Source organism: Pinus tabuliformis, chromosome 2_2, assembly GCF_031772625.1.
Source record: "Pinus tabuliformis cultivar Carrire ecotype Pingquan chromosome 2_2, CPIR1, whole genome shotgun sequence".
Lineage (NCBI taxonomy): Eukaryota > Viridiplantae > Streptophyta > Pinopsida > Pinales > Pinaceae > Pinus > Pinus tabuliformis.
The window spans coordinates 145,831,303-145,903,391 of NC_142300.1; positions in this window are offsets into that span (position 1 = coordinate 145,831,303).

Below are 72,089 nucleotides of genomic sequence, written 5' to 3' on the forward strand. Positions count from 1 at the left end.
AACTGGGTTAAAAATGGAGAAATTGTCATTTTGTCAAATCAATTGCAAGAAACTGACACATAATTTGAGGAATGTGAAAGAGGCGTTTGTCATAAATACATCTCTCTTTATCCCCAGAGGATTATTTTTAATTAATGACATCTATAGAGGCTTCGACTAGCATTTTTCTAATCTTAGTTTTGTACATTTGCACTATGTTCTTGACAGAAAAATTCAAGAACATAAGTCATTATTTTGAATTTTGACCAAGAGAATTACAAATTGTGCACAAGTGTAAATAAATCATTCATTAAAATATGATTGTGCAATGTTTTCTTGCATTTTTAAGTTTATGTCTTGCATTTTACACCAAATGTCCAACATAGTAAAAATGTTAAACATGCACCTTTCATACATCCATTGTGAGAAGATGAGGGAAAGTTATAAATAATAAACAGAGGAATGTTCTTTCCCAAGATGTGTACCTACCCCATTCCCAACTCCATTTTACTTTAATCATATATTTTTTTATGCCCTAGAGGAACCCAACAATGCACATGACACATAACTACTAGTAAACCTCTCGAGGTCTACGACATGTCCTCCTCTCCGTAAACCAGGTCACAAACACGGGGATTTGAACATAAGTCTCTCAAGTTTCATTGGTTTCACATATCTCATGTTACCAATTGAGCTTTCCCCCCAGGACCATATTACTTTCATCATTTCATAACAAGGGTTGGATTGCATTTTTATTAAACTAAGGGGACATCTCATGAATACAAGACAACCTTGAGGTGGTTTTTCTCAACAAGCACCCTTTTAGCCCAATTTTAGAAACTAGATATACAGTGAGGTGGAAAATAGTATAAAACACCATTTTCAACTCAAATCACTTAAAAAGAACGAAGAATGAGGGTATGATGAACATTTTTCCGAGTTGTCATTTTGTCAATTGCATTGAAAGAAACTGACACATAATTTGAGGAATGTGAAAGAGGTTTTTGCCAAAAATATATTTGTCTTTAACCTTATAAGATTATTTCCAATTAATGAAATTTCTGCAATATTCGGCAAGCATTTTTCAAAGCCCAATTTTGTACATTTGCATTATGTTTTGACAGAAGAATTCAAGAACTTAAGTAACTAGTTTTGAATTTTTACCAAGAGACCTACAAATTGTGCACAAGTGAAAATAAATCATTCATTTAGATATGAACACACAATATTTGCACGAATTCATATGTTTATGGCTTTCATTTTACACAAAATGTCTAGCATAGTAAAAATTGATAAAAATGCCCTTTTCATAAATTCACTATGAGTGGATGAGGGAAGGTTATAAAAAGTCAAGAGAGGAATGTTCTTTCATATTTACCTATCCCATTTCCAAATACATTTACTATAATCATTTCATAACATAGGTTGGCTTGCATTTTTATTAAACTAAGGGGACATCTCATGAATAAAATACAACCCTTAGGTGTTTTTGCTCAACAGACACCTTTTTATCCTAGATTAAAAAACCAGGTGAATAATGAGTTGGAAAATAGTAGAACACACCATTTTCAACTAAAATCACTCTAAAATAATGAAGAATGAGGGTATGGTGGGCATTTTTCTTAGATGGGTAAAATTGCTTTAAAAACTGAGAAATTGTCATTTTTCAAAACGATTGCAAGAAACTGACACAAATTTTGAGGAATATGAAAGAATTTTTTGTCAAAAATGCATCATTATTCAACCCCATAGGATTATTTCCAATTGATGACATATATACAATCTCTAGCAAACATTCTTCTAGGGCCATCTTTGTATATTTTCACTATGTTCTTAACAAAACAATTCAAGAACGTAAGTCACTATTTTAAAATTTTGGCTAGAGAATAACAAATTGTGCAAAAGTGTAAATAAGTAATTCATTCAAATATGATCATGCGTCTCTATGTTCATATGTATGTTTATGGCTTGCATATTACACCAAATTTCCATCATAGTAAAAACTGGAAAAATTACATTTTTCATACATCTATTGTGATAATATGCATTAGAGAAATTTTGACGTCTAAAATGGGCCTCAAAAAAACAATATACAACCAAAATAAACTTTATAAGAACCAATAGGATTAAAGATGATGATGTTAACCATGATTCACCATTTTTGGAGTAAAAGGGCAAAAGGAATAAGAAATAAAAGAAAAATATTTTTTCAACTCGTAGTTTCAACTTATCTCTTTATGGTTTTACTCAAATTTTGAGTATGACCACTCATTGGATTCATAATTTTATTCCACATCCAAGGCGTATCCATGTTACATATTTTCGATGGACCTTGCTACATGAAAAATGATAAATACATGAAAAATGAAATTTCAATCATATTTTTCATGAATTTCGTAACTTTCGTGTAGCAGAGTCCATCGAAAGTATGCAACATGGGTACTCCTTGGACGAGGAATTAAATTATGCATCCAACAAGTGATCCCACTTGAAATTGAGTAAATTGTAGGGAGATAAGTTGAAAATAAGAGTTGAAAAGGTAGTTTTTTATTGTTTCCCTCTAAAATTTAATGATGTCATCTAATCTTATTTTATTATATCCACTATTATTTTATAATATTCCTTAGGAGTCCCATTTTAGACCTTGAAATTTCTCTAATGAGGGAAAAATGGGTGCACTCGAGAAGCTGCAGGAAGCTCCAATTTGTATGCCATAGTACCAATATTTTGCAACACCTTGTATGGACCATAATACTTTGGTGACAATTTATTATCCTTCTTAGCTTGATTGAGGGACATTTGTTTATCTAGTTGTAGCCATAGTAATACGCAATCACCTACATCAAAACTTCTTTCACTGTGATGTTGATATGCATGTTGTTTCATTCTATTCTGCGCCAACACAAGGTTATCTTTTAAGAGTTGGAGAACTTTTTGTTGATGCTCGATGTGATGTTCCACTACTTGAACCTTAGAATTTTCTCTTAAATATGATGTGATGGATGGTGGCTGATATCCATAAAGTACCATAAACAGGGTCATTTTTGCTGCAGTATGGAAGGAAATGTTATACCACCATTCTGTCAGAGGAAACCATTTGACCCATTGTGTCTGTTTATCAGATACAAAGCAACGAAGATATCCTTCCAAACATTTGTTTACTATCTCCGTTTGCCCATCAGATTGAGGATGATAAGATGAGCTATGAGATAACTGAGTACCAAGACAAGAAAATAATTCTGTCCAAAAATTTCTAGTGAAAATGGGATCTCTGTCACTTACAATAATCTTTGGGTTTCCGTGTAGCTTTTGAATTGTTTCCATAAATGCAGTAGAAACTGTATTGGCTTTAAATGGATGTGATAATGCACAAAAGTGTGCATACTTGGTAAGTTTGTCAACTACCACCATGATTACACTCTTTCCCTCAGATTTGGGTAAACATGTGATAAAATCCATTGAAACCTCCTCCCAACGTTGGCTTGGAATGGATAAAGGTTGTAACAGACCCGGTGTCTTAATTGTTTCAACTTTATTTTGTTGGAAAACCAAACATTCCGCCACAAACTTTTGAATATCTGATTTAAGGCCATCCCAAAAAATTCCTTCTTAACCCTATGGTCAGTTTTTAAAAATCTTGAGTGCTCTCCTAAGGGAGAAGTGTGCAATTCCATAAGAATCTTTTTTTTTAGCTGGGAATTCTTACATAGGTATAAGCGATCTTTGTACCATAACGAATCATTTTGCCAGCTAAATGTATCAGATGTACTGGAATCTTGTTCTAGCTTTCGAATAAGTGCCCACACTTCTTCATCATTATTCCATTCCTCCCTTGCTTCATTTATCCAATCTGGTTGGATAATAGAAATGGCGCACAACAATGCTTCCACATCCTCACCCTTTCTTGAGAGTGCATCTACCACCACATTTTGCTTCCCTTTTTTGTAGATGATTTCAAAGTCATAACCCAACATATTTGTGACCCAATTTTGTTTCTCTTCAGAGGATAATATTTGTTCTAAAAAGTATTTAAGGCTATCATGATCCATTTTTACCTTGAAGTGTCTTCCCATTAGGTAGGGTCACCATTTCTTAAGTGCATGGAGTATTGCCAACATTTCCTTCTCATAAATAGTTTTGCTTAAAAACTATCCCTTGATTGGACGACTTTCAAAAGCAATGGGTCTTTCATCTTGCATTAGAATAGCACCAATTCCATTTCCTGAAGCATCACATTCCACAATAAAGGTTTTTTTGAAGTCGGTGTAGCTAAGACCGGTGCTTGGCACATTGCCTCTTTTAGATGTTCAAAGGCCTTTGTTGCTTCCAGAGTCCATGAAAATGCATCTTTCTTCAATAATTTTGTTAGAGGTGCTGCTATTCTCCCATAATTCTTAATAAATTTGCGATAATACCCTGTCAACCCAAGAAATCCTCGCAGATTCTTTATGGATGTGGGGATTTCCATTCCTTAATGGCTTTAATTTTGCTAGGGTCTACCTTAACTCCTTCATGAGATACAATATGACCCAAATATTCCACCTCCTGGACTCCAAAGAAACATTTGGATCTTTTTGCATATAATTGTTTCTCCTCCAATAGTTGTAGCACCTTGTCAACATGTTCAACATGATCCTTCCAAGACTTGCTGTAGATTAGTATATCATCCAAAAAATACTAACACAAATTTTCTAAGGAATGGTTTGAAAATTGAATTCATCAAACCTTGAAATGTTGAAGGTGCATTGGTAAGGCCAAAAGGCATGACCAAAAATTCATAATGACCCTCATGAGTTCTAAATGTTGTTTTCGGAATGTCTTCAATCTTCATTCTGATTTGATGATATCCTGAACAAAGATCCAACTTGGTGAAGTAAATTGATCCATGCAATTCATCCAGTAATTCATCAATGACAGGAATGGGGAACTTATCTTTAATAGTGAGCTTGTTGAGCTCCCTACAATCTAGACACATGCGCCATGATCCAGCCTTCTTGTGCACCAATACTACTGGAGCAGAGAAAGAACTTTGACTTGGTTGAATTATACCAGCCTCTAACATTTCTGCAACTATACATTCAATTTCACTTTTTTGGACATAGGGATATCTATACGGCCTGATGTTTGGAGGAACACTTCCTGGAATCAGATGAATAGCATGATCATGATCACGCATAGGTGGGAAACCCTTGGGAGTCTCAAATACCTTGGAATGATTGTCCAGGACTTTTTGGAGATCTGGAGAAATAGATGATTCCAATGTGGAAACATATAGCGAGCATAATTGTGCAATTACACCTCTTTGCTCCTTTTTTAGAAGCTTTGTCATACCATGAGAGCTGATTATCTTTCCTGGTTTCCCTGAAATACCCCTTAATTCGACTTCCTTTCCTTCCGTAGAAAATTTGATGAAAATTTATTGAAAATTAAAAGCTATTGTACCCAAGGATTGTAGCCATTGGACTCCTAGTACAACATCAGCACCTCCCATTGGAATGGAAAGCATTGGGCTAGTCAATACATATTCTCCCATGGATATCTTGATATTATGGCACCTTCCAGAGCAATTTATTGCTCCTCCATTTGCAATCATCACTTGACACTCTGGTGCTGGATATAGGAAGCAATTCAATTCTTTTGCTACCCTACAATGAATAAAATTGTGGGTGCTTCCTGAATCAATCAACACTATTACCTTTTTCTTCTTGATTTGTCCTTCTATCTTGATGGTTTGAGGAGTGGTAATTCCCGCCAATGCATTACAAGATATGGTCGGATTTATTTGTTCTTCATCTAGGCTCTGTTCCTGGAGTATATCTTCTACTTTTGACCTTTCTTGCTCCTTTTCTTCTTCCTCTTCATAATCTATGTAGAATAATTTCTTCTCAGCACACTTATGACCTTTAGTGTATTTGCTATCACAACTGTAACAAAGCCCTTTTGCTCTTTTTTCTTCCAATTGTTTTGGTGTCAACCTTATATGTTGTGGAAGACTAGGGGCAAAAACACTTGCATCTTTATAGTTGTGAGTGGTATGCTTCCTCGTTGCCATAATTTTGCTTTCCATTTTTCTTGCTAACCTGAATGCCTTCTCTAATGAATCAGGTTCCCAAAGGCGAACATCATGTTGGATATTATCCTTTAAAGACCCTATGAACACATCAATCCTATGCTCCTTTGGAGTATCTTTTACCCTTATGTTCAATTTTTGAAACTCCTCAATGTGCTCCATTACTGAACCCTTTTGTTTGAGACTTATCAATTGGCTAAAAAAAGTGTTACTTTTTGTATCTTCATAATGTGCTATCAATTCTTTCGTAAAAATTGCCCAAGTGATAAATTTTTTACGAGAGCAAAGCCATTGATACCATACAAACTGATTTGGTTCCAAATATACAGTTTCCATATGTACCTTTTGTGTGTTTTGCACATTATTGAGATCGAAGAACTGCTCCATCTGTAATATCCATGTGGCGGGATCCTTGCCATCAAACTTCCTCATATCAATTTTTGGAATATGGTGGGTCTTTGATCCAACATTAGAGTCTATTGAATCATGATTAACATTACTTTTGTTCACATCATGAGTTTCCTTTACAACCTTTTCACCATTAGTAAGTATTTCTTGTAGAAAATTTGTCAAATCTGTCTTCAAATCTGCCATGTCTATCTTCAAATATGTCTTCAAATCTGCCATGTCTCTCTTCAAATGTGTCTTTGAATCATCCATCTTAGCTTCCATGCCCTTTATCTTATATTCCACGCCATTTATCTTATATTCCACGCCATTTATCTTAGCTTCTGTTAGCTTTTGTTAGCGTGACATTTGTTGCACTTGTTCTTGTAATTTTGATATATCATGTAGCATTTCTTCCTCTTCTTCATGAGTCATGCTAGAGATTTCAGGTTCCTTACTAGGTGTTCGCATTTTATTTCCTCGGGGCATCAGTTACCGATAATAATTCCTTACTATGCCCTTTGAATTCCTTCAAACCCAGCTTACACAAAAATTAAAAAAAAAAACTACACATCTTTTTTCACTTTGTAGAAGCCTGATATTGAATCTGATGTATCTCTGTAATTCCATATCCTCCAATTTTGAAATTACGACCTGTAGTAGCCTTCTATTTCCTCTTTCCAATGCCACAAGTCTGACCCAATTTGGATTCTCCAAGGAAGAGTTATGTGAAATCTCCCACAGTGACTTGATTATAGACTAGTTCAGTAGAGCGAACTTGTACAACGTGCCACGAGTCACTGTTTCGACCTATGGATCTGAAAAATGCAAACAAGAAACTACAGTCCGTCCTTTTTCTGTACCTTCTTATGAAATTTCAATCCGATCCCCAGAGAGAAAGTTATGACGATTTTCCCCAGGTCACTTGTTTTGAATGTAATTCAGGAGTCTGCAAAAAGACCAACTTCCTCAGACCATATCTTTGTAAATATCACGTGAAAAGCTCTAAAATTCGAACCCAAGGTTCAACATGATTTCTTCTCAAATGGGTTTTTTTGAAACTTCTGAAACATCACAGAAAAAAAGTTATAGTGAAAATGCCACGATGACCTGTTTGGAGTAGCGAAACCCTAGAATCCAAAGCTCTGATACCAAATGTTATGAAACCAGCTCAAGAAAAGATAGAAAAGATAGATCAACGCCTTAGAATTCAGCCTCTTCGAGGCGGAAACCTCCTTTGCATTACATAAATGAGCAATTCTTGGATGATACAAATGACAAAACCTCCTTTCTATATATAGGAGTCTAAGGAGTCACAATATAATCCATCCGACCTAACAATAATAATATAAAGCCACAAAAATAACAATAGAGGGATTCTTTGGGGCACAGAAATAACAACATGGGGGTAATAGAGGCACAAAAATATAAATAAGGGGTATAACTACAATAGTAATGGGGTAATCACTAGTATTATAGGGACCCAACATGTTTCCACATTGGAATCATCTATTTCTCCAGATCTCCAAAAAGTCTTGAACAATCATTCCAAGGTATTTGAGACTCCCAAAGGTCTCCCACCTATTCATGATCATGATCATGCTATTCATCTGATTCCAGGAAGTGTTCCTCAAAACATCAGGCTGTACAGATATCCCTATGCCCAAAAGAGTGAAATTGAATGTATGGTTGCAAAAATGCTAGAGGATGGTATAATTCAATGGAGTCAAAGTTCTTTCTATTCTCTAGTATTATTAGTGCACAAGAAGGATGGATCATGGTGCATGTTTCTGGATTATAGGGAGCTCAACAAGCTCACTATTAAAGATAAGTTTTTGATTCCTGTCATTGATGAATTACTGGATGAATTGCATGGATCAATTTACTTCACCAAGTTGGATCTTCATTTAGGATATCATCAAATCGGAATGAAGACTAAAGATATTCTGAAAACAACATTTAGAACTCATGAGGGTCGTTATGAATTTTTGGTCATGCCTTTTGGCCTTACCAATGCACCTTCAACATTTCAAGGTTTGATGAATTCCATTTTCAAACCATTCCTTAGAAAATTTGTGTTAGTATTTTTTGATGATATACTAATCTACAGCAAGTCTTGGAAGGATCATGTTGAACATGTTGACAGGGTGCTACAACTATTGGAGGAGGTTTCAATGCATTTTATCATAGGTTTACCCAAGTCTAAGGGAAAGAGTGTCATCATGGTCGTAGTTGACAGACTTACCAAGTATGCACACTATTGTGCATTATCACATCCATTTAAAGCCAGTACAGTATCTATTTCATTTATGGAAACAATTCAAAAGCTACATGGAAACCCAAAGATTATTGTAAGTGACAGAGATCCCATTTTCACTGGAAATTTTTGGACAAAATTATTTTCTTGTCTTGGTACTTAGTTAGCTCATAGCTCATCTTATCATACTCAATCTGATGGGCAAACTGAGATAGTAAACAAATGTTTGGAAGGATATCTTCATTATTTTGTATTTGATAAATAGACACAATGGGTCAAATGGTTGCCTCTGGCTGAATGGTGGCATAAAAGTTCCTTCCATACAGCAACAAAAATGACCCCATTTATGGCACTTTATGGATATCAGCCACCATCTATCACATCATATTTAAGAGAAAATTCTAAGGTTCAAGCAGTGGAACATCACATCGAACATCAACAACAAGTCCTCCAACTCTTAAAGGATAACCTCATGTTGGCACAGAATAGAATGAAACAACAAGTAGATAAACATCGCAGCGAAAGAAGTTTTGATGTAGGTGATTGGGTATTCTTGCGGCTACAACCATATAAGCAAATGTCCCTCAGGCAAGCTAAGAAGGATAATAGATTATCACCAAAGTATTATGGTCCGTGCAAGGTGTTGCAAAAGATTGGTACTATGGCATACAAATTGGAGCTTCTTGCAGCTTCTCGATTGCACCCAGTTTTCCATGTTTCATGTTTAAAGAAGGTTATAGGTGACAAGCTCCCAGTTCAAAAAATATTGCTAGAACTTGATGAGGAAGGAAAAATTATATTGGAACTGGAAGCAGTCACAGACAAGAACTCGACAGCTATGAAATCGATCAATTTCAGAGTACCTTATCAAGTGGAAGAACTTATATGTTGAAGATTCCACATGGGAGGATGAGAATTTTATACAGAAGCATCCAGAACTACTCAAGCATTGAGGACAACACTTTTTTGAAGGATAGGGGCATGCTGGGTCCCTATAATACTAGTGATTACCCCATTAATATTGTAGTTGCATCCCTTATTAGTGTTGTTGTGCCCCTATTATCCCCATATTGTTATTACTATGCCACATAGATCCCTCTATTGTTATTTTTGTGGCTTTATATTATTATTGTTAGGTCAGTTGGGTTATATTGTGACTCCTTAGACTCCTATATATAGAAAGGAGGTTTCGTCATTTGAATCATCCAAGAATTTTTCATTTATGTAATGTAAAGGAGGTTTCCCCCTCGAAGAGATTGAATTCTAAGGCGTTGATCTATCTTTTCTATCTTTTCTTGAGTTGGTTTCATAACATATATGCACCCTTACATGCTAGATAAATGAGAACTAAGTCCTATGTTAGCTACCCTCATGTCATGCTTGATGTAACCTAAGTGCCACTGTATGTGGATGAATGCTATTCCTCCACCTCAGCAATGCCATGTGACTTCATGTGATGGATCAAATATTGAGGAACTTAATGGTGGTCGTTCCACCTTATTCATCACAGGGGAAACTTCTCCTTCCAAACCATAATAGTTGTTACATCGACCTGTCGTCATTATTCATCGCTCTTTCTTGCTTTGGTCTATGTCCTCCTCTATCCAAGGTTTTGCTTCCACCATATGGATGGCACTCCCTCCTTTATTCACACATGCTAAATCCTTCCTTCTCATGGAATAATGTTCCCACATGGTTTTCTACAATGATTCAAGTCCATGAAGGTAGAGGTTCAACAAAACTTGTCATGGTGGCCAACTCAATTCTTCACCCACTAGGTAATAATGACACACAGGTGTAATTTCACCTATTTTTGTTTTGTACTCCTAGTTTTTATTTACAATTTGTCTTATGCTTTCACAACAACAACTTTGTTTCCTCGGTAGGGGTTTATGCAGATTCAACAAGCTTACCTGAATTTCATCTCAGCATGCCTAGTTTGGGTATTGGGTATTTTCCAAAAAATGAGACTATGCTCTACAACCCTCAGGTACTCACCCTCCTTTACTTCTACCAGGAGTGGTACAAGATCTTCAAGGAGAGGAATAGGGTTTCATTCTGTTACCCCATTTTGTTTGGTCACATAGGTCTAGAAAATATACACAGGTTCACTTACTTGAGAGGGCCAAGGTGGTCAAGGTTATGTGGAATTTGTTACAGAGGTATACACTGCCCCTTACTCTACGTAACTTGGTGCCCGTTTACCTTAAGTTTATTTTAAATTCCTGTGGTAATGCTTGTCTCTTTGTCTTGTTTTCCCTAATTCCTAGTGCCATCGCAGTATCAAGGGTGGAGCTCGAAACCTAGTTGCAACGTGATAGGTATTTTTATGATAGATATCTCCCCCTTTTCCAAAGTCAACCATTTACTTAAATGCATCTGTATTTTTTTTAGCACACACCTAATTTAACTTTATTTACTCACTGGATGTACAGGTACATTCACGGTCTTCATTCCAGGTCTCACTTTTTTGAAGGGTTTGGGGGTTGGTGGATTTTGGTATTTCTACTCTAGAAAGTTGAATACTGAAAATTGACCTTGTTTAAAGAGTGTATGGATGGGGTGTATTTCTACACCTTTGAATCTTATTACTATTTTCTCATCAGCCTCTAGATTAGCTAATGAATGTTGTAGGGGTTTCTTATCTTAAGCACTTCAAGCTATAGTTTTAGTTAGTTTTTTTCCATTGCTTCATGAGTAACAGAAAGACTGAAACCTTCCAATTTAGTTTTTTTTATTTAAGATGCTCAATATTCTCATCCTATGGTAGTGTAACTGACTACTCCAGATTTATTTTATTTCCGCTAGTAATTGTCATTTGTTGTTGTTCTATATGTATGAATTTCAAATGCTGCAGTCCCCCTTGCACGAAATTTTTTTGCAATAGGGTTGTTAAATGTTTAGTTTATGTTTTTAGAAACATCGCTTCTAAGTGTTTAATACAATAAACCCCAAATTTGATCCTTTTTCACATGGAGCATGTATGGTAGTTATGGATTTAATTTGAATATTGATTATCATTATTTGCATGATATTCATTGAAGTAATTGTTTCCTCTTTTTATTCCAACTCCTTCCCCTGTTCTTGGTCTCATGAAAACACCCTATCATATTCGTTTGTTGTATTTATACTTGTATAATGTAATTAGAGTAATAACTGATGTACAATTTCTTAACTTCTCTAGAATTCATTTATCAGTTCATAGCGTAGTTGGAACATACCATCATATTTTACACACACACACACACACACACACACACATATATACTCATTTGAATGTAATGAAAATGTTACTTCTCTTGTCACATTTTTTGTTTTTTTTGTTTTTTTTGTTATAAACATATTCCTATATCTATTTGGTTGATAGTTCATAATTGTTGGGGCATCGATACCATTCCAGTTTCCTTTTATTCTTGTATATAATGTTGCACCTGTAATTAAATCAGTAAATTATGGTTGAAAAGCTGATAGGTTTATCAACCTACCCCATAAATTTCCATCTCTTTTGTTTGCTTCCCATGCACCCTACGACATTTATTTATCCTCACAGGCTACCTTTCGGTTGTGTGCAGGTAGACTGATCCTCTCTGTCAAGGAGAATAGGAGAATCTCAACTCTGGGAAATAAAATTCTAGGATTATGTCGGAAGGAACATATTAATGATCCTATATATATATGTTTTATAAATCAAAGGAAAATGCCAAGTATCAATAATAATAATCAACATTACTTGATTGGAAGATAAAACTACCTTTAGCATAACATGTAATTTAATACAATACCCTTCTATTCATAATAATTAGTCCTACAGATTGTAGTTCTACTTAATGCAAATTATCCATTAGACGGATATGTGTATATATATTTCCAGCAAAAGTCCTTCTCATCCCAAGCTAAAGGCTACTCCCCCTGCGAATGAAATAGAAGTAAGGATTCTTGTGGAATCCTATCTTCTCTACTATTTCCCTGCTACCACTCATTATGTAACAAATTCAAGTAAAGAAGAATTTAAAATATTATTGTCAACATGCATTTCTGAATTAAATTCTCAATCCGTGTATACCCATTAATTAAATGAGCAGAATACTCTAGAATCATAACATAGTTCCAGTAATATAATATCTAAGTATTTCTAAAAATATTCTTTTACAAATTAAATACAACCACAATTATATCCCAGGTCAAATAAAAATAAACATGAGTTATAACCAGACTTTAAAGAAACCACTGAATGAGTACACTATCTCCACCCAACCACGAACTGACCATCAGTTCCCCACGAGCCAAGATGAATTTCCAAATGATCCCTCGGAGCTCCAGCAACCCTTTCATCCTTCTAATAGGTATATTTCCACCTTTTTTTCCATTATATTTTCCTATTAGCAGCGTCCTACTGTTATGAAAATATTTTCACTGTTAACGCCTGCATTTTTCTCCAACAGTGCTTTAGCTTTTCATATAAGTCGCAACTTTCTCCAGCTATAGAATCAATGGATCTTTTTCTCCCATCCATTATATCTTTAGATATTGGAAACATCCAGTTTCCATCGAATATTTGTCTCAATCTTCTCTAATATTGAGATTGGCAATTATCTCATTACTCAAGTGTCTCATTCTAGTAATTTTCCATTCCAAATCTATCTATTTTATTTATTTATTTATAATAATTGTAATTATTACATAGCCATATCCATATTTATTTCCTTATACAATCCGTGGAATATCATTCCACCCAATCACAGTTTGACCAATAATTGTTTGCCATTAAATACAGGCAATGCTAATTAATACTAAAAGTGGAGGAGATATCACAATATACATGTAGCATCATAATGTAACACATGTGAGAACCAAAAGAAACACTATAGGCATCATTCATAACTGCAGCATATGAAACTTATGCATCATTGAACACATAATGACAATAACATATAAGTAGTGAGTGAAATTCGTCATCATCAACTAATGTCAATAAGGACCATAGTGTGCATATCATTTTCACGCAAATATAACCAACATCCAATACTTCATCATCATTAATGACATAATAGCAGCATATATGACTTCGGCAACATCTACACATTATCATGCAACAAGGAATTCTCAAGAAATCGTAATGCCAACAATGCACCATTACAAGCATAGTAAATGCTCCCCCTGAACCCGTGCCATCTATTTACTATCAAATTTGATCATATCCATCTTCATCAATAAGTAAAGCCATAAAAATAACTAAAACAATAATACCATATTGTAACAAATCATAAATCATCATAATACAATACTACTTCTAAGTAGTATATGAGTATCAACAAATTGTAACCAACCAATGTCAGAACTAGAAAGCCAAAGTATAACTAACTGAAGCATATCAGAACTCCCCCTTGAGTCTGTCCCACAATTTCTTCATCTCAGATAAACATACAAGACTGTCTAGACCAAAACTCACATATATACGCGACCGTCCTTTATGAGATCCGCATACAGAAAGTAAAATTTTGAATTTTAATAGCCACGGCCCCCTTGTGCCTGTACTGTATGTTCTTGTTTCATTGTTACTACATCAGATGCACTATTAGTAATATAAGCAACATAAATATCAAAATAACATGGGAATCATCATCAAGATATACACATGTATATCCCCCCCTTGAGATAATAGATCACTCATCCTAAGGACCCAATAATCATCTCCTATTCTTCATGAGAAAATGTACTTCTTATCACTTCTACAATCACTATTAGATGTATTCTTTTCTGAACATTGTGTTGAAAATGGATACAAGAAAAGCTAAAAATAGAAGTGCTAAAAATAGCACTGCTATAATAGCAGTTTGGGTACCAGTGCTGGATTGAGAAAAACAAGGAATGAAAAATGGAAGTGCTAAAAACAACATTCTATTTTTAGCAGTTCAGGATGGATTCCTATTTTTAGTTAGTCCCTGGACTAAAATAGGAAGTAAAATCCGAATTTGAACTTAACAACTATTTGAAAATAAAATAATTAATTCACCATGAGTTAATTAGTTGGGAAAAATCAAACATGAAGTCTATGTGAGGACATGCAACAGTTTATCTATTAATTGAGGAATTTATCCATTAGTTAAAGAGATAAGGATGAGTTCTAATTTGAGATGTAATTAATTGGCTCAGTTAACTGAGTCAAGTCTAATTCGATTGATTTAAAAAGTTTGTTTAAATTACTGTGAGTTCAGTTAGTTAATGCATGCTTACATATAAATGTTGCATTTTAGATAACTGAATATTCTCTCATAAATAACTCATGCATGTTAGTTCAGACAGAGGCCCAGTTGAGATCAGAGGAGGGACAATGTACTATCAGTTGGATGGATTTTTCCTATAAAGGAAACTCATCCATGGAGAAGGCTTTATCTCCTTCAGGACTGCGTAATTGGATCAGAGGTTAGTGAGTGTGTGAAGAGACCAATTCACACAAGTGGCTGTACTGGACCCCAATCAAAATTGCGCAAAGAAATAAGAGGCTTGGAGGGAAAACTAGAGGTTGGATAGAGGCCTTTGACTGTCTATGAGCAATAGAGGTATTGCAGAGAGAGCAGAATAACTTTTGAGCTGATTCTTTTTGTAATAATGGCTATATTTCCACTTGAATGATAATACGGAGTTAGGGTTTTATGCTGAGGCTTTCCCCTGGTTATATCTTCTATGTTATGTGTGATTGATTTCTCCATATTAGTTATATGTGTTCTTATTGATGTTGCTCATGTTTGATTAAGCTTCTGTTAAATTGGTTGTAGAGGTAGATCAAGTATTTTGCTTTAGTCTATTACATTATCAGGTGATCTACAGTGGAAATTTCTATATGGTATTAGAGCAAGGCTTCGTAGAAAAAGTTTTACATGATATAGGAGTAGAGGTGATCAAAGCAGAGAACAATATACTAGAGGAGATTTTGAAGTTTTGAGTTTTAGGCCGAGAGTTTGCAGAGAAGGTCTGAAAATTTCTGTGCAAAATTTTTAGAAACAAATAGCAGATTTGGATTCTTTGCAAAAAAATACCCAAATTCAAAAGAAAAATCGGCTGAATAGAAGTTTGGATGAGGAAGATATCGTTGATTTAAAATCAGTTTTTTTCCCTCAAAATTTTGGGATGGCAAGACAGATGAAACAGATTGGTGTGCTATCCAAGAACCTATATGCACTTGAGGTACAAGATGCATGCAAAGTCATAAGGAGCAAGGCAACTGATGGAGACTTGGTGGTTGAGAGGGAGAGTACATTACCTCTTAACATGCAGCGCTAGAAGAAGTCTCAGACGATTGTGGAGGAGCCACAACTGGTGAAGAAACTTCAGGATGTTGTGGAGAAATCACAACTGGGGAAGCCAAGAGGAGATAAAGTGGAGGCATATAGTCATGCAGAAACCTCCAGTAGGGGGAAACTTAGATCTAGGTGGGTAGAGGGATCATATGCAGCCATACCTCTAGGTAGGAGGTGGGGCGATGTGGAGTGATCGTCCCAAGGGGATCCTTGAGGTACCCAACCTCTTTGATTCGAATTTTCTACAGGAGCACTGACGAGGAGTAGTAGGACTGTCTAAGTGGGTAGAGACAGATGCGAATGGAGTGGCAGAGAGAGCTACAGTGCATAAGTCCTAGGACTGTGTAGAGCTAGCAAGCTGCAACAATGTGATAGGCACAGGAGTGTTGCACCAATGCAGGATGGCATAGAGAGGTGTGCAATGGTGCAAGATACATGGAGTGTTGCATCAGCTCAGAGGTTAGAGAGGGAGCACTTGTCAGCAGCAGGTAGAGCTTCAGCATCAGAGTATGTTTCTAGCCCAAAGGAGAGGTCAGTGGGGAGTTTTTTTTTGTTTCTAGAGTTATTGGAGCAACCACACTTGGTAGAAGTGTAGCATGCAGAACATTCCAAAGGTACAGTACCGGGTTCAAGTTGAATGCATTTCTTGTTGAGAGAGAGTGTTGAAAATGGAAATAAGAAATGCTAAAAATAGCAGTTTGGTTACTAGTGCTGGATTGAGCAAAAAAGGGAATGAAAAATGGAAGTGCTGAAAATAGCATTCTATTTTTAGTAGTTCAGGATGGATTCCTTATTCTATTCAGTCCCTGGACTAAAATAGGAAGTAAAATTCAAATTTGAACTTAACAACTGTTTGAAAATAAAATAGTTAATTCACCATGAGTTAATTAGTTGTGAAAAATCAAACATGAAGTCTATGTGAGGACATGCAACAGTTTCTCTATTAATTAAGGAATTTATCCATTAGTTAAAGAGATAAGGATGAGTTCTAATTTGAGATGTAATTAGTTGGCTCAGTTAACTAAATCAAGTCCAGTTAGATTGATTTAAACAGTTTGTTTAAATTAATGTGAGTTCAGTTAGTTAATGCATGCTTGCATATAACTGTTGCACTTCAGATAACTGAATATTCTCTCATGAATAAATATTGCATGTCAGTTCAGACAGAGACCTAGTTGAGATTATAGGAGGGACAGTGGAGGGATAGTGTACTGTCAGTTGGATGGATTTTTCCTATAAAGGAAACTCATCCATGGAGAAGGATTTATCTCCTTCAGGACTGCATATTTTGATCAGAGGTTAGTGAGTGTGTGAAGAGGCCAATTCACACAAGTGGTTGCACTGGACTCCAATCAAAATTGTGCAAAGAAATAGGAGGCTTGGAGGGCAGACTAGAGGTTGGATAGAGGCCTTTGATTGTCTATGAACAGCAGAGGTATTGTAGAGAGAGAAGGATAACTTTTGTGCTGATTCTTTTTGTAATACTGGATATATTTCCACTTGTATGATAATACAGAGTTGGGGTTTTAGGTTGACAGTTTCTCCTGGTTATATCTTTTTTTTATTATGTGTGATTGATTTCTCCATATTAGTTATATGTGTTCTTATTGATGTTGCTCATGTTCGATTAAGCTTCCACTAAATCGGTTGTAGAAGTAGATCAAGTATTTTTCTTTAGTCTATTGCATTATTAGGTGATCTACAGTGGGAATTTCTACATGGTATTAGAGTGAGGTTTTGTAGAAAAATTTCTACATGGTATCGGAGCAAAGGTGATCAAAGCAGAGAACAATATACTAGAGGAGATTTTGAAGTTTTGAGTTTTGGGACGAGAGTTTGTAGAGCAGATATGAAAATTTTTTGTGCAAAATTTGTAGAAAAAAATAGAAGATTTGGATTCTTTGCGAAAAAATACCCAATTTCAAAAGAAAAATCGGTTGAATCGGAGTTCAGATGAGGGAGATATCGTTGATTTAAAATCAGCTTTTTTTCCCAAAAATTTTGTGATGGTGGGACAGATGAAATAGATTGGCGTGCTAGCCAAGAACCTGTATGCACTTGAGGTACAAGATGCATGCAAAGCCTTTAGAAGCAAGGCAACTGATGGAGACATGGTGGTTGAAAGGGAGAGTACATTACCTCTCAACATAAAGCATTAAAAGAAATCTCAGACGATTGTGGAGGAGCCATAATTGGTGAAGCAACTTCAAGAGGTTGTGGAGCAGCCAAAAATGGGGAAGCTGAGAGGAGACAGAGTCGAGGCATCCACTCATGCAGAGACCTCCAATAGGGGGAATATTTGAGCCAGGTGGGTAGAGGGATCGCATGTATCCATGCCTCCAGGTAGGAGGTGGGGCGATGTGGGGTGATCGTCCCAAGGAGGAGGGGCAGGATCCTTGAGGTACCCAACCTCTTTGATTCAAATTTTCTACAGGAGCCCCGATGAGGAATAGTAGGACTGGCTAAGTAGGTAGAGACAGATGTGAATGGAGTGATAGAGAGAGCTACAGTACAAAATTCCCACAATTGTGTAGAGCTAGCAAGTTGCAACAATGCGAGAGACATAGGAATGTTACACCAGTGCAGGATGGCACAGAGTGGTGTGCAATAGTGTGAGATGTATGGAGTGTTGCAACAGCTCAGAGGTCAGAGAGGGAGCATTTATTAGTAGTAGGTAGAGCTTTAGCATCAGAGTATGTTTGTAGCCCAATAGAGAGGTTAGTGGGAAGTTTTTTTTGTTTCTAGAGTTGTTGGAGCAACCACACTTGGTAGAAGTATTGCGTGCAGAACATTCCAAAGGCATAGGATCACGTTTGAGTTGAATGTCTTTCTTGTTGAGAGGGAGTGTTGAAAGTGGCAACAAGAAATGCTCAAAATAATAGTTTGGGTAACAGTGCTAGATTGAGAAAAACAAGGAATGAAAAATGGAAGTGATAAAAATAACATTCTATTTTTAGCAGTTCAGGATAGATTCCTATTTTTAGTCAGTACTTGGACTAAAATAGGAAGTAAAATTCAAATTTGAACTTAAAAACTGCTTGAAAATAAATTAATTAATTCACCATGAGTTTATTAGTTGTGAAAAATCAAACATGAAGTCTATGTGAGGACATGCAACAGTTTCTCTATTAACTGAGGAATTTATCCATCAGTTAAAGAGGTAAGGATGAGTTCTAATTTGAGATGTAATTAGTTGGCTTAGTTAACTAATTCAAGTCCAGTTAGATTGATTTAAATAGTTTGTTTAAATTAATGTGAGTTCAGTTAGTTAATGCATGCTTGCATATAACTACTACAATTCAGATATCTGAATATTCTCTCATGAATAACTCATGCATGTCAGTTCAAACAGAGACCCAGTTGAGATTAGAGGAGGGACAATGTACTATCAGTTGCATGGATTTTTCCTATAAAGGAAACTCATCCATGGAGAAGGATTTATCTCCTTCAGAAATGCGTAGTTGGATCAGAGGTTAGTGAGTGTGTGAAGAGGCCAATTCACACAAGTGTTTGCACTAGACCCCAATCAAAATTGTGCAAAGAAATAAGAGGCTTGGAGGGTAGACAAGAGGTTGGATACAGGCCTTTGACTGTCTATGAGCAGCAGAGGTATTGCAGAGAGAGCATGATAGCTTTTGAGCTGATTCTTTTTGTAATACTAGCTATATTTCCACTTGTATGATAATACAGAGTCAGGGTTTTAGGCTGAGGCTTTCCCCTAGTTATATATTTTGTGTTATGTGTGATTGATTTTGCCATATTAGTTATATGTGCTCTTATTGATGTTGCTCATGTTCGATTAAGCTTCCGCTAAATTGGTTGTAGAAGTAGATCAAGTATTTTTTTTAGTCTATTGCATTATCAGGTGATCTACAGTGGGAATTTCTACATGGTATTAGACCGAGGTTTTGTAGAGAAATTTCTACATGGTATCGGAGCAAAGGTCAGTGGGAAGTTTTTTTGTTTCTAGAGTTGCTGGAGCAACCACACTTGGTAGAAGTGTTGCATGTAGAACATTCCAAAGGTACAGGATCAGGTTCGAGTTGAATGCTTTTCTTGTTGAGAGGGAATGTTGAAAATGGAAACAAGAAATGCTAAAAATAGAAGTGCTAAAAATAGCACTCCTATAAATAGCAGTTTGGGTAACAGTGCTAAATTGAGCAAAACAAGGAATGAAAAATGGAAGTGTTAAAAATAGCATTCTATTTTTAGAAATTCAAGATGGATTCCTATTTCTAGTTAGTTCCTGGACTAAAATAGGAAGTAAAATTCAAATTTGAACGTAACAGCTGCTTGAAAATAAATTAATTAATTCACCATAAGTTAATTAGTTGTGAAAAATCAAACATGAAGTCTATGTGAGGACATGCAATAGTTTCTCTATTAATTGAAGAATTTATCCATCAGTTAAAGAGATAAGGATGAGTTCTAATTTGAGATGTAATTAGTTTGCTCAGTTAACTGAGTCAAGTCTAGTTAGATTGATTTAAACAATTTGTTTAAATTAATGTGAGTTTAGTTAGTTAATGCATGATTACATATAACTACTGCACTTCAGATAACTGAATATTCTTTCATAAATAACTCATGCATGTTAGTTCAGATAGAGACCCAGTTGAGATCACAGGAGGGATAGTGTACTATCAGTTGGATGGATTTTTCCTATAAAGGAAACTAATCCATGGAGAAGGATTTATCTCCTTTATAAATGCGTGGTTGGATCAGAGGTTAGTGAGTGTGTGAAGAGGCCAATTCACACAAGTGTCTGCACTAGACCCCAATCAAAATTGCACAAAGAAATAGGAGGCTTGGAGGGTATACCAGAGGTTGGATAGAGGCCTTTGACTGTCTATGAGAAACAAAGGTATTGCAGAGAGAGCAGGATAGCTTTTGAGCTTATTCTTTTTGTAATACTGGCTATATTTCCACTTGTATGATAATACAGATTTGGGGTTTTAGGCCGAGGCTTTCGCCTGGTTATATTGTCTATGTTATGTGTGGTTGATTTCTCCATATCAGTTATATGTGTTCTTATTGATGTTGCTCATGTTCAATTAAGATTTCGCCAAATTGGTTGTAGAAGTAGATCAAGTATTTTGCTTTAGTCTATTACATTATCAGGTGATCTACAGTGGGAATTTCTACACAATGTACTTCCGTAGTGATCATCTTCTTTTACCCTGAGTCTCAATCATCATCATTTATGTGAGAATTCATTTTTTTAAACACGTATAATTTGGTTTGATTTATGTATCCTCTTATTATGACTTTTCCAGTTTCTTCATCCATAACTTTTCATTAGGTTTATGTAAATAAAATTATATTTCATTTATCCTCCATTTGACCTACGCTTAGAATAATTTTATTTATCCCTTGAACTAATAAAGTATCAATTTCTCCTTTATATTTATTAATTATGGCTCTACCTTTTCCCATAAATTTTGTTGGAGAATTATTTCGAAGAATAAACTTACCATCTTGGTTTTTCTTGAGAGACTCCATCTTACTCTTATCTCCAGTCATATGATGAGAGAATCCATTCTCTATGTTTGATTCGTATTTATCTTCAAAAGAGTAGAGAGAAAGACCACACCTTATCTATTCTTATTCTTTCTTCTTATTATGATAAATGTTGGTGGATCCATATTTATCAGGTCTTTTTGCATTATCCCATTGGTTTCCATGTTGTATTTTGTGATTTATAGATTTGTTCTTTCATTTTTTTTCTACATGCCCAAACTTCTTACAAGCATAACATCTTATATGAGGAAGAAACCTGAGTACCTGGGAGATGATGTACTTCTTGTGAGATGACTCATTAATTGAAACAATATGCTTCTACTATTGGCTGCAACATCTCCATAATTATGACATATAAATCATTCAAAATTATTAGTCAGAGAAGAGAATCAAATAACACTTTTTTAGTTAGGAGCAGATGCTTTCCTTTGAAGATTTACTTTCCTCATTTGTTGATTTTTTTCCCTAAGGAAAAATCATAAGTTTATTCATAATGAGAAAAATTACATGTTGTAGATGCTAATAAGCATATACATAATAATCATGTCCTGATTTCTAAAGATCTATAGATAATCCATAAGACTAATCTATTCTTTTCTACCTTTCTTTTTTTCCACTTTTCGCCAACCACCAGTGTTGGGTGTGGATGTAACAATAGACATTTGTGTCTCTTTGGTAATTGATGGGAGTTCTTTGCTAGAATCAGAGCCTTCTAATCCATGTGTTATTTTTCTGCCACTAACTTCTTTCCGAGGGGTGTGTTGTTCACTTTTCTGTTGTGGGATGGATGACCTTGGAATTAAAGTGGTGCAGTTCTTGATCTCGTCCTTCTGTGAATTTTTCTAGGTGGTTTGTTCATTGTTTTTTGTGGAGTTTGCAAGGAGTTCTACTTCTTGATATTTTTTGTTGGAGTTTTTTTTGTAGGTTCTTCCTCTTCTAGATTAGTTGCTTGTGTATTAGAAAACTTCTATGATTTTTGGCTTTTGTGGTTGTCTCTTTTTCCTGTCTTTTTTGTTTTGTGGACAGGCACTTTGTAGATGACCAATTTGTAGACATATGCGGCATCTAAAGGTTGTATTATCATAGTCGAGGGGCTGGGACCATTGTTGATTGTTATGATATAATAGTCGTAATCCTTGACTAAGGTCTACCTCCACATAGATTCTGGAAAAGGTGAAGATATCCTTAGTGAGTCGATCTCCATCTACTTTTAAGAATTTACCAAGAGCATTTCCAATGCTTGCTAATACTTTGTGGTGCCAAAAATGCAGAGGTAAGTTATATAGACATACCCACACTGACATTTTGGAAACCACCATGGTATTTGTGTCAAAATCTGGAAACCATGGTCCTTCATGCAGTGCATATTCCTTGTCTTTAGTTGTGTCAAACTTAACAATGAAGAAGCCTTTTGAGCATAAGTGTATGTCACAATTTTCTATCCATATGGAGAAAATCCATTGTCTTAGGGCTTCTGGTTTGGGCCAGAATCCATTAAATCTGTAGATCACAGCTTTAGAGATAAAATCATTATGGAGCTCATTTACCTCAGGCAGAGTAATTGTTAAGGTTGGGATCTGAGTCATCTTCTCCATAATGTAGGGACCAAGAGTGGTGGTTCATTGTTTTGTTTTTTTTTGTGGCTCCATCTTTCCTTTGACTACATCTTTGAAGGTGGTTGGTCCTTTAGAGCTTGTCCGAGGACATCCTCCTAGAAGTCTTGTATTGAGGAAGATGGTTGAGTCGCAACCGATGTTATAATTTTGTAGCTTGAGTTCCTCCTGTAGTTCTTTCCTTGCATAGATCAAGAGTTGTAGGCTAGCTAGTATACCCATCTTTTCTTGAATCCTGTGTTTAAGAGTTTTTATCTCCTCCCAACAACCGATCTTTATACAGACAATTTTCCCTTCGAGGGTTTTGATAAAGAGATTTCTCTTTGTTACTTCATGTGGTTCTATCGTGGAGTCTTCAACATTTTGCTGAATATTTTTTACTACAGGGCAGTGTTCTTGCCCAACCCTTGGTGCTTGCTTGAGATCTGAGTCATTGTGTACTCTGTCTTGCAGCACCCACAAGCTAAATCTATGTACAGTCCCAAGCTTCTGCTGCTGTGAAAGATTCTATGCCCCAGAACATTGTGTACATTCTTATTCCTTGAGACTGCATTCCCAATATTGATGCATAGTGTAATGTACAGTCTAATTTCCAGAGATCTTGCATTGATCTGGAGGAATTTCCATTGGGGAATTTGAATATGATTTGGGCTTTCCATTTGCAGTCAAATATTTAGAATTTTGAGTGTATGATTAAGATTTGTTGGTATTCACTATGACTGATATTATTTTTGTAGTGACAAGAGTAGATCCATAGATCTAATCTCCCCACACCTTCAATGTGTCCCCAAAACTTCCTTCAACCAATTTCTTGAGGCATAGCATGCCAGGTTCTCGTCGATTGCCCCGATCTAGTTTTCATTTGAATATCAGACAATGCTCTATCCATATCATATTTATAGCAAATGCATTTGAATCAAAAGGGAGATCGAGTTGTAGAAATAGAGAAATTCCATGGAAACCTAGCAACTACCACCGCTACCCAGTTCTTAAAAAGAATGTCATTCCTTGTGTGACATCATTGAGAAGGAGGGTCATGCCATATAGTGAGAGGGCTTCCAGATCTGGCCAAATAGGGGCTGATCTACAATACGTGGGTCTGGATCAGAAAACCAGAGTCACGATCTATGCACAATGCCTCGGATCAAGGGATATCATGCTCGATTAGGGCATAATGGCGGTCGCTCAAACAGATGGGAGTCATGATTTGCACCATAGTAGTTCGGATTGGAAAACTAACATGGAAAAAACTTGTATGCTTCCTCATACCTTTGGTGGAGTTGCTAGTTGTCAGTCCTACATCTCCATTGATGATGAAGATGGCACCATCACAGAGTGTGATCTCAAAAACCCTCTCAATTCTCTCAAAGACCAATATACGCTACAATCAAGAATTAATCCGTGCTAGAAACAACCTTCTCTATTGAAGAAAGGATTTTTCATTTCACCTTGTTTGTTGATTAGGTTGACTTGTTATATCTTTATTGAGCACTTCAGGTTTTGCATTATTACCCTTAATATTCCTTGCATTAGCTTGTTAACTAGGTTCTCCTTTTATAGTTTCATGAAAACCAAGACTAGATTTAATAGCGATAGACCTTTGACTACTAAGAATGTTATCCAAAATATTAGTACTATCTTGAAATCTCAAGTGTTTATCCTTTTCTTCTAATTTACCTTTTATAATGTTTACCTCAACTTCCATTCTTTGGTATTTATTTTCCTTTTAAAGATATTTATTTCTCATTCCTTCTTCAACCTTTCTTCCTTCTTCCATTCTCTCCTTTAAGTTGATAATTTATTCCTTCAACCCTTCTCTTATTCTTTAAATGATTGAAGTAGTTCTTCATTTCGCTTGTTTGACTTTTCAAGATTTACTTTTAGAGAGAAAATCTCTGCTTCAAGGCCTTCACAATATTGTTTAGATTCTACTGAAGTGTTTACTTATTTAATATGATCCTTTTTATCATATTCCTGCAACTTATTTTTAAGATTAATAATATTTTTCAAAGAAAGATCAAGTTTTCTTCTAAGATTAATAACTTCCTCTATTCTATCTTCTTTTGAATTAGTAACATACTCGTCTTTTGATGCATCATTATTTTCTTTAGAAATAAGTTTACATGTTGGTTCTTTTGATGAAAAATATTCCTTTGTTCTTCCTTCATGGATTTCCTGTAGCTTATTCCATACTTCCTTTGTAGTTGCATAATGCATAATCCTATTTAATGTTGAATAAAGTATGTTATTAATGATATAAGTTAATGCCTTACTTTTCTTTTGCACTTATTCATCTATTGGAGGAATTTTGGTGAAGCCATTGCATAATATATACCAAACATCACAGTTCATTAGATTAGACTTGATCTTTTCTTTCCACTGGTGATAATTATCATTACTTAGCATGGGTACACCTTCATTGTCCATTGTTTTTGACTTGACACAATCTTCTGCTTATGTTTTCTCTTTAGAATGCTTACTTTCACTTTTATCCATGACTTCAAGTTCAGTTGATTCAATGTCATCTTCACTATCACTATTATTACATAGACAAGAAAACAAACCACAATTCAATAAAAACCCATACCTGATAGGTCTTTGTTACTGTCATCTTCATTCTTGATCAATAGAAAGTGTGGTGCTCCCAAAATTGAATATTTATTGACATCTGTAACTGTTATTGCATCTTATATATCATTGTCACTACCATAGTTTTATGAATCCTTTCTTTGAGCTATGTCCTTATTTTCCATCATCCTTGATCCACTCCAAGAAGTTAAGTTTCAACTAAAGTGACCTGCTCTGATATGAATTGTTGGAAAAAATATTGTGGGGGGGGGGGGGGGGGGGGATAAATTAGTATTTTTAAAAGCACTTAAACCTTTCAATTTTTTGATTCAAATTTATGTATGCTACTTTCATCATGTTAACTAATGTATGTACATGACTATGATGAAGGGAAACAATGCATATCCGGTTAGCTAACTTTCTGTATATTTCATCATATGTTCTACTTTAACTAGTATGTCATTAATTCATTAGACTTTAATTGAATAGTAACCGTAAGAACATAATAAAACATCACACATAAGAAACACATCAACAAATGAGGACACTAGGATTGTTAGGTGGAAAATCAATGTGGGAGAAAACCACTGCTGCCATCATTTATGTATTTATAATTCATTATAAAGGAAAACATCTTATAATAATTTACTAGAGCAGACTCATACTAGTATGAAGGCACCCACCTAAAGAAGGCTACAACTGTAGGAATTTACAGGGTAAGTTCCTCAGAAAGAACACCAAAAGGACACCGCTCACAACCAGATCTCAAATCAATACACCAGTATTTTTGACGTGGTTAAAACCCTCAAAGTGCAAGGAGGGAAACAGTCCACGGCCTGTCCCAACATGGGTACTACAGGAAATTTATTAATCAAAGAATGAAAATTTACATAAGATTCTCTCATGCACGGATTACCCGAACAATGACCCTCCATGCGCTTTAAATAGAACTCATGGACCAATCGGGTGTCAAGCCACGAATCAAGTGTCGGTAATACCGAGGAGAGAATGAACCGTCGGATCACTACATATCGTGACCGTCGGATTGTAAGTTACAAAATGTACAACGGTAAAGAAACACACTTTACCTAACTCTAACCTAACTCTATACTAGACCAAGTTGAACTTAATTATATCCTATGTGTCGGAATATCCTAACATCCCCCCTTAAGAACAACTTGGGATAGGATTGAAGGATTTACAAATATGACACAATAGGAGAAGGAAGGAGGCACTAGAGCCTATCCCCCCGTAGTGACAACTTCCTGAACTCCAAGCATATATCGAAGTTTAGTGAACTTCGCCTCTGTGAGAGCCTTTGTGAAGATGTCTGCAACCTGATCATCTGTTGGACAATATTGCACTTCAAGAACATGGTCATGAATGAGCTTTCTGATGAAGTGCATGTGTAGTTCAATGTGTTTGTTGCGCTGATGTTGGACTGGATCTTTACATAGCTGAATGGCACTTTGATTATCACACCAAAGTGTGGTTGGATGCTGCTGCTCAAAGCCCAACTCTGATAGGATCTGACGAAGCCACAAGGCTTCCTTACTAGCTTCCACGGCACCACGATACTCTGCTTCTGCTGACGAAAGAGAAATGGCAGCCTGTTTCTTACAAGCCCATGTAATAGGTCCTGAACTAAGAGTGAAGACATAACCGGCAGTAGACTTCCGATCATCAGGGTCACCAGCCCAATCAGAATCAGTGAAACCAACTAAAAGAGGAGCTGCTTTGGCACTGTAATGAATTCCAAACTGTATTGTACCTCGAACATAACGAAGTATTCTTTTAGCTGCTTTCCAATGACTTTCACGGGGGTTTTGCATAAAACAAGCAACAAGGCCAAAAACAAAGGAAAGATCAGGACGAGTATGGGTTAAATACAAGAGTTTTCCGACAAGTTGACGGTATAAGGTAGCATCAACTTCAGGAGAAGTACAAGAGACTGAAAGTTTGACTCCAGACTGAAAGGGAGAAGGGGCTGGCTTACAGTCTTCCATGTGAAAATGACGAAGAATATCACAAGCATACTTGGACTGGGAAAGGAAAATACCCTCCTGGGATTGCAAGACTTGAAGACCGAGAAAATAGTGTAAGTGTCCTAAGTCTGTCATTTCAAATTTCTTTTTAAGGCTGGACTTCACATGGTTTATAAGGTTGGGATCACTACCAGTAAGAATAAGATCATCAACATAAAGAACAAGGATGATAAGAGAGTTGCCCACTTTCTTGGTGTAGACAGTATTGTCAGAGTGACACCTAGAAAAGCCAGATTCTAAAAGAAAGCTATCCATTTTGGCATACCAAGCCCGAGGAGCTTGCTTGAGGCCATAAAGGGATTTCTTAAGTCGACAAACAAGGCTAGAGTCTGTTTGTATGAAGCCAATGGGTTGTTCCATATAGATTTCTTCCTGCAAGTCCCCATGCAAGAAGGCAGATTTAACGTCCATCTGATGGACTTCCCATTTTAAAGAGGCAGCAAGGGAAAGAACAAGGCGGATAGAGTTCTTTTTGGCAACAGGAGAGAAGGTTTCAGTGTAGTCAATGCCTTCAACCTGTGAAAAGCCCTTAGCAACGAGACGAGCTTTATGTTTATCAACTTTCCCATCTGGTCCATACTTGGTTCTGTAAACCCATTTACATCTAACAAGTTTGCGTCCCTTTGGTAGAGGAACAAGATCCCATGTATCATTTGTCATTAATGAATGATATTCTTCATTCATAGCTGCTTCCCAATGTGGATGGCCTGAAGCTTCTGCAAAAGTGTCAGGATCATGATTTACTGGAGCTTGAGCCAGTAAAGAAGAGGATCTTTCAAACTGAGAACGTGTACGTCGCTGATCTGTAGGATCACCGACAAGATCACCTGCTGCATCCCGAGTAGCACAGACCCATCGTGGAAGTTGAGGATCCTGAGAAGGTGGGGGAGGATTATCATCCTCGCTTTCATCATCTGAAGAAGAAATGTTTTCAAAAGTAGAAGAGATAGGAAGAGGTGGCACATCCGCCGGACTAGGCTCGCAGGCCGATTTATTTTCATCAAATTTTACATCTCTTCTAATGATAACATTTTTGGACTTAAATGGAATAAGTCTATAACCTTTTACATCTTCAGAATATCCAACAAAAGTACATTTCTCACTCTTAGGTTCTAAAGCTTTATGCTTTTCATCTGGAATATGGGCCCATGCTTCACTTCCAAACACACGAAAGTGACTTACATCTGGTTTAATGGAACTCCAAGCTTCTTCTGGAGTGATATTTTCTAGAACCTTAGTAGGAGTGCGATTGATTATATAATTTGCACAATTAATTGCTTCAGCCCAAAAACTAAGACTGAGTCCTTTAGATTGCAGCATACAATTAGCCATTTCCTTTAAGGTGCGATTTTTCCTTTCAGCTACACCATTTTGTTGTGGAGTGTATGGAACAGTATGTTGCATTTGAATTCCATTTTCAGTGCAAAAGTTGATGAATGTGTTTTTAACATATTCTCCACCATTATCAGTTCTTAGCTTAAGAATTTGATGTCCAGATTGTTTTTCAACAAAGGCTTTGAAGGCCAAAAAGGTGTTAAATACTTCGCTCTTGAGTTTTAAGAAGTATACCCAAGTGCGTCTGGAGAAATCATCAATGAAAGTTAAGAAGTACTTGCAGCCAGAGAATGAAGCAACAGGAAGAGGACCACATAAATCACTGTGCACAAGCTGTAAAGGGGCTGATGCGTGCCAAGAGGCACGTTTGTCAAAACTGTCCCGATGATGTTTTCCGAGTACACATCCGGAACAAACACCATCTCTGCAAGATACCATAGGAAGACCTGTCACCATATTTTCTTTACATAGATGCTGAAGGGAGCGATAGTTTAAGTGACCAAATCGCTCATGCCAAAGTTTGCTCACTTCATCATTATGAGCAACAAATACTGAGGGAAGATTTGATGACCCAAAGTTGTGAAACTTATACAACCTTTTGGAATCATCAGCAAGACCAGTAGCTAGAATCTGTTTAGGATCTTTTAGATCCTTGATTACAACATCATGAGGTGAAAATTCAACAATTTTACCTTCACCTGAATGAGTTATCTGATAGACAGATAGAAGGTTGCAGGATAAGGTTGGAACACATAATACATCATTAAACTGACCATTGTCTAGATGAACAGTTCCAGTCCCTACAACATTAAGAGATCTATCATCACCAACATATATAGTTTTGGTGTTACAATCATTTAAAGAAGAAAACATGGCTTGGTTTTTGGCCATGTGACAAGAGGCTCCAGAATCAATGAGCCACTCATGAGAATGAGAAGAAGAAGAAGATACATTTAATGCATAACCAGACTGAGATGATTGGCAATGACATGCAGAAAGTGCCATTCCGGAAATTGAAGTTGAAGTAGGCTCCACATGGATGTTATGTTTCTTCATTGCGGCTTCCAAGGCTTCCATCTTCTTAAAGCATTTAGATTCTAAGTGGCCATCTCGATTACAAAAGTTACAATGTCTATCAGTCTTCTTCCATTTGTTTTTATTGGTCTTATCATTTTGCTGAAATGATCTTTCATTTTGAGGCTGAGATGGTTTAGGACCATTATTTTGAGGATATGACTTCTTAGGATTCTTTGAATTTGGTTGCTGCTGGGCGGCCAACGCTTTCGTGGAAGAGTTTCCAAGATTAAGAAGACCAAGGTGTAAGAGTTTTTCTTGTTCTCTTATTAAGGAATCACAAAAGGAGTCAAAGGAAGGGGCCTTGTAGTCTTTTCCTTGACAAATGAAAGCTTCCCTTGTAGAATGGAAAGTGGAAACAAATACAGAGTAGGCTGGTCCCAACTTAGTAAGGATGGAATAAATAAGGTTACCATCTTCTTTCTTAACTTCAACACCTTCCAAGAGATATCTAAGGGTCTTGAATTTGGACAAGAAATATTCAATGCAAGAAAAATTATTAGGATCCAAAGTAAGCAGCTCATTTTCAAGTTGATGGGCTCTAATTTCATTTTTGATCCCAAAAACTTTAGCGAGTTTTTCTAATGCTTCATGAGGAGTCTCAAGGTCTGCAATGTGGAATCTAAGATCAGGAGAAATAGACATCCCTATCAAACCACGTGCTTGATCTTGTCTATTTTCCCATTTTGCAACCTTGTCTTCATCTTTTGGTTTCTTCTCTTGGTCTGTGGCTATTCTGAAGAGACCTTTACTTCTAAGTAAATCTTCCATGTAGGCTACCCATTGGAAGTAGTTAGTGCTGTCAAGAATGACTTGGCATGGACTTTCCATTTTTTTTTTAAAACTGAAGCTAAAGATGCTGAAAGTAAGTGTTCCAATGGATAGATCTCGAAAAAATAGATGGTTTTAAAAAAAACGGCTCTGAAAAAGGCTTCCGGATGAAGAAGTTATGGCTTTTTGAAAAAAAAATTGTTGAAGTTGCCGGCAAAGTGCGCGAATGTGCGGGAATGAAAAAATCCGCCCCCACAAAATGGAGACTTGAACCCAAGACCTCTACTCTCTTAAAATAGCTTTGAACCAATTGATCTATACAAAAAATTTGAGAGAGAGAGAGAGAGAGAGAGGGGGGGGGGGCTTGGTTTGCGTGCTTGCCTTGAGAAAGCTCTTTTTCCCTACAAAACACAAAACACAAAACACAAAACCCAACACGAATATGCAAAGAAAAACGAACCTTGCGGCTCGAAGTTAGCTTTAGCCAAAAAACTAGAAATTTTTAAAAAAAATCTCAAAGTTAGCTTTAGCCGAAAAACTAAATATTTTTCTCAATGTTTCTGATTTTCCGAGATCACACTAAGGTGCAGGGAAAAGAGCATACGCATGAGAAAAATCCTTCCTTTCTGTTTCTAATTTGCCAAGATCGCACAGAGTCGCAGGGCAAAGAGCATACGCAGAAATGAAAGGTATAGATCCGGTTAAAAAAAGGGCTAAATAAACCGAAACCGAAATAAGCAGAGAGAAAATAACAGTAAACTGCAAAAAAAACACTGTATACCTCCCGATCTGAAAAATGACGCAGCTAGGGCTACCGGAAACCTTTTCGCGTGAAGCGAAAGGGGTTCCTCACTGGAACAGATGCTCCAAACGTAACAGAGCAGTCCTCTCGGCCCGAAAGCAGTCAGAAACAGCAGATCTAGGAAACGACAGCCGCATGCAGTTCTACCGGCTTCCGATTTGGATCACCAACGGACGTGGCCATCAAATAGCTCTGATACCATGTAGGAATTTACAGGGTAAGTTCCTCAGAAAGAACACCAAAAGGACATCGCTCACATCCAGATCTCAAATCAATACACCAGTATTTTTGACGTGGTTAAAACCCTCAAAGTGCAAGGAGGGAAACAGTCCACGGCCTGTCCCAACGTGGGTACTACAGGCAATTTATTAATCAAAGAATGAAAATTTACATAAGCTTCTCTCATGCACGGATTACCTGAACAATGACCCTCCATGCGCTTTAAATAGAACTCATGGACCAATCGGGTGTCAAGCCACGGATCAAGTGTCAGTAATACCGAGGAGAGAATGAACCGTCGGATCACTACATATCGTGACCGTCGGATTGTAAGTTACAAAATGTACAACGGTAAAGAAACACACTTTACCTAACTCTAACCTAACTCTATACTAGACCAAGTTGAACTTAACTATATCCTATGTGTCGAAATATCCTAACAACAACCTTCTCTCGTTCTCCAGCAACCACTGGAAGGGAGCTCCAACCCCCTGATCTCATTTACCATCGTCCACCAGAAGGGATCTCAAAACCCTGATTAGATTCGCCAGCTATAACTGGAAGGAAGCTTTGAATTCCTCACTGAAGGCTCCAACACTTAGCACCTTTGTGGATCACATTTTATAGTATTTCATACTAGATCCATCTGATCCAAAACATAAAGCCTATAGGCCACTTTTCATCATATTTTCAGACTAGACCCACAACCATCATTTAAGCCCAATACCAAATAACAATATTGAAACCCATCACTACATCAAATCCCTTAATCATTGAACTAATTAGATCACTAAATTTTTACCATTTCTTACAACTCCAACAATCCAAACCATAACAGATATCAACCATAAGATACATAAATATACCAATGCAAGCCCTATTACCCATCACAAAATCTAGTTGTTGCTATTACAATACCTTGATCAACCATATGTCAGAATATATATGCTACTATTCTAATCCATGCCCACTTATGTACATGTTTTTCCTTAAGAAAACCTACATACAGATCTAAACCACTGATTCTAAACCACTGTCACACTGAATCAATTACTGAATCACATACTGAAGCCATCATAGATCAATGACCCAGATACAGATCATCACATGGTAGAATCATATATAATCAACATATCATTCCATACAAAATTCAACCCAACCAGCACTATCAAACATAGGTTATCATAAGAGAGACTTCATCAACAGACAATAAAAAACATAACAGAACTGGTCAAACATCATTAATAACTCATATTGTAAAACCCTAGCAGATGTACATGACTCTTATAAATCATATATTTGTATGTATGCGCTTATCATTCAACACATCTATGTACAAATATGTTCATATTGTAGAATATATACGTGACTACCCAGTGAAATATCGTGTATGTACATGACTTCTCAATGTCAAACCCATGTACAAAACTGTAATCACCGAGACATACCTTCATTGCAACTCAACATCTATCAAACCCAAATCTCAGCATGCAAATTGTTATAGACACACATCATAATATCATCATAGGTCTATCAAACTATAAACAAATTATTCAATATGTGGTCATTTCATATCTTTTATATCCGATCCATCTCTTGCTCCCTGGTACACACCTATTTCAGATCAAGTTATTCATGAATAATCCATTACATACCCACTTTAACACTTTGATTTCCATATCATTATATATTATGATCCTTAGCCAATACCTTAGGCCAATCCTTTAGTAATGTCTATGGTATTCTTTGACGAGATCAAATATCCATTTTCTCACTCATTACTATGGGCCAATACCATGGAAAATACCCCTTGTATTGAGAATATATGGTGCGGAAAATATACGTGAATTTTCTTCACAATACGCGCATATGTATGTGGTCATTGTTTAGAGGAACCCCATATATTTCCCAACACTTTACCTTTATCATTCCTTTGTCTCGGAACTGATATTCCTTTGTCAAATCTCTTTGTCACATCTATACCAGCCTATATACTCATCCTACTACCGTCATGTTGACATGTTAATCAAGTAGGTTTCCATCAATGAAAACACATTAGTCGTAATGCCAACATCATGCATAGTAACTTTCAACTCATATTTACATTGGTGAGCTTGTAAAAGTGGGTAAATATGGGGTGGGGTGTTACAGGGTGGTATCATAGTAGTTTTGTTCCTTGTAAACCTTTCTCTGCTACCAGCATCAAAGATTGGTATCAAAGTGAGGTTTACAACATTGGATCTCATGATAAATGAATATGGTTATGGTTATCATGCATGTAGTTATGGTTACACTTTTGTTTTATCATCTTGATTCATGTACAATGTTGATATGCTTTTTCTATCTTTATATATTGTGATAATCTGAAATAACTTGTGCAAATGTAATAGCCTCCCTTTAGATACATTGAGGTATGATTTTGATTATCTTCTATTTGGTTGATCTAACATCGTATGTTTGTAGGAAATAGAAGGCCAAAAGATGAAGAGCAAAATGGTGATTTACAATTCGCATGACTCCCCATACAAGCCCAAAATGAAATTAGTGGAATGGGAGAAGGCAATTGAGCAACAAGGAGATGAATATTCTCCTAATTTAGCAGATACATTAAGGATTCCGTTGATGGTGCTAGACCTGCCAACATGTCAAGGGGATCTCCATGGTAAGAAGTCCCAATTATACCTCAGGCTATTTGGTGTAGGACTCCCATCAGTGGGTTGTAAAGTAATGCCTTGAATACGATCTCGCATAGAGGAAAGTAAGATAACTCTGTCAGTAGAAAGGGTGTGACCGCTGCAGTGAGTCAAGGAAGGTGCATGAAAGGTTCTAACACATGTGGGTTGATATGAGTGCACCCCTTGGTAACCTGTAATAATACTTAGATGGGAAGGGAACACACAAGCGAAGATGCATCACAAAGCTAGAAAGAAAGTCAGATGGAAATCCAAAGTGATGGTAAACCAACAACACATCTACAGAAAGATTCATACAATTTCATACAAAATAGTTCATACACAACTATGTAAGTTAAAAAACATATATTTCTACAGCAACCAGAACAGTCCAACTACAATAACAACATATTTATGAAAACATGTTGGATATTATTATATAAAGAAGTGTAAGTTCCAATCATACAATACATCCATGTAAACTACTAGCCCCAACAGTGGAATGTTATAGCCACATCTGCCTACTCCTCCAAAGAGATGAACTAGCTCTGTGCAGTGGAGAAGCTAAGGCACGTTACAATATTGTCCAAGCTCTCTCTAAGATAGTCTTATCAGAAGCTTGGCTTACCAAAAGCCCATACAATGAGTTATGAGGGACTATTTATAGAAAAGGGTGGGGTGACCCTTGACATTCCCCTTTGTGATAGTTCATCTACCCTCATGACTCTTCATCTACTCTATGATTGTTACATCCAACTATTGACACTTGACTTACACTTGACATGACATTACATTACAATGCACATGTAATCACATGAGACAACATGGCTTGAGAAAGCCATGTAAGACATCGCTAATACTTGGTCCATTGTGATGAGACCAAATCTTTGGCATGATTGCAATGGTGAAGGTGGTGAGTTGATGCCAAGCTTGGTCATCTGTGATGGTGTGTATGCACCTCATGGTGACATATTGCTGAAGCAAACTTTTTCCTCCGTTGCTACTGGTGCATTGGTTCGGCCCCTTCATCCAACTCGTCTCCTAACATGTGCATGGTATTGTTGGGTGCGTCTTAATCGAAAACAAACTGATGCATAGTGTCTGTGCTGATCTTCAAGTGTGTGTTGGTGGTCATGCACATCAAGTTGCCGAAGTATATGTTCAGCTCCAGTTGGAATTGCTTCTTGTCTTCACCTTCATGAGTGTGCTAAATGGGTTGGATCAAATGCGTGCACATAATGACATTCTATTGGCTTGTTGGGGCCTGACCCAGGTTTAGAGTTAATTAGCAAAACAAATCCCTATACTACTAGCCCTTTTGGCAATAGTCTGTGAAGCATGGATTGAGGTCTCACCCAAAGTAGTATGGGAGGGTTCTGGAATCAGGTTTCCGCACCCTTGAGATGTTTGAGAGGTTCAACTGGTCCAACTGTTCATCCCTGCATGCAGGTCACTTCGCGCACTTCCCATTCCACACGGCCTGATATGTTTCCTTCGCACATCTCTAACCAGAGGTTGTGCTATGCTCTGCGCTATTACTCGAGATCTTACTTATGTTCTAGTATTAATTAAGTACCTTTGCCTACTTGAATGTATTAAGTTATAATTAGAGATACAAAACATTCATACAAGTTCGCGCAGTAAATAAACAATATACTTTCAAATTATATCCAATCATGCATTAAACCAAGAAAAGATACATAGAGTTATGGAAAACTTCTCTTTATTGATTCTCCAAGCAATTACAGACTCAACCTTCCCTGCACACTTAGCTGCAAGGGTCCACGCACTCAGCTGTAGACTATTGATGAACCCCAAATTTGGTAACATTTTGGGCTCATTTGGCCTAAATACCCTTGCTCAACCCTTCATTTTTCATGACTGATGCATCATTTTCTTAGTATATTTATGTCATTTGTACGAATGAGGGCAGTCACTATTCCTAGGTGGCTAACACGTGTTTATTTCAGGTTTTTTGACAATTAATGGAGCAAAACCATGCAGATGTGGGCTAGGAGACAGCCTAGATGGGATTGAGATTTTGTAGGAAGGTTGTCCACAACATTGAATGGCCTTCCTCGTGATCTTCACCCCTAACTTCGAGCTCCAACAGCCACCACCACCGAGTTAGAAGGCAGCCAAACGGATTTTGAGGAAGCAGCAGTTCACTCCTAGTTTGGTCAGCCAAATACCACTGATTTAGGAGGCGAGCTTGGGACCTCGTAATGTATAAATCATGAGGCTGTAGCCTTCGAAGAGGACTTTTGAAACCTTGTTGCACATTCTGGATTATGAGCTGTTAGCTCTATTTTGCTCTTTTGTAGCCATTATTGGCATGTTATTTGACTTATGATTATTATCTTTTAATGGAAAGCAGGAAGATTTGAGTTCAGTTCTGAGTTCTTAAAGGAGCCATAGCTCTCGGGGTTGGGCCCAACCTGAGAGCCTAAGGCCTCCTTCCTTTGTATTGTTATCTTTCTTTCAGCATTGTATTTCTTTTCCTTTACATGCATTTGGAAACGTAGTTTGCTGAGTTAGATTTCTTGGTGTGGTTAAGTAGGTAAATTTTATGAGACAGAGTTGCTTCAGCAGGTTTAGAATAGAGTAAAGAGATTGGAGGTAATAAGAGTTCCAAAAAAGGGTTGATTGCACACTCATTTTCACCTCTGTTTAGGGGCTGGAATTGCAGACAGTGCCACCCACCAAAAACATTGTTTTACATGTTCATGCAATCTTTGATACAATGTTTTCACTGTAATAGTTGTCCATGCATTTAGATCTTGTGGAATGATTCTTTGCTTCAGTACCATGCATGATTTTCCTTAGAAATAACGTTGCAGTTCTTTGGTTTTATTAAACAGTTAGAATAGGATCATGATATTTCGGTTATGTGCAGGACGTGGATGATTTATTTCGTTTACACTGTGCAGTACTACTCCCTCACTCTCTTATCCTTCTAAACCATGCCTAGGCCAACTACTCATCTCCCAATTAGACCCCCTGTCTCTCAGCCATTCTATCACCCTCGTTATTTTACCTTTTCGGCCTTCCATTCCCTCTACCCTCTTCAAGACAACCTAGCTTAGCACACCCCCTCTTCATCTCATCTCTCTGTCACTGAGTCACTAAAAACTCCTCCCCTACCTCCCTATCCATCCATGTAGCCTCTTTCACTCACCCATCACCCAAAAATCCGAGTATAGGACATCCTGTAGGAATTACTGAACTTCCTGTAGAAATTCTGAACATCCTGTAGAACCCCTGCAGACTTCCTGTAGAAGCTCATAAACACGGTTGCGTGGCATCCAAACTTTGTGAAACTCTCTAAAAGGATGTTAGGGTTTCCTTAGACCCTCTCTGAGCCTTCCTGACCTCTTCCAAGCATTTCTCCCCTTGATCTACCCCCTGCACAGTAAAGACCCAGTTAGAAGCACATGCATAATAATTCCAACAACTTGAACAAAAATACAAATATATGTTCTCTTCAGATAAAAGTAGTCTAGGCACATGCATCTCACCTTCATAGAAGTAATGGCATCACTTTCAGTAGTTTGCATTCTCACCGTTGCATCAGTAGGACTAGCTGGTAGAATTAGGGTTTACTAGGGTTTTCATTTCTTGTTGGCTTTCAGTTCATTTCTGCAAAGTAGGTTAATTTCCTTTGAGTTAGCTTTCGTTCATCGGTTAAAAAGCTTCTTCTAAGAGCTCATAGAAGTTGGCTTGAGCCCCTAGCGGACTTGCGCCAGCTGACCAAGTGACAGCTGCGGCAAGAGCTAGTACTTATGCATACAACACCGTCGCTTCCAAGTTTGTTACGAACTACCGGGTTGATAAAATTAGAGAAGGAAGCTCCAGGAGTTGTAGCATTATTGCTACAATACAATTCAATAAACCTTGTTGCACATTTGTGCTTGCAGCTCCCCTTCCTGTAGATGCGTGGTTGGCTCTCCAAGACCGACTTGCAGTCTTTCTCTGCCTTGTTGTTCTGCTGTGATGTTCCCTGAGGATGTGCGCTTTCCTTTCTTCAGTTCCTGTAGCTGCAGTCTCAATTTTTCATTCTCTTCCTGTAGGAACACCCGCTGGCAATTTGCCACGTGTTTGGCCATAGCTAACTCCTTTCGTGCCTCCTTGAGTTGTTCCTCAAAGGGGCCTATATCTGCCACACCTTTTGACTTAGCTATTTTCATCCACGTGTGCATTCTCACTCTTTCTTTCTCCAACGCAAAGAAAAGTGGCACAGTGAATTTCTGTGGTATAATCTTTCCAGCTTCTAAGAAGTTATAATATGAGCTCAGACTTGGCTGAGGACTAGGCTCCGGAATATACTCTTTCTCTTCTTCTCTTGGCGGCTCTACTTCGTCTTCCCTCGGTGGTGATGAGGGTGCTTCTCCCTCCATCCTCTCTGTCTCCTTAAGCCGGGCTAAGGTTTCCTGTAGAGCAGCCTCAACATCCTATAGGCGGGCTTCTGAAGCCAACCTGTCCATTCTCTCTTTCCACGTAGTCGTTTTCGGGCTCCCCCTCTCATAGGTGACTGATATCTTTGAGGGAGACCTCTCCTTGGGCGACGTAGGGGTATCCTCTATAGTAATTGGGCTGCTGGATGGAGGCTGTGGCCTGCCTGTTTTTATTCTTACACTTCTCCGGCCTTTAAAATACAGAGGGATCTCCCTCTTTCTCTTTTCCTTCGGCTTAGGAGGTGTACTGAGGGCGGCCAGCACGACGGCTGCCTCCCTTTCAAGAATTTAGGCTCTCTTTTCCCTTGGTTTCCCTTTCTCAGGGCTTCCTGTAGAAGGCCCTGTTTCAGCTGATTTCTGGCTTCCTGTAGAAGCCATTTTTGGTTTTCCTGTAGAAACAGGTGGCACTGTTTTAGCCTGTTTTGCTGAGTGTGTTTTGCTTTTTGACTTGGTCGAGGCTGCTGTCGAGGTTCCTTTACTAACGTGGACTGGCTCAGTCCTGTCCACCCTACTTTGTAATCTTTTCTCTCTGGGCGTTAATATGGATTTGTCATCCTTCTCTTTAGCAGCCTTTTTCTCTTGTTTCTCCTTTTGTTCTTTCTTCGGTGCTTTTGTCGTGGGTTCTTGGCCTTTTCCTTTCTTCTCTGTGGGTACTGACTCCTTCTCCTCGCTGCTGGAGGAACCAAGCTCTTCGGTCAACATTTTTATATCGCCATCCTTCGTCAGATTCCGGAAGGCTTCCCACGAGAGAGGGACTTTGTATGTGTGGAGTGCATCCTCCACGAGGAGCTTAATGAGCCCATGATGGGCTACCTGGTCTGGCGTGCCTTCTCTCAACTTGGTGGCACATTCTGTCATAGACTACAGTAGAAAGTAGGGAATACTTAGTTTGTTTTCTGCAGGTAGGTCCATCTGATGTCTCAATTCAGTGAGTAGCCGGAAATGGTACCCATACACAATGCTGAACCGACCTTCGCATGTGATGTATTTCATAATTTGGAGGTTGACCTCGCTCCAAAGTGGCAGTAAGCTAGTTCTGCGAACCCCGTTCTTATCCTCTGAGAATTGGTCCTCTGGTGGAAAGAATTCCTTTTTAGCCTTCTGGCCTAATTTCCTCTCCTCCTTGTCCCACGGTACCCCCATTGGGAGCTCAGTGACTCGGATGATGAATTGTGGGGTGAGTCTAAGACTCAAACCCCTGAAATTGACAGTGGCCAGTGTTTTGGATTTTGGCTTCAGAGCTCGCAAGAAATCCTCTGCCACCTCATCATCATATCCTTGGAGTTTGTCACAGAACGAAATCCATTGCGCACGAGTGAATAGCTCTACCACCTCAGGGTTCTCCCTTAGTTTCTTCGAGTCGGTCGGTTCTTTTCTGATGAATCCACCCAGCATGGTGAAAACCTGCTAAGTTAGCAGGAGGTGGCGGGTGCGTATCAAGACTAGCCTTTTGGGACAGAGCGTAGAATTATGCCTCTGCCACGCACACAATTCGTGAAGACTATCTACAGATGAGCCTTAAAAATCACCTCCTGTAGAAAATCCCACATATACTTCGACGACGACTCATGCAAAAGGAAGACAACGCTTGCAATTTTTATGATCAGGCTATAGTTTTACGGTTTTGAGAACGTCGACTCCGCCACCCTCGAAACCAATTGCATGGGAGGCACACGTTCAGGCTTACCTTTTCCAATTCGCCACCTTTGGCGTGAAGAGCCCAATTTTCCTCGTGGCAGTGAGCTTCCTGTAGCGTAGCTTTCCTGTAGAAATAGCGCATGGGTTCTGGAGAGCACTGCAGTGGTTCTGCTCCTTCTGTGCCGCTACCAGACGCTCGAACAAGCCGAAGACTTGGAGTGACAAGCTTCAGATAAATTCGGACGCTCACGCGACTTCAAAATGGCTAATGATAAATGCGTGGGGTGGCGATCTAGCCGATGGATTTGAATCTCGGTGGAATTCGTGGCGCGGGGGTGAGCTGTCCCTGCTGGACCATTGGACGACGTCACCTAATCATTCCATTGCAAGTTTCCCTGACTGCCGCATCATTCTCCGCAGATCCACCGCCGTCATTTATGTTAAAACGCCGCTTCTCCCCAACTGGACACTTCTCACGTGTCTATTACCCGATTTGCTTGCCACGACCGCCACTTACCAAATCCGACTAGACCATATGACTGGTCGTCGTGGCCAGTGGAATGGCCATTCGACTGCTCAACCCGTTCATTCCCACACTTGCAAACATTTCATAGTATTATTCATGTAATTCGAACGAAGGAAGGGTGAGGCACTTACCTGTGTGGCCGCGACATGATTTCTAGGTTTCAGGAAGATGGTGAATGGATTTACTGGTTGCTGCGTCGTGCACAGGCACGGGGGTTCTTCCTCGCAGACTGCTACCGGCTACGGAGCTTATTACCTAGCTGCGGATGGTGCATGTGCCCACTTTATGTTCTGCAGGCGTTTTGATAGTGTACACTCCAGCTGGCTGAACTGCTATGGGATTCCTGTAGGATGTCCTGTAGTAGTTTTTCCTCCTCGGGTGCATGCTGAACGGTGAAACCGGTGGCATTACGATCATGATCGCAGGGCCCTTGGATAGTTGTGATGAGTATTGCATGTATCTCTGCATCTTTTTTCATTGAGAATCGCTTCCTCTGATAATTCAGTGTTCTGATTTGACTGTGCAGGTGTTCCCCATTGCATGGCAACTGGGGTGGTAGAAGGAGGTGACAGCAGTGTGTGATGGAGAAAATAGTAGCTTTCATGCCTCCATGCCAGACCTAGGTCGTTAGATCTCCCCACATAATTAGTTCTAGGCCATCCAAAACTTCTACAGGAAGTTTCCTGTAGAAATACAGAACTTCCTGTAGAAAGTCTGTAGCTTCCTGTAGAAGACTAAACTATGATCAAATCGTGCGCATACCTTGGAGAAGATGAGTGTTTTTAGAGGGGGTGCTGGTGAGGTCATCTGGTAGCATAATAAGGACCCTTGTCTTTGAGTTGAGGGACCTCTTTTCCTTCATAGAATACCTGCAACCTGCATGCATTGCCACATTGTGAACTTGCTGTCCCTGTTTTTTTTTTGTTTATTGTTTTTTTTTTCTTTTTTCTTTTTTTGAAAGACAGCAGGGGTGCCTCGATGAGGTTTTCACCCTTACCATCTGCCTTGAGCACCTCAGAGAGGTTTTCACCCAAGGATCTTTATTTTTCTCTCCTTTTTTTTTTTTGAAAGACAGTAGGGGCGCCTCGATGAGGTTTTCACCCTTACCATCTACCTTGAGTGCCTCAGAAAGGTTTTCACCCAAGGATCTTTATTATTATTATTATTATTATTATTTTATTTTTTTTGAACTCAGGGTATGCCCAAAACAGAGGCAGAACCCTTCTCTATGACCAGCACTGATTTTTCCACAGTTTTGATGAATTCTTGCCTTGACAGAGGCTTTCTGTAGATCTTCAACTGATGCCCATTGACAAGCATAGGGATGGCCTCCTCATCAATGGTCCGAATAAGTACAGATCCATTGTCATTACATTTTTCCACTGCATATGGTCCCAGCCATCTGGTTCTCAGCTTCCCCTTGAAATCTTTATGCCTGGAATCATACAACAGTGCCCAATCTCCCGGCTGAAATTGCTTGTCATTGAGGTGTTGGTCATGCCACACCTTCCTCTGAAGTTGAACCACTTCTGAGTGAAGAAGGGCCTTCATTCTGTGCTCGTCCAATCCATTCAGCTGCAATAACCTTTCTTGTTGGGCATGGCTGAGATCTAGGTCCAGCTGAGCTGCCATCGTCAAAGTGTTGTACTCAAATTCAATTGTATTGTAGCAATAATGCTACAACTCCTGGAGCTTCCTTCTCTAATTTTATCAACCCGGTAGTTCGTAACAAACTTGGAAGCGACGGTGCTGTATGCACAAGTACTAGCTCTTGCCGCAGCTATCACTTGGTCAGCTGGCACAAGTCCACTAGGGGCTCAAGCCAACTTCTATGAGCTCTTAGAAGAAGCTTTTTAACCGATGAACGAAAGCTAACTCAAAGGAAATTAACCTACTTTGCAGAAATGAACTGAAATCCAACAAGAAATGAAAACCCTAGCAAACCCTAATTCTACCAGCTAGTCCTACTGATGCAACGGTGAGAATGCAAACTACTGAAAGTGATGCCATTACTTCTATGAAGGTGAGATGCATGTGTCTAGACTACTTTTATCTGAAGAGAACATATTTTTGTATTTTTGTTCAAGTTGTTGGAATTATTATGCATGTGCTTCTAACTGGGTCTTTACTGTGCAGGGGGTAGATCAAGGGGAGAAATGCTTGGAAGAGGTCAGGAAGGCTCAGAGAGGGTCTAAGGAAACCCTAACATCCTTTCAGAGAGTTTCACAAAGTTTGGATGCCACGCAACCATGTTTATGAGCTTCTACAGGAAGTCGGCAGGGGTTCTACAGGATGTTCAGAATTTCTATAGGAAGTTCATTAATTCGTACAGGATGTCCTATACTCAGATTTTTGGGTGATGGGTGAGTGGAAGAGGCTGCATGGATGGATAGGGAGGTAGGGGAGGAGTTTGTAGTGACTCAGTGACAGAGAGATGAGATGAAGAGGGGGTGTGCTAAGCTAGGTTGTCTTGAAGAGGGTAGAGGGAATGGAAGGCCAAAAAGGTAGAATAACGAGGGTGATAGAATGGCTGAGAGACAGGGGGTCTAATTGGGAGATGAGTAGTTGGCCTAGGCACGGTTTAGAAGGATAAGAGAGTGAGGGAGTAGTACTACACAGTGTAAACGAAATAAATCATACACGTTCTACACATAACCGAAATATCATGATCCTATTCTAACTGTTTAATAAAACCAAAGAACAACAACGTTATTTCTAAGGAAAATCATGCAAGGTATTGAAGCAAAGAATCATTCCACAAGATCTGAACGCATGGACAACTATTACAGCAAAAACATTGTATCAAAGATTGCATGAACATGTAAAACAATATTTTTGGTGGGTGGCACTGTCTGCAATTCCAGCCCCTAAACAGAGGTGAAAATGAGTGTGCAATCAACCCTTTTTTGGAACTCTTATTACCTCCAATCTCTTTAATCTATTCTAAACCTGCTGAAGCAACTCTGTCTCATAAAATTTACCTACTTAACCACACCAAGAAATCTAACTCAGCAAACTACGTTTCCAAATGCATGTAAAGGAAAAGAAATACAATGCTGAAAGAAAGATAACAATACAAAGGAAGGAGGCCTTAGGCTCTTAGGTTGGGCCCAACCCTGAGAGCTATGGCTCCTTTAAGAACTCAGAACTGAACTCAAATCTGCCTGCTTTCCATTAAAAGATAATAATCATAAGTCAAATAACATGCCAATAATGGCTGCAAAAGAGCAAAACAGAGCTAACAACTCATAATCCAGAATGTGCAACAAGGTTTCAAAAGTCTTCTTCGAAGGCTACAACCTCATCATTTATAATAGTGACTGCCCTCATTCGTACAAATGTCATAAATATACTAAGAAAATGATGCATCAGTCATGAAAAATGAAGGGTTGAGCAAGGGTAGTTAGGCCAAATGAGCCCAAAATGTTACCAAATTTGGGGCTCATCAACTACTAGGCCTCTGCGCACTCCACTGTAGAGCCTTCTCCTACTCTACGACCCACATACACACTTTACACTTCAACTCAATCACTTAGACTTCTCATGATTTTCTTCTATTCTATATCTATTAGTTCTCTTACACACTTAGAGCCTCACTCTATTTATACAATCCATGGTCTATGGACCATGGGTAGGTCTATCCAGCTGACATTACATTTCACAAACTAGGGTGGACAACCCTGTGACTCTATTATACTTTCGCGCCCTGTGCCCACAATTTGTGGAGCTTTTACAAGAAGATTCGGTCAACACTTGGGCTTAAATCCCAAAAACATGCCTTGGGGGGATTCCATGCCCAACAGGCTCCCAACACAAACATCGCAACTCGCCCTCGAGTCACTATGTCAGTGTAGAGACCTTTGAGCGAAGTCCCTCCAACTATTCTTGAACTATGACAAGGTCATCAATGCACTGAGCTACTGCTTGTTGGATTTACCACATGCATTGTTCTGATACCTCTGTGTTGTTGTGCTTCTCTGCATCAGTGCATGTATCCACTGCATGTGTGTGAGCTTGCCTTCAATTTCTACTATGATGGTGAAGGCCTCGTCGATCCAAGGCTGAACGTGCACCTTTAGGACTGCTTCCTTGTGTCGTGTTGCATCCACCTGTTCTTTCAGCGCTTTAGCCTATTACATCTGCGCGAGCCTCTTAGTGAGGGCCACTATCTATGCAGTTCCTTTGACACTGTCATACTACTATTAGAGTTATCACACATTTTTCTCTAAGTGTTGGATGTTGGGGTCCTCCTACAGATTTGTGAGGACCTCAAATGATTCTTCAAACACGGTGGTGCAGTCTCGCACTGCACTGCCAATTTCTTCCAGTCTCACTGTGATAGCACTAGTACACTGTTCTCTGAATTCCTGAGGGGTTGAAAGTTGTGCCTTTAACCACAACTTGGCGATCTAAAGGTTCAGCTTCGGCTGAACCTTTTTCATTTCCTCCCTCGCCTCTCATACCCCTGCTACTAACCTATGGATCTGCACCTCTTCTAGCATGTCTGTTGGGATGGAAAACTCTGGGATGCTTTGGCAAGATTCGTTTATTACCTGTACCAGCTGTTGATTCTATGACACCACTTTGTTGCACTGTAAGATCAATTGTTCCATATTGATTTTCTGCTCGTTGAGGACTTATAGTGCGTGGCTCTCCTTAGCTCACAGCTCTACAGTTATCCCATCCTGCAAAACATATAAGGTCTCTCGCAAGAGTGTAGCCATATTGATACTGATACCCTTCAGTGTGCTAACCGTAGGCCTGTTGGACTCATTTTTTGTCACTAGTGCCCCTTCTGGCAGCATTATAGTATTCGTCACTCGAGCGTGCACTATCTATTCTGCTATTGTTGTTTTGACTATGAGGTTGGTCGAAAGGGTACCAGCCTGAGGAGGGCGCACCTGCATCTCCTACAGTTGTGCTATGAGTGCCCCCAACACAATCTGGTTCTCCTGCATGAAATTTTGGAGGGCCTCAGAAGTGACATCACATACTATCTCGTTGATGTCATGTAGATCACCCTCGGTTAGGGCGATTGGGTCAACAGACGACTTCGATGCCTTGACCTTCTTGCGTGACCCTGTCTGCTCAGTTGGGTGCTGGCGCTTCAACTGTATTGACATGGTTTATGGGTTTGCACCTCCATCTTCTTCCTCTGCTTCCTGCCCATGTGAAGGTAATGTTTGGCCCTCGCGTGCCTTTGCGGCTACCTCCTGTTGAGCCTCAAAATTACTCTTTCCCTTGCAACTCTTCTCATTCCTTTTCTTAGTTTTTCCATAAGAAAGATGCATTCTCATCACCAATGAGCGGTATATACTATCTTGAGGAGTACATTTAGTGATTTACATGTTATGCTTTTATGTTTTTCTCTTTGAATAATTTTTTCTATATTAGCTACAGAACGCAGCCTATTTTGTAGCTAATCAGTTGTTCCGCAGCTACCTTCATGCTCTAACAGGTTCTAGGTGTCAGAAGGAGAAACTATCCACATGGGCGGCTTGGAAATAATCATGACATGGACCCTATCCTATTCATTCAGCCCAGGTCGACAAAGAAGATGGCATAAGACTACAGTCAATAGATAAGTCAAACACAAAGAGACCGAAGGTAATAGGACTCTGTTTCGTGATTAACTAATGTGTTTCACAGTGATGGGAAGTGTTATTATGAGAAACTACCTATACCTATGGACTCCAACAACCACCTGTGCAAATGAATCCAATAGCCACCATGCCTTGGATTTATGTCTTCAGTAGCCAAGGAAGAAATTCCTTGTATCTGTCTTCTATGTGTTTGGTTGTATCATGGTTTTCTCCACAAATAGTTATATGATTTTTCTTCTAAATACCTGTGTAAAGGACCAACGAATTTAGTAGTAATAGTAATCATTTTATTGTGAAATCGAAGTTCTAGACTCTGTAATTTTTGGGCATTTTGTGTCCCTATTTTAATATGAGAAGGCTGCATGTTTTTATGAAAATCTGAAGGAGTTTTCTTGGAGTTGATTGAGAAAGCATATCCTAATCATTTGCAGAGGGCCCCTACACTGAAGAAGGTTTCATTTCATTTTATTTTCTTCTTCTTGTTAACTGTAAATTCATCATTTTCTTTCATAGTGTTTATAATTATTTTCTTACTAACAATGTTTATAATGCAATTTTCATCATTCTCTTATCAACAATGTTTATAATTTAGAGAACTTTCCATTAACTTGATCTCTTTTTAGTTTTTATCAGTAGTTTAGAAGATAGAACTCAATGGTGTAATCTTGTTTCTTCAACTAAAAACTAACCTTGTTTTAGGATGAGAGTAGGATTCAAGAATGATAAGGATACACTGTTGGATAATTTACTTCATTCATTATTTTGCTAGTTTAAATTCTCAATTAAACTTATCAATGTCATTTACTGTCTTTTCCATTTCATTTTTAGTTTACTGATACATGGTGTTCATGAATGTTTATGAAAAACCCTTCAACTTGATAATTCATCCTTAACGAAGTGGTTGAACATTTCATCTATGCAATCAGTTATTTCTACATCTTTGTATTTGCTTTCTCTTAGATTAATGAAGTACAAAATTACTCAAATGTCATCCCAAGGAGACTTTCTCCCAAAATTGAGAGGCAGAGTAACCAAGTATTTCATTTAGTTTTATTTCTATAGTTAATTAGACATCAATTGCAAATTTCACTTTCAGTTTTAATTCATGATTTGGAAATAATGGTAAAATAAGAATAGAAACTTTATTCTCATTTCTTTCTTAGCTATGTTTTCATTTTTAGATTTAGAGCAGTCTTTAAGAAATTTAGGTTTAGTTTTGATAATTTACATTGTAAATCATTAGGAATTAAAGGACAAAAAAAAACCCCAAAACAACATAAAACATAAAGACAACGAAGTAAGAAGGGTTAGCTAACATAAACAGTGCACTACACTTCATCAGTTTATGATACCTGGATTGATAATTTATGTAGAGAAATTTAGGACACTAAATTGAAAAAACACATCCTGCGCTATGACGGCCTTTTCCTGCTTAGTTTTTGTCTATGCAGTGTCCCACGCTGCCCACACTTGTGTTTTCGATGCCTCGTTCCTTCTCTTTTCTACCAAGCGCAACTTGGCCTCATCTTTCTTCCTCTGTGCCACCGACTTCTTTATCTCCATAATGTCTAGAGTGCACCACTCCAGCAGCCATGTCTCCGGGATGTTAAAGATGACATCATCTGTGGCTACAAAGGGTAGCTTCCCCCATTATTTGGTCGGGTGCTTTTGCACTCTAATGTAAATGCTATGGATGTCCACTTTAAATTCAAAAAAACTCTGAAGGCCATTGTAGATAGTGGGCGCCAATCGTGGCTTGTGGTTGATCCCCATTTTGAGGTTCATCTCCATGAACACCCAGAATATTTTACTGTCACAAATCCTAGTGGCATCCTTTGTGGCCTCTGGCAGATCTCTGTCAATTATGGGGAATTAACTATCCTTCATCAATTCCCCTGTCATGAGCACTATGGATAGCAGAAGCCATGCATAATGGAACATTTTTCCCTGTTCTTAAGCTTCGTGACAATTCTATAAAAAATCCTTGTAGAGGAACTTGGACTAGTTAAACTGGACCCCCTCCACGCATTGCTTAGCCAATGCTACCACCGGCACGGGTACCTCGTCTGTGTAGCACTTGCACATAACCTTATTGGCCAGTATCTGGGTTGCCACTTTCACTGCTTTGTCACTGATGCAGGATATGGCATAGCCCCTTTTCTTCTTTTCCAACTTGTATTTTTTCCTCATGTCCTCTGCAATGGCTAAGTCACCACTCTTCCCCTCTGAGATGTTTGTAGGGTTCTCTCCTTGGCATGGAAGTCAAGAAATGTAGTGAATCAAGTCTGTCGTGACGGGGATGGGCTCCTCCAGCCACAAACACCCATCATGCACTAGGCAGAGTAGCTGCTTGATGATGAAAATTGTTATTGGGGCATGGTGGAAATGTGACACCCAGAGCAAGTTCGGTAGCCCAGCCTTTTCCACTACGTGCAACCACTTTCACGACTCTAATTCTATAACCCTCGCCATGGTGTTCTGCTTGGGCTTCATGAGGTGTGAGGTCTCAAGGTGAGGGAACTTCTCTTCGTTAGCGAGGTCCCAATCTTTGAATTTTAGGTTGGGCACCCATCACAGGTGTGTGCCCTAAAAAATAATGTTTTCTGGGAGGAGTGAGGTCTGGAGTGATCTCTTGGTCTCGTTAAGGTCCTTGGGAACTTTAGCCTTCCCTTTCCACAGGGGGACATAGGTTGGCAACTTTTTCGGGGGATATGAAAGCTGAGTTTCCTCCTCCATGCCTTCATCCTCATCCTCTACGATGATAAGATCCTCTAGGTCTTCTTCTTCTTCATCGGTATCTATGGTGACAACTTTTCCCTTCTCCTCCATCGATAACTTGGTGCACAATGGGTTCGTCGGGACACACATATGGGAACAATCGCTTGTTTTTCCTTCTTGGGTCTTGGCATGCATGGTGACTTAGCGATTTCTACCACAATCCTGACACCTTCTGGAGCATCCCCCACAGTCAGGGCCTGCACAACCTCTTCGGTGATCATTCCTGTTATATCCATAATGTCCTTAGTTGTTGCCATCATATCCATCCAGAAATCTAGCACTCACAAAGTCAGGGGCTCAATCAATTCTCGGCACACAACAATCAGGGCTCTGCTCAATAACTCAATTTTCAAATGACCAAATATTGTTTTCTGGGCACCCTTTTGTAATTTATAGCGCTTTTCAAATTTGAATTCAACTGCTCCCCCAAAATCTGGTTCATTAATGCTCCCTTGGTGGCAGATTTTGCCAAATCTTGCCCATAAATCACGTCTTAAATGCTTGCCACCCACTCCATTTGGTCTCAAGTTGAGCATCCCATCATGAATAGTGACTTCAACAATCACATTTTGGCCAACCCATGCATCAGTGCAGAACCTTGTGCATGGTTGTCGACATTGTGACTCTTTGCATTTGTGCGCATCTCCCAGGCATAATAGTTTATAGTCCCGTGCTCCCTTTCAACTACCTTGGGCACTAAGACTGTGCTTCCTTCGGTTAGCCAGGTGGTCGCACCACCCATGTAAAGTTTCATCTTGTCATTCATTAGGTTTCTTGGATAATACCCATGTTTTATGGTTATGGTTGACATCGCGCACTTTACCATCTGCAACATGTTACCCTAATCAATACACTTAGCAATGTGTGGTCCAAGCCAAGGCATCAGACTAATCAATTCGTGATGATAGGCCTTAAAGCTGACATCACGATCGTGCGCATCCTACCTTATCACCTTGATCTTTTTGCCGAGAAAATATTCCTTTATTTCATCCTCTAGCTTCTTGACTTCCGCATCCACCAGAGAACTTTTCTTCCTTAATCGTACCCTTTTTTATTCAAGTTGTTGGAGTCTAAAATTTCCCTGCTGGATTTCTGCTTCTAAGGTTCTGTGAACCATTGTATCTATCGGTGCTATAATGCATGGTCTAAGCTCTCTAAGTACTATAGTGCTTACTGTGGTTGCTTCATACTCCTTGGCAGTGCCTGCATGGTTAGGTTTTTGCATGTGGTCCTATAAGCCCATAGAACCGTTGGTACGTGCAGGTCCCAATTAGTCTTCTTCACATTGTGGACCTTGTCTGGCACTTCGTGTACTTTGTTAAAAGATTTTTCATGGATATTCTTTTGTGCACTTGGTCTTTCCATACTTTGTGGTCCTAACCAGAGGGGTTGTTCATGCCATTGCCTTACCTGCTCCTGCTTACTGATTGTGTCTCCTATCGTGAGGATGGTGTGAATTCGTATAGGGATCACACCATATTCTTGTATCCACCTGGATAGGTGGGTGCGCAAGCCAATTCATTTGACAATTTTGTTTGTTAATCACATCGAAGGCTTCCCAAATCGCTTTCGAATCATCCTTTTTCATTCGCGATAGTCTCAAAACTTCTTTGGTGCGTACCCCACCACCTTGCGGGCATAGCTCATAGTACCCATTTCATAGCATCCAAATGTTGTTTTTCTAGTACTTCTCTTTCAAATTTGTTCAGAAATTCATCCACCTCACTTAACCCATCATACATAGGCAGATCTCTTACCTTTGTCACTACACAATGCAACGACCTTGTCATCATGTTACAATTGAGCATGGTTCCCTCGTGTAACCAGTCCTTCCATCGTTCTATCTCGTCTTCAGAATTGGATGTGCAAGAGCTTTCATGCTCCCATGAGATTTGGCCATCCGCGGATGGATTTACCTAGTCTTGCTCCCATGTGGTTATCTTGTAGATGCAGTCTAAGTCATCATCGCTATCGTAGTTGCGCACCAGCTCCATGTAGCGCGATCCCTCTGCAGGTTCTAATGGTACCACTACACGCAGAGACATTTTCTCAAAGATCATCTTGCACTTCTTTAGATTTATCACTCCATTCATGTCAGTGGCCAAATCTATTCCCAATAGTGCGGGGTAGGGATTTCTTTCATCAACAATCTCTATTACTTCAAAATCTTCTAGCGCACTTACTCCTTCAATAACTACCGTGATTCCTTGTAGTCTCCCCATAGGTAGGATATTTTGTTGGTTCACCATTTGCAGTTGGATAGGAGACCATTGCAACGCAGGCCTGCTCATGCGCTCCCATGTCTGCTTCGGTAGGAAATTTGCATCTGATCCTAGATCTAGAATCACTTGGTCGATCTCATATTCCCAGATCTTTGCGATCAATATCATCTCCCTTCATGTTCATGTCATGTGCTTCTCAAGCTTCCAAACTACACACGATTCTGCTGGCACGGTCCCATTACATCTAGTTATGAGTTCTTGCAGCCCCTTTATGGCCTTGCTGTCACACAACAGCTTCATGCATGTCTCCAAGAACATAGTGAGCATTTATGGGTTCATTTCTAGCTCCAAACTATCTTTACTTCCTGAAGTGGAGGCATCGGTGAAGCTCCAAATCAATGTCTCCTTAGCATGATCCAAATCAAATTTTGGTTCCTTCGTTGGAACCTTACGAACCCAGGTACTTTCTTCAGGGTGCTTGCCTTTGTCATCCCCTGTCGTAATACCCTTCTAGAGAATGATATTTACATTATGGTCTTCCTCGTGTGACTCATACCTCATCATTTACAGGTTTGAGTCGGGGGAGTTTGGAGTGCTCCTTTATCACACAACCTTTTTATCAGTGTGGGACAATCCTCCTTTCATGATCAAACAACATAAAATACAAGCATTATGGTCACGTTTGATTCGTAAAATCACGTGCATAATTCCTTGGCCCTTTGCAATTGTAACATATCAGTTATTTGCAACCTCTTCCTGGCCCCCCTCCACCTAGGCCTCATCTACGCCCCTGAAATCCGGTATGTTCCATTACTGTGTTTTGATCAAGGGCTTGTGTTTCGGCCTAAACTCTATAGGTAGGAGTTCGATCCATCATTATTTCATAACTTCTATAGGCATGCTCATCATGTCCTACTGACCTACAGAAATTATAGAACAACTACTATGAATTCTGCATATACTTCTGTAATAGATGGCAGTTATCTGTAGCCTGCTTTCCTCCTATTTACCAAATCGCGCACCATAATGCAGGCCCCGTGCTTGGTCCTGCTTGTGCCTCTGGTCTTAGTGGCATTAGCCCTTCTCCTGTAAGCTAATCCGCGAACACCGAGCAGTGGTCCTTGTCGTGCCCCTCGCCCTTGCATTTTACACACCACACATCATCGTGCATCTCTAGGTGGGTTGTCCTGTCTTGTTCCAAACTTTGCATCTCTAGGAACAAGTTTTTCAACTGCGTGTGAATCTGTTGAATTCCCAGGTTAGGATCTTGTATTGGAGTCTCATGCAATCTCATCATGACCTACAAAGCCTCATCCTTAGTGGTTAGCCTTTGTTGCGCAATGTGTTCCGTAGATGTGGCGTTAATGATGCTACAAACCATTTCTGGTGTTTCCCATCTATTAATGTCATGTTCACTTCGCGAATTGTGCACTTTAGTCTTTGATCCAACTCCCATGGGTTCTCACATAGTAGCATGGTGATTTCCTTGAATCTAATGATCGACTGTGCCTCTGAATTTGGCTTGCTGAATTCTTTGTTTAGTGCAGCTTGGATATTCGCGATCCCCACGTTTGGATTGTCATTGGAATGCTTAATGTACTAGGTCAGCGAGCGATCCTGTAGAGTGCTGACCAACGTTTCCTTCTTTATATTTTCATCCATGACTTCGTGTGCTTCCCATAAATCTTTTATCATGAACCAAAAGTGGTTTGGATCTTCGTTCCCTACTCCCTTAAACACTAGTGGCTTTATCATGCTTGCCATACTGCTTTGCAATGGTGGTGGGGGTGGTATGGGTGAAGACGGGGGTGAACACAGTGAAACTAGTGGTGGTGTCGATGGGGGTGGTATGCGTGGAATTCTTTGCCTTATCAGATTGATTGCACTTCTTGGTGAAACCTTTGCGAGCTCTTCTTTGCCCCCTCGTGGAGGTGAAATCAAGGGACAAGTTTCTAGTTTTGTGCTACCTTCGTTTCCGTAGATTCTCCCACTTTGCATAGCCCCAAACACCAATTCATTTGCATAACCTATTTTTCACACAGTAGCATTTTAATCCAAGTGTTCAAAGATTTAATGTACTTACCTCGCGGTTCCTTGAGGAAGCCTCATTCTGCCTCACTATATCTGACTGAAGTATCTACAGCAAATTCGGTGATGAATCCTCCTATGATTCAATCGAACCAGTGATCGACAGAGAGCGCGATCTTATCTTCCGATGCTTCTAGTCTGCGCACAAATTTTGGAGTCCACATAATAGGTTTGTTGAGTTTACACCTTCCTTGGCTATCTTGTAGCTTCGTGATCCACTCATACAATCCAGTGGGGAAGGATGCAGAGAAAATTTCGTGGATCTACATATACAAGTAGCAGTCTAACCACTCTTCCTTTGATAGTCGCAAATTCATGTTTTCCTGCATCGTGAACTCATGAATCTTTCTGTCCAACCAATATTCAATTCCTTTCTTTGTCGGATTCCATTGATATGACATCAGACATCTCTATGCAGATCCTAGTCCCGACAACAGAACCATTTTTTGCCTTGTTGGGGCCTGACCCAGGTTCGGAGTTAATTAGCCAAACAAATCACTGTACTACTGGCCCCTTTGGCAACAGTCGTCGAGTGCGGACTGAGGTCTCACCTAAAGTAGTATGGGAGGGTGTTGGAACTAGGTTTTCACACCCTTGAGATGTCTGAGAGGTTCGACTGGTCCAACTATTCGTCTTTGCGCATAGGTCACCTCACACACTTCCCATTCCTCACAACCTGATACATTGTGTTCGTGTAGCCCTAACTACGGGTTGTGCCGTGATCTATGCTATTACCCGAGATCTTACTTATTCTAGTATTAATTAATTACCTTCACCTACTTGAATGCCTTAAGTTATAATTAGCAATACAAAACATTCATACAGGTTCGCATAGTAAATAAACAATATACTTGCAAATTATATCCAATCATGCATTAAACCAGGAAAGGATACACAGAGTTATAGCAAAACTTCTCTTTATTGATTCTCCCAGCAGTTACAGACTCAACTTGCCCTGCGCACTTAGTTGCAGGGGTCCGCACACTTAGTTGCTGACTACTAGGCCTCTACACACTTAGCTGCAAAGCCTTCTCCTACTCTGCGACCCACAGACACACTTTACACTTTGACTCAATCACTTAGACTTCTCATGCTTTTCTTCTATTCTATCTCTATTGGCTCTCTTATACACTTAGAGCCTTGTTCTATTTATACAATCCCATGGTCCGCGAACCATGGGTATGTCTATCCAACTGACATTATATTACACAAACTAGGGTGGAATCCCTTGTGACTATATTATACTTTCACTCCTCGCGCCCACAATTTACAGAGATTTTACAAGAAGATTCGGTCAAAAATTGGGCTTTAAACCCCAAAACATGCCTTGGCTGGATTCCATGCCCAACACATGCATGTTGCTAAATCCCTTGCATGCGATCGACAACATCAATCACCATGTTTGCTCTGTGCTAGCTGCTAGGATGGATCCTTAACTTGTACGAGCACAATTTTGTCCATGAGTTCATTTTGCACCTATCGATGTTCCTGTTCACGCTCAAACTCACTTATATTTCTGTGCAACTTCATGTTCTTCCCTAAGTTGCTTCTTTAGCACATGAAACTCCTTATTTCTTCCATTCTTTTCCGTTGTGTGATCTTCATGTCATTACATCACCTCATAGCCTGAGTCTCCAAAGTTTCTTTCATCATCAGTAAATCTGATTGAGCTCACAACTTTTTTCTGCCTCTGTGTTTTCAAAACCTTCTTTTTGCATTCATTGAATTCATTGCATTTAGTATGCTACCTTCAATTGTTTTTCATGATGATAATCGCTATGATGTTGCTATTGTCATATCTTGATTTCCTTGTCTACGAACGACATGATATCTTTGTGAGTAGGCAAGCTCATAGACATTTGATCGACTGCATCTCCAGGTGTGGTCTAAATGGTGTCTTCGACTCTGATCTCTATGAAACGATTGTACTTGCCTTGCTAAGAGGAATATGAACACCTGCAATACCTAGAGACATGGCAACACTCATGGCAAGCAATTATTTCGTCGAAAACCAAAATGAACTTGAGAATTGACTTGCAACATACCTATGTGACTGATCATGAAGGTTGTAAAATTTTAGCTGGGAGGTCAGGAGACTAACTGCCAAGACTACGCAAGGCAAAGTCTGGGTTTTTGGGAGACTGACTGACTATTGGAACTGCACAATGCACATTCCAGTCTGGCTACTGACTACTGGAATTGCGCAGTGCACAATCTTAGCTGTAAATGGCTGCAGGCTCAATGACTACCTTGCGCAATTTTCTGGGCCAGTAGTCACTGTCGCTCATAAATGGGAAAAACAATCCTTTAGGATATTTCCTAGGCAGAAATGTGAATTTCTGGGGAGGAAGATAGAGCCTTCCTTCCCAGATTGTGCAATGTTGTCTTAGTGAAGGCAGAGTTTGGACCAAGGTTGTCCTGACTTGCCGACATGCAACTGAAATAAATATGATAGTGAATGCATAATGAAACTCAATGGAACCATAAGTGAGTGAAAATGCATGCAAACATGAATGACAGATTAAGTAAATAGATCAACATGCATGTGGGTGAATCGAGTCGTTGAATCAGGGATTGTTCGTGAAAAATAGTTTCATGCATGCAACAGTAGTGAGATAGAAACAAAAAATAAAACAGTGTTACGACAAGCTAGTTGTTATAAACATTTTTGGGCCCTACAACCCCAAGCATGAAATGTCCATAAACCAAGGGCTCCTAAGTCCCTAAAAGTGTTTTTCTAACCCCTAAAGGAACAAGGTCAACAGACTACAGCTTCTCCCAGAAGTTCTCCATGAGAAACTACTCAGAATTGGTCAAAACAGGATCATTGCAGCTGCTCCACTGGCTAGGTGCGTTGCATCTCACCCAAATACACTTTGAGGGTGCATTGCATTTCAAAAGTCCCTTCTGTGGGGTGCAATGGGTGAGAAATGACAAATGGCAGTGTCATTCCGCGAGGTGGAGAGGCAATGGAAGCTTCCAAAATCTTCTCCTGTGACACTTGCCTCACTGAATTCGACCAAGGATGAGTAAGAGGCCATCAGTCTCCAAGTGGAAGAAAGAACTATCAGAGAGAAGACACTAATCAAATCACAAGCTGACTCATCCCCCTTACAGATATCTATATATGGATCCCTCATCCTAGAGATCCAGAGGCTGGAATTTTGCATATTGTAAGGAATTGTTGTTGGTTTCTTGAGACAAACATCAGATTGTTGGGTGATCTAAGCTTTGTTTGAGGTGAACAGGGGCTTCTTTGCTGGGAGGTTGATGCTGGGTCAGAACAACTGGTTGTAACTCCTCTCGGCTCTTTTCTTGTTTATCAATAAAAGCTATTTGAGTTTTCCTCCATGCTTTTGTGTCATTGATGCTTGTTACATTTGTATGGTCAATTTACATCTGATCCTAGATTATTTATGATTATAGATCCATGTATTTGTATAGTGCTATGCTTCTGTGATCTTACAGGTACTTTGTGAAGCTGGGCATGCAAGGGAGCAGGTAGCTGAGGACTATAAAAGAAGAGAGGGATCAAATCAGGAGATTAGCGCAAGACAAAGGTTGGTCTTTCTGTTCCTCTCTATCTATAATTCATAAAGGAAAAACAAAAGTAGTTTTTCTCTGTTTGTTTCTAAGGCAGCTGTCACACCTTAGTGGGATAGAACAGTTCTATATAGACACTTTTCCCTGTAACAAAATGGCGACTCCGCTGGGGAGCTAATTAGTTTGTTTGTTTATCATTCTTTGTTGTTTGTTTCATAAACTTACAAGTAGCATTCGAACTGCATTTGCCATAACAAATGCAAAGTAGACAACTGCTACTTTAATCCATCTACTGGTTCTGTTTATGATTTAAACGACTGATTCACAAACTATCTGATTGCCCTTGTGATAGCTCTTAGATCCTCCTTAGATCTACCCCTGATTGTTGCATTACTGATTGCTTTTTGCTCGGCCAAAACCCAAGAACTGAATTGCAAACTGTGACCCAGAACCCGAACAGAGTCTCGTTTTTAGCCTAGTGCGGGTACTATTCAGAGATTCTGAATTTCAGCGCACTTCCCGAGTGGACAACCTGCGCTACATTTCAGATTCTCTGTGTTACAGGTGCGCTGATCAGACTAGCTCTGTGCAGTTGTGGCTTCTGTGGTTCATTCTTTCCAGTTCTATTCTTGAATTTTGCTGCTTGTGATCAGTATATGTCTGTTTGAAACCCCTTTTCCTTTCTATTATTCCACCTCCTTTGTACAAAAGAACTGTAGATGTTTTTGTGTGTTTGTTGAGTCGTTTATAGTTCTCCTTTGCAAAAGTAGCGTAATCATACTGTCGTCCTTTGATTTGAATCTGTCGCAAGTGTCGATTTTAATCGTAGGAAAGAGTTTGGTTGTTGTTGATGGTCGATTATCCTATTACTATTGATTTTGGTCTAAATTTGTAATTTTCTAGTGTCGAGAACAAGTATTCAGTTCAAAATCGTAAGGTGTTGTGATTGTCTCCATTTTTGATTTCGAAAAGAAACTTGTTGATATCTGTCGCTTGAAAAGAAATTCAGATTTGTGCATCAACTTTCTTTTTAGCATTCATATACTAAGAAAGTCGAAAAAAAATACATGCATGTGCATTTGCATATAGACAGTCTGATTGGCTTGATTTAGGAAAGTGCATTTAGAGTGTGCTCTTCGCTCTTTTTGAAAAGATTCTGTCTTTCTTTTCCCTAGTAGCTAGGATTTTCATTGCATAAAGAAGATAAAAAGTTTGTTTATCATCTTAGATTGCATTTTAGGAATTACATCTACATCTCGTGGTGAACCTGAAAGGCAAACTTCATAAACAAGATCAACTTAAAATAAATTCAATGAATCTAACAACGCTTTGGAACTTAACGCACAACATTTAGAAGTCTAGGCTAGAGATGTATTCCGGTGTCGTAAAGCCTGGTAACTGTTGTTCTCACTGATGGTTGGGTGATTCCTCCACTTTGAGACGATAAGTGCCAGTACGGACTTGTGCTCCCACGTACCGTCGATTATATTTTGGGAGACCCCAATAGGCTTAATCCTTTATCCATAGGAAGCCATGTCTGCCGCCCTATCGATCGCAATGCACTGAACACATCATTCGGGAAGATTGACTGTCGTACCGTAAAAAGTATTCTGCAGTTTTGCGATTGGTTTGGTAATCCCTCTACCTAGATTTCCAGAGCAGTCCCTTTCGTTCCTTTTCAGACTCCTTAACGGAAAAGGTACATCTGAGCACTTTTCACTATCAAGCTCATTAAAAATCGAAGGAGACTAGAGTCATCTTTTGTTTTTTTCTAAACTCTTAAAAATTGAAAAAACAAGTTGTGTCAAAGCGTCTAAAATTTATTTTAAACGGAATATTCATTACCCTTTCCTACGTTGATCTTGGGTTGAGAAAATGGAATCCACCAACCAAGGAATTTCCCTTGGAGGAAATCCTAGTCCCTTCTCCTCTTGGGGAGATGTTGGTGCACCCCATATGGCCACATTGTCCCTTCCAGGGTTGACAATTGGTTTGCCTGTATGGCTCTTCTCAACCTCTGTTGTTCAGAACACCACAATTCCTGAACAATCGAATCAGCAACTAGACGAGTCCAGAGTTACCCACCAACCTTCTACTTCCTCTAATTCATCCTCTCCTCCTTCCTCTTCGCTTGATGGGGCTGGTAAAGCAAAATTCAAGTACCTAAGGAGAAGAAATAAAAGAAGAAGAAAGAGAAGAAGAAGAAGGAGCCAAAAGCGAATGGGGGCAAACAAGTGTCGTCTAGCGAAAATCCACACACTGCACCGACCAGGCCTAAATCGCCATGTGTCATTTGCAAAGGAGATCACTATCACAGAGATTTTCCTTGTATCCCTCGGATCTTAAGGGACTGGTCTCCTCATTTGCACAACCCGGTGTCATCAACCTCTGATGGTCATGTTGAAAACACACTGTCAACTAGTGAAAGCGAAGCCCCAGGACAAAAAGGAAAATGTAGATTTCCTTGTAAACTGGGCGAAGGCGATCATGCCGTCCACCATTGTACCTTCTTAGACGAAGCTAAAAGAGTTCTGGATGATCGTCCGGTTTCACCGTTACGACTTCCTCCTGGATATAAAAAACTCTTGCCGAGTCCGTCACTAGTTGAAAATCCGGCTGGCCCGCTCAGGTGGTTGGCCGAATCATCTATCATTGAAGATAAACCATCTTAACCCATACCAGACGAAATTCAAAAGGTCAAGGCAGCAGTTGACCCGATCTTGCCTTCAGAGGTTCCATCTTCAGATGATACAGTCACTGAAGAGAACAAGGATGACACCGTCAAAATTCTTTTCATAAGCGCAGACTCCAACGAACATGGGGGCAATTTCCCGTTCCTTTACCACAGGAAGGAAGTTCGTCAGAGTTGTACCCAGTCGTCTATTCGGTCCCACCTCCAAGCAACCTAGTTGTCTCCTTCGACTGGAATCAATTAGGCAAACCCCGTTTACCAGCTAGTATACCATTCCGAATCATTTTTCAAATATATAGAATGGTTATGGCTGGTACCATCATAGACGAGAGGGCTTCTGTGAGTATCCTTTCCTCAACTGCTTGGAAAGCGCTTGGTTCACCATCGCTTTTGCCTGAGATGAGAAATCTAACAGGTTTTGATAAAGGAACCAATCGACCGTTAGGGATCCTTCCCAATGTGCCCATAACATTGAGAGGGAAAACCGTTCACATGAACGTAATGGTAGTCCAAGGACCCCTGGATTACAATCTACTCCTTGGATGAGACTATATTTATTGCATGGGAGCAATTGTCTCTTCACTCTTTAGAGTAATGTGTTTTCCGCACGAAGGAAGAGTGATCAAGCTCGTAGACCAACTTTCATTTCCCGGATCATACAGAGCAAATAGTCATATACCATCCCTGAATGGTCTTTTCACGCAAGAAATGTCTCAATCTCCAGTCCGTCCACCCGATGAGCACGAATGATTCGGGGGGACATGACTGAAACCCAGGGGGCATGCACCCTGGTCTGCTTCGGCAGGAAAACTTCAGGTATAGGGTAGGTTTCCGCGAGAGAATATGACTAGTCTATACCCCCGTCCGTGATTGGAATAGGGGGTTATTCTAGAACAATATTCTCTTGTCAAAGTTATGTGAGTGGAGTAGCCTCCTTCACTCACCTTTGTCTATTTCGGCAGACATCATCGAAGAAGTGTTTTGTTTGTGCTATGAACAGAACGATCTTTGGGTAACCTGTAAGAGGTAGGCCTCTCTCAGTAAAACAAATGTTTTAACGGACTAAAGAAGGGGTAACCTTGAAACTCTATTTTATACCTGGGGGCATGCAAACCTTTTGGAGTGCAAGCAAAGAGCGATCATTTATCTGTTTTTTTGATTGGTCGTTTCCTAACTTGCGTAAAGAGAGGATGTGGGGCAAAAATCTAAAAGTTGTCGTTTTATATGAGACATTCTTATCACACGACTGGATTAATCGAGCAATGTTACCTCAAGGTTCAAGATCGTTAAAAAATAAACCCGCATCGAGCAGTTTTAGCACATAGTTCAAGCTCGTTAAAAAATAAACATAAGCCATGAGCAAATGTTTCCTCACGCGTTTAAGCTCGTTAAAAAATGAACTACTCCTCGGTAAATAACCATCGTGAATGTAGTACTTCAGCTATTAAAGCCTTGGTCGTGTTTGCACCGTCACTTCCACTTTTCATTGCCCGATCATTCACCTCCATTTGATTGTTTACCCATTTTGAGGAACAGATGCGAAGAGTGATTTCACTAGCCATCCTGGTGACACTGCCGTGATTGGAAAATTCCAAACCTTATCTGGAATCAGCTGCTACCCATTTTATCACTCGTTCCTCAAAAGACGAGTCTCCTTTAAGCTCTTTTCAGCTGACTCGTAAAATATGAAAAGATTGTCGAGCCATTGGCCTCTCCAGCTCGTTAAAGGGACAGGAAGTGCTATCCATCTTCTAGATTTTAATCTTTTTGGACCTGAGGGATTATTACACAAAAAGATCGAGTGCTTATTTTGTTCATCTCGTTAAAAGTATCGAAAATTCATCCCTTCTGTATTGTTTTATACTTTTTCGGACTTAAGGGATTAGATGACGAAAAAGGAATTTGGAGTTACCTTTACGTTCCTTTTCAGACTCTCTAAAATTGAAAAGGACCGAGTTATCTTTGTCGTTAAACTCGTTAAAAAGATTAATAGTGACAAACTTGTCTATAGACGAGAACGAGTTTCACTATTGCTAGGCTCGTTAAAACATAGCGATGGGTTTGCCCGAAGGGAAAATTATAGAACAAGCATATGTTATCCTCCTCAAGCTTGACAAAAATAAAGAGGTACTGGTCAACACTGACTGGGGAAAATGGGAAGAAAACTTAAAGAAACTTTGTTGGTAGCAAGTCGCTCTTGAACATGACACTTCGACTCTGTGTCTGAGTCGGGTTGGGTTGTTTCATTCACCGGTCACATAACCATGGTCACGCCATACCATCCAAATTTGGGGTTAATGCTACCAATCCATCACATCAGTGTCGCCAATATGTTCAAGAGAAGTCATTCAGAGAGTTCACCTGTGTCTCACCCACTACCATACATTATACTCCATTCTTTCATGACCGCCACCCTGAACCTTATATCACCAGATCGTTTTCACCTCCATTAAAATCATTTGTTCCGTTCCATGTCATAGATGTGGGATTCATTAAGGCCCTCCTGTGACAAATCACTTCTTGTCGACATCAGCTCATTATCCAAGAAGTTTATCTAGGAACACCCCATTCAGTACTTTGAAGCTTGCATGCCTCAATGGCAAGTTTCTCACTTCCGGCGACAGGTTTACATCAATGGCCTTCGACCAAAACATTTTGCGTGGTGTTTGACGCCAAGTCCTTTATTCACACCACGTCAATTGTACTGTAGTACCTTGAGGGTCATTATCATTATCGGTGATTCCTCTCACGCTTGTTAACAGTTTACACCATTGACTGGTAATCAAGCGATTTCCTTCCATGTTCGACTTCAGAACATTTCTCACATGGATTGACTTGTACTTCGAGTGAAGATCGGACAAGATTGAAGACCCCGGATCTAGTTTCATCCATCAGGGCTGCGATAAATATTCAGGGAAATAAATACATTAAATGTACATCATTGCTGCACAGATAATCATCCACTCAAAAGCATGATGGCTCTATCAGAATCATCAGTCTACACTCATACGATTGTCTGTCCTATGTACATGAAAATGAATTTATAAAGTTGAGCATGGGAATGCCCGCCTCAGCCGGATCATGAAAATATTATGAAGATAATGTATTGTATTGTATCTTATTACAGGTCTCCTCCCCAGCATTGAAAGAACTTCGGATCCTCATAATAAAGCATTTCACCCGACATCAAAAGATTAACAGCCTCATGCTTTAGGGGGAAACTATTATAGACATTTTTGGGCCCTACAATCCCAAGCATGAAATGTCCATAAACCAAGGGCTCCTAAGTCCCTAAAAGTGCTATTCTAACCCCTAAAGGAACAAGGTCAACAGATTACAGCTTCTCCCAGAAGTTCTCCATGAGAAACTGCTTAGAATTGGTCAAAATAGGATCATTGCAGCTGCTCCACTGGCTAGGTGCGTTGCATCTAACCCAAATACACTGTGAGGGTGTGTTGCATTTCAAAAGTCCCTTCTGTGGGGTGCGATGGGGGAGAAATGACAAATGGCAGTGTCATTCCGCGAGGTGGAGAGGCAACGGAAGCTTCCAGAATCTTCTCCTGTGACACTTGCCTCACTGAATTTGACCAAGGATGAGTAAGAGGCCATCAGTCTCCAAGTGGAAGCAAGAACTATCAGAGAGAAGAAACTAATCAAATCACAAGCTGACTCATCCCCCTTACAGATATCTATATATGGATCCCTCATCCCAGAGATCCAGAGGCTGGAATTTTGCATATTGTAAGGAATTGTTGTTGGTTTCTTGAGACAAACATCAGATTGTTGGGTGATCTAACCTTTGTTTGAGGTGAAGAGGGGCTTCTTTGCTGGGAGGTTGATGCTGGGTCAGAACAACTGGTTGTAACTCCTCTCGGCTCTTTTCTTGTTTATCAATAAAAGCTATTTGAGTTTTCCTCCATGCTTTTGTGTCATTGACGCTTGTTACATTTGTATGGTCAATTTACATCTGATTCTAGATTGTTTATGATTATAGATCCAAGTCTTTGTATAGTGCTATGCTTCTGTGATCTTACAGGTACTTTGTGAAGCTGGGCATGCAAGGGAGCAGGTAGCTAAGGACTATCAAAGAAGAGAGGGATCAAATCAGGAGATTAGCGCAAGACAAAGGTTGGTCTTTCTGTTCCTCTCTATCTATAATTCATAAAGGAAAAACAAAAGTAGTTTTTCTCTATTTGTTTCTAAGGCAGTTGTCACACCTTAGTGGGATAGAGAAGTTCTATATATACACTTTCCCTGTAACACTAGTACACATGTAAACAACATCAAGCATTCAAATAAATCAAGAAAAAAACATTTACACAAGTGAATACACAAAAAGCGATAGAAATGCAGTACAAGGCATGGAAGGTGGCCTTTTCCCAAAACAGTTGAGCTGAATGTACCGACTGCTCCTAGATGTGATGTGGGATGTCAGAGTTGCAAATTTGATGTGAGGAATGAGCTTGGTGGCATTCAGTTGATGAGTTTTGATAACATTGAGGTTGTGATGTGCATGACACAAATCTAGGGAAAGCGACACTTGGTGGGAGGTTTCTAAAATGATCCTTGCATGTAACCTCCAACTGCTAAACATAGATTCCTTAAACAAGGGATGCCTTTGCATGCTACCTTGGAAGAAGTAGCACATTCATCCAAGTTTGTTTTGCTGAGTCCTTGAGAGAACCAGTCAACAATGCTGCACATGCAAGGGACTGCTCAATTGTTGGAGAAAAATGCGCATTTATGGCTAGGAGCTAGGCTAGTTGCCAAGAAGATTTATGCAATTTTTGGGTATAACATCTAACTTCTGCCTATATTTGTGCAAATTCGGGTCTGAGAAGCCTTGCTGGGGAAAATTGTGTAATTTTCACTATGAGTGTTGACTTCCAGAATTGCACAATTCTGGAGCCTAGCAGGCTGCCAATCAGTATTGCAAAATTCCTAGATGGAAGGTTGTTTGCCCTCCATAACTGCACAATTTATTGGGGGAACTTCTCAGCCTGTAGCTAGACCAAGTCCAGGTGAACAACCTGTGAGGGGAATGCATCAAGATGTGATTGACAGACTTCCTTTGTGCAAGAAAAATAATGAAGCTTGTGAAGTTGATGAAGCAAGACAAGATGTTGTGAAAAGTTGGTAGGGAGGCTCAAAAATGAGGCTAAGGAAAAATTTTGTAAGGTTGTTGTAGCCACTATAATAGATTCTGAGGGCAGAGATTAGAATTTGTAAAGAATATAATAATAGGTTGGTATAGGCATGGGAAAAAATTGAAAAATCTCAAGAAAAGAACATTGAAGTTAATGTAGTTATCCTTTAGAACATTTCATATTTGTAAAATCATGGACAACTAGGAACCAATCATGGAGACAAGAAGGAAGAAAATACTAATGGGGTGGATGGAAGTAGGTCTCAGAAAAGGTACAAGATGTACAATGATGACACAATAAAAGGTGGCGGATCCTTGAGTACATATGGATTTTATTCTAGCTCTTCTTCTAGGAGACATAATCACCATCACCACTAGCATCATAGGAGGAGTGAGTATTTTCCAGATGAATTCAAGAAAGCAAAAAATCCTACTTTTGATGTTGAAATGAAGAAATCAAAAGATGTAGAAGCATGGCTACTTGGGATGAAGAAATTTTTCAGATTGCATGATTACTCATAGAACATGAAAGCCAAGATAGTTACCTTCAGCCTTAAAAGAAAAGCAGATATCTGGTGGAAATATGTTAAGAATGCTAGAGGAATAAAATAAAAGAAGATGACTTTGGATGAGTTTAAAATACTTTTCAGGAAGAAGTACCTATTTGAGAGGTATTATGATGGAAAGGCTAAGGAATTATATGAGCTCGGTATGTGTTCCATGACATATGAAGAATACACAACTAAATTTCTAGATATTTTGAGATGTGTGCCTTATCTCAAGGATGAGAAATAACATATCCAAAGGTTCATCAGTGGATTTCCATTAACATTGAAAGATCAGATTGAGTTTGATAAGCCGCGGTCTTTGGAGGAAGCCATAAAAATTGTTGAAGCATTGTTATGAGTAGTCAAAGCATAAGCATGAGTTCAAGTGTGACTAGAAGGGTAATGAGAAGGCTAAAGGAAAATGTCTCATGAAGTTAGGGTGATCTAAGGATGCAAGTGAGAAGGGAAATGTGGATCCTTACAAGGAGGTTAACGTAGCTGGGAAAGGACATGGCTCTCAACCTAGAGAGTAATAGAATAAAGTTAGTGGAAGGGAACTATTTAAGTGTTGAATTTGTGTTAAAGACCATCACAAGAAGTATTTTCCATTGTACCATGATGGAAAGCCACAAATCTATAGTGATTAGGATGTGTAAATAGTTGAGGATGTATACCAGAGTATTCCTTGGATTTATGTAGTACTTGATAATAGGAAAGAAAACCATCAGCCATCTATTATTTAGATGGAAGAAGTGGATGTAGAATCTTGTTTGGTTAAGTTGGCTACAATAATTAAGAGAAGAGCTCACCATTGGGTAAGATATTGTGCATTTGAGCTTAATGGCATGCCTACAACAACACACCTAAATGTGCTCTTTTGGGTGAGTGCATATAGCATGCTTTGGGAATGGACTGGTTATTTATTCATAGGACTAAGGTGGATTTTTATGAGAAGGCCATTGAGTGGCTGAATGATAATGGAGAAAAGAGAGTATTGCAAAGAAACAAGAAACCTACATCAGTGAGAATGCTTATAGCTATAAAATCTAAGCACAAATATAGAAAAGGATGTGTATTGTTTGAAGTACATGTTTCTAGTGATAAAGGGAAGGAGATGAGGATGACGAAATATTTAAGAAGTATTCTATCTTGCAGTAGTTTCAGGATGTGTTTCCAATAGATATTTTGGAATTTCCGCCTCATAGAGAGGTGGATTTCTCTATTGAGTTGGTACAAGGATCAACACCAACATCTAAGGCACCATAAAGGATTATCACTTCAGAGTTGGTGGAGTTGAAGTTATAGTTTAAAGATATGCTTGATAAGGGATATAGAAGGCCAAGTGTATCTCCTTGGGGTGCACCAATGTTGTTTACAAAGAAGAAGGATGGTACTCTCAGATTGTGCATTGATTACAGATAGTTGAACAAGGTGACTATCAAGAATAGGTATCCATTGTTGAGGATTGATGATTTGATTAGTTAAAGGAAGCAATGATATTCTCAAATATCAATCTGAGATCAGGATATAATCAATTTTGTGTCAAAGATGAATACATCTATAAGATTTCATTTTGTACAAGGTATGGGCACTATGAGTTTGTAGTGGTTCCTTTTGGTCTTACCAATGCTCTAGCCACCTTCATGTGTTTGATGAACAATGTGTTGCACCATTATTTGGATAAGTTTGTGATATTTTTTGTTAATGATATATTGGTATATTCAAATAATGAGGAGGACCATGCAAAGCACCTAGAGACACTGTTGAGATTGTTAAGAGAGAATAAATGTAGGATAAGCTTAGCAAGTGTAATTTCTTTTAGTCTCAGATTCATTATATAGGACATGTTGTCTCAAAGGAAGGGATAATAGTGGATTTGGGAAATATTAAAGTTATTATGGAGTGGATAGATCGAAGGAACGTGGATGAAGTCAAATAATTCATGAGACTAGTAGGTTATTATAGGTGATTTATCAAGAATTTCTCCAGGATTGGATATCCTATCACATCCTTGTAGAGGAAGGGGAATAATTTTGAATGGATTAATGAGTGTGAAACTAGCTTTGATAAGTTGACATAATTTCTTACCAATGCTCTAGCTTTGAAGATTTTAGATCCTGATAAGGAGTTTGTAGTTTGTACAAATTCATGTAGGGAAGGACTTGATGGAGTTCTGATGCAGGAAAGGAAGGTGGATTTCTATGAATCAAGGAAGTTGAATGAACATGAAAAATGTTATGTGACTCATGATATTGAGTTGGTATTTATCATTCCTGCATTGAAGATGTAGATAAATTATCTCCTTAGCAAGAGGTTCGTCTTGATGAGTGATCATAATGGACTAAGGTAATTGTTTTATTAGCCCAATCTGAATTCAAGGCAAGCTAGATGGTTGGCCATTTTCAGTTAGTTTTATTTTGAGATAGGGTACATCAAAGAAAAAGGGAACTAGGTTATGGATTCTCTCAGTAGGAGATTATAGGTGAATCATATTTTAGTTGTGAGCTCTTATGGGATAGATTTGAAGGACAAAATATTGTAAGTAGGGAAACATTATGAGAGGTGCTAATAGTTGAAGCAGAGATTGTAGTAGTAGGATGAGGGTGATTAGGATGAGGAGTATCACTTCACAGTAGATGGCTTGCTCAGATTAAGGAGCAAGATTTATGTGCCAGATAGTGGCAAGTTGAAGAAGCTTATTTTTAGAAAGTTTCATGTAAAACCATATTCATAACACCTAGGATACTAGAAGACTTTAATAGCTATTAAGAAGTTCTACTATTGGTTTAAATTGACGAAAGAGGTGGTTGAGTTTGTTTCCAAGTGTTTGAACTGTCAACAGGTGAAAGATGAATGCAAGCATCCAACTAGTTTTTTGTAGCCTATTTTGGTTTTGTAATGGAAATGGGAGGCTATTTCCATGGACTTAATTAAAGGATTTCCTAGAACATTGAGGTAGCATGACTCCATCATGGTTGTGGTTGACAGGTTGAGCAAGGTATCTCACTTCACTACGATGAATTCCACTAAATTAACTAGTGAAGTGGCTCAAATATTCATCAAGGAGATAGTGAGGTTGCATGGAGTTACCAAGAAGATTATATAAGATAGAGATGCCAACTTCACTTCCAAGTTTTCGAAGGAATTGTTTGCAGGATTTGGGATAGAGTTACCTTTCATCACAACTTATCATCTACAAATAGATGTATAGACAGAGACGGCTAATAGGATCCTTGAGGATAAGTTGAGGATGTATGTCATGCATCAACAGAGGAAGTGGAAGGCGCATCTTCCACTGGTGGAGTTTAATTATTATAATGAGTATCAGGAATCTTTGAATATGAGTTCATTTGAGGCTCTCTACAAGCAAATTTGTAATGCTCTTATCAGCTAGAGTGCTCTATTGAACAGGTTACTAATTGGACCATATATGTTGGCAGATATGGAGCAATAGATGCAGGTTATTAAAAAGAATGCATAGGACATGAAAAAGAGTTATGTGGATTAACATAGAAAATTCTAGGAGTTTTAGGTTTGAGAGCATGTGTACTTGTGCATCAAGCCCAAGAAGAGCTCCTTGAGGATTGGAACATGCGCTAAGTTGGGATACCAGTATTGTGGGCCTTTTGATAGCATCTAAAGGATTGGAATAGTGGCATACATACTTTCTTTGCATTCATCAGTGAAATTCTATGATATTTTCGAGGTTTCATTGCTTAAAATATATGTACAAGATGTCAATCATGTGATTGATTTGTCTGTATTACATGTGGAACTAGAGGGACAGTTCCATCCAGAGTCATTTTGCATATTATAGTGGAAACATGTTAGGGTCAAACCCTAACCCCTTTATTTATGTAATAAGTGAATGGGTCGATTCATAGTCATAGATAGTTAGAGAGTTAATGCAGCCTACATTAATAATTGTAAATGGTTGACCCACATTATAGAAAAGGGACCACAATTAGTTGTAAAAGGGCCATGGTTAATAAATAAAGTGGTTAACCCATGTTATGCAAGGGAACACTAGTAGTTAGGGTTTTGGATGTCATTTAGCTATAAATAGTCTTAGTTAGTAAGGGAAATATCATTGATTCTTATTGTAATTGAGCTTTTCTTTGTTGGAGGTTTCCCCCTCGAAGAGGCAAGTGGACATTTAATCTATTTATGAATAATAAAATACTTTGCAGTTTTTTCATGTCATGGGATAGTTTTGTGTTCTAGGCTATATCTCTCATATTTATGGTATTCTTGATTTCTCGCAGTTCAAGAGCATAACAAATGGTATCATAGCACTTTCTAGGGCTAGTTGTACCTCCAATTTTTGCAGAATATTTTTTAGGCTAGAGATGTGTTCTGATGTATTTAAACCACGAGATCTACCACTGAGCATATAAACCTGCAGATTTGAAGAGGCATGCATGCATGAACTACGAGAAGTGGTTACACTTGTTGGACTTCCTTATAACCCTTGTGGGTACCCCTTTGAGTAGTAGCGCATTAGAAAGAATTGTGCACAGACTGCACTTCCATGTACCCTTGGGTATATCAGAATCCCCCTAGGGTCACCTCAAATCTAGCCTTAGATAAGCAATAAATCGTCTTGCTACTATAGTACACTGAGAACAACACCCAGGGAGATTACTTGCACGTTCAATAGGGTAGTCGAGTAATATAGTTAAGGGTACAATCGATCTTCCTTAGTTAGTGTCTTGAAATATTAGGTTGAGTACTATTATTGGACCGCTGCATATATTACGATCTGTAGCACCTAACATTCCTTTTTGACCATAGTTCCCTCTGTTAACTAAAGTTCTCCCTCTACCTTGTCTTCTAAAGCAGATCCCACAGTTGGGGTTTTGTTGCCACCGTACAACTCATATTCAGTAGTTGGGGTTTTCACAGTGCAAATCAGACTCTTTGTACAATGAAGGTTTTGGCCACTATAGTCCATCTCAGATTGTCACAGCACATTCGACAATACCAAGGCCTTGGGATTTCCATTACTATAGTCTAGGCTTGATTTTCATAGGACATTAGATAGGATCAAGATTTCTGGAATTCAACCACTGCAGTATTGATCAACAGGCAGGACACTTGCAAGATACTTAGCCCATTAACTTTAGGATGATGAGCTAGTTGCAGTGGTACCATTCACTTGTAAGCCCCCAATTTTTCAACGGTCCCAATTTTTTTTCTTGTAATGTGACTTCAAGTGATCCATGCCATTAGACTCTCGAGCTTGCCCTCTTTCCAAGAAGACTACTCTTAAGTAATTGACAAGAGTTGGTGTATGCTAGGTACCAGATCTTAAGTTATGGATGCTGAGAGGGTCAAACACCTTGAAAAAAGGTTCGACAAATTCCAGGACAATATTACCAAACAGATCTCACAACTAATAGACCTTATAACAAAGCCTCACTAGGAGGAGCCTAGTTTTGATGCACACATAAAAGGACATTCCAACCATTATATTCTCTCCCATGTAAATCACCACCATTCCAACCATTGAACACCCAAGCGAGACATGTACAAATTTGATGGCTCTAATCCTGCAGTATGGGTAGCACAAATGGAACAATATTTCTCCCTTAATGATATCAACAATGTAAACTTTGAAAAGGGAACTATAAACTCAAAATGGAAACTCTGGCAAGAAAACCCCATAAAAAATAAAAAACAATGCTAAAAATGGCGGTGAAAACCAATTTTTTGTGAAAAATTGTCCAAAAAACACCCTCAAAACAAAAAGTGTTGATGTTCAAATAACATTTTGCAAAAAACACCCTCAAAACGAAAAGTGTTGATGTTCAAATAACACTTTTTTTTCAATGATAAATTTTGTGCAAAAAACACCCTCAAAAGGAAAGGTGTTGATGCTGGAATAACACTTTTTTTTTGAAGGAAAATTTTCAACATTTCGAAATAATGGCGTAAAAGATTTTATCATGGCTCCAAAAAATATCAAAATTTAAAAAAAAAATATATTAAAACAACGAAAAAACACAAAAAAGGTTAAAAAAATAACAAAATGTAAATTAAAATATATATTAAAAAACATAAAATAAAAACAGAAATCAAATATATAAAAAAAGACAAAAACAAAAAGAGAGAGAGAGAGAGAAAGTAAATCATAAAACTATTAAAAAAAAAATTAACCTATAAAATATAAGAATTAAAAAAAAAAAATTATAAACAAATAAATAGTAAGAAAATTATATTTCAAAAAAAAATTTATCTT